This window comes from Oreochromis niloticus, linkage group LG16 (assembly GCF_001858045.2).
Source record: "Oreochromis niloticus isolate F11D_XX linkage group LG16, O_niloticus_UMD_NMBU, whole genome shotgun sequence".
Taxonomy (NCBI): domain Eukaryota; kingdom Metazoa; phylum Chordata; class Actinopteri; order Cichliformes; family Cichlidae; genus Oreochromis; species Oreochromis niloticus.
In genome coordinates, this window is record NC_031987.2 from 180300 (window position 1) to 236805 (window position 56506).

Here is a 56506-nt window from a genome sequence, read left to right on the forward strand (position 1 = left end):
TGTTGTAAATGTGAACGTATATAAATCTGACTGTATTTAAATATGAGTGCATATCGATGTAACTATATAGATATGGGCCTATGGAGATGTACAATGCTTCTGGGCAACAAATCGTACATATTTGGAAAGCCTGTTGGAAAGCCCTTACATGGTCCACATTTGTAGGGAAAATGCATTTGTGGGTTGAGCAGCAGAGTTGAGTATGTGGATGGCGTCCATGAAAAATGTATAAATAAAAACAATAATGCTGTGGCAAGGACCATCAGATTGGCATGCTTGGAGTAGACACCAAATGCCTGCTGTAGCAGGGTCCATTCTCACAGGTGCTGCTAATCCAGCACCAATCAGGCACCTGATTGTCAGTACCTGGGGATGTTTGTGTTTGTTTTTCTTTCTTTAAGAAGTACAGGAGAACGACTATCTTTTACAGGTTTAATCGGTTTCAGTAGTTGAAATTACAAGTTATAGCGCACTGGACCTTGATGTAAACCAAAAACCTCTGCTTAACAAAGAGGATCACCTGTAAGCAGGCAATTCAGTTTTATACCACAACAAAAATCTTCTTCCGGGAAACGACGTGGCATCCTGTCATCTCCCTCCGGATCTTCTGCACGTCTGACTCTGTCTCATGTCTGTGAGGAGCTCAAAACAAGAGTCAGGAGCAGAATAATCTGTTTGGTATTGGCAGAGAATCGTTGGGAAGTTTTGGATGGCCACAACCACATACTCAGTGTGATATATTTAGATGTGGATATTTGTAGGTTTGACATTATGTAAATATAGTGTATATAGACATAAATGTCTGATGAGTATATGTGAGTGTACATTAACTGTGGAGCTGTTCTGTTCTGTCTTAAACTGTGCCGTGTTTTTGGTTGTGATTGACGGATGTCGTGTTTCTGCTGAGCAGGAAATGTGGGGCAGTACCAGAGTAAAGTGAAGAAATTCAGTTTCATGTGAGAAATGTTCAAAAACGACATGTGTAATCAAATTTTAACTGGAATCTAATATGCACATACTGATGGTCCTGCTCTGTCTGACGCTAGTCTCTGACGCTTGCTGCGCTTCCTGTGGAGACGACTTCAAACAGGCACTTCACTCATTCCTTCACTTTGGAGCGCGTGCAGAGACGAGGCTGAGCGCTCTGAGTGGGGTGGAAACATGGTGGTGATCACAGACCATAACATGACACTACACAGCAGAATAAATATGATGCCGGCTCTCCGTGGAGCTCAAACAGTGGATGTACCGATTAACTCTTCACTCATAGGAAGCAGTTTGTAATGAAACAGCAGATCCAACATTGGGGATTCCACCAACACTGAGATTAAAGAAATAATTCTGCTAAATATCTCTGATTTCTCCTCGCACTGGCTGAATAAATGGTTTATGATCCTCTTGGGAGGGATGGGAGTGGGAAAGGGAGTGTTTTTACACATTTATGAGCCAACATCAAAGACTCAGGGAAAGAACATGTAGAACATGTCAGAACGTCATGTTGGTTCACCTGCTTGAAGGCCCCAGATTCAGACGGATGAAATCTGGTTCCCCTCTAACAGCCCATAATTGCAGTCACATGACCTGCAGACTGATTAATGTGTGAGGCAGCAGAAACAAGTGAGAAGGACCTGCAGAGGAAAAGTCTGAAGTCTTCAGTGTTTTCACAGCTGCACCAAGGAAACACTTGCACAATCTCACACAACCTTTAGCTGAGCCAGAGGTGTTTCCTATTTCTGACAGCAGTCTGTGACCTTTGACGTCTGAGCTCTCTGCTTCAGTTAACAAAGGGAAACGATTTAGAGTCATTGCGTTAGCATTCAGGCAACCTGCAGCTGAGACCATTAACCATTAAGAACAACTGTGGAGCAGAGCTGCGCCCCCGACAGGCTGCACCAGGAACAAAAAAGACTGAACGGACGAAACACAGTGTCCCAAAGAGACCATCACAGCAAAGAGACCATATGACAAAAGAGACCAAAGCTTTTTCTGAGGATTCTCAGAAAGTGGAGACGCTGTTGGGCCTTCTACCAGCTCTGTTGTCTTGGTGGTTTTGAGGTCAGGTTGTTGTCAGCACACCAGTCTGACAGCCTCTGAACTTCAGCTCTGTACGCCGTCTCATCTCCCCAGAGATGAGCCCCACCACAGTGGTATCATCTGCAAACTTAATGACTGCGTTGTCTGGGTGGGAACTAACACAGTCATGTGTGTAGAGAGTGTACAGTAGGGACTCAGTACCAGAGGCAGTAACGCGTACTTGTATCCGATTACTTTTTCAAGTAACGAGTAAAGTAAGGGATTATTACCGCAAAATTGTAATTAGATTACTGTTACTTTCCCGTAAGCACGCTGCGTTACTGCGTTACTAAAATCATGATTTTTTTGCGAGAGTGTCCATGACAATGACGTAGCGAGTGCGACGTTCGTGGCAGCAGCTGTGTGCAGATCACATGGATCATATATGAGTGCGGGAGAGAGTATAACCATGCAGCTTAAACTTGGAAGTACTCACATTACTTGAGTTTGATTCCGTAAAAGTGACAAAAACATTAGCGTCCGCTGTTCACTGTGTGGGAAGAAATTTCTTTTTACAGTGAAAACCCCCCTAAACTTCCAAGCAAGCACCGAGTGCGCTGCCATGGAATGTGAAACTCCCAGATTCTTCCACTGACCGCTGCGGCACACCTGCACCAGGGTAACCTCCGCCTACCCCACTCCTGCTACACAGGTGAAAATAGAGCAACAGGACCGCTAGTCTTGATTTATTTATTTTCTGCTGTGTTTTACTTGCATCTATTTGAAAGAGTGAGTGTAACACAAAAACATATTTATTTTATGTGCTGAATGTGCAGAAAATAGGTTTAAATGTTAAACAATTCTTCCAGTCAGAGAATGTTGCATATAATTAGATTTTGCTTGATGCATAAAGTTAAAGATTAAAACTAATAAAACAAGTTTAAAAAGAGACGTTTCTATTTGATTACATTGTATGATGGATTATGCAGAAAAAGTAGAATTGGGCTGAAAGGTCTGTCGCTTATTACCTATTCAGGTTTTAAATCATGTTTTAAAAGTAACTAAGTAACTAATTACCTTTGAAAATAAGTAATCAGTAAAGTAATGGGATTACTTTGGGGGACGTAATCAGCTGATTACTTTTTCAAGTAACTGACCAACACTGCTCAGTTCACAGCCTTGTGGAGAGCCGGTGTTAAGGCTGAGGGCTGAGGGAAGATGAGGCCCCACTCCAACTCTCTGTACACGGTCTGACAGGAAGTCTCTGATCCAGCAGCAGGTGGCAGGAGGAAGTCCGATATCCAGCAGTTTACTGTAGTTTCGCCGGGAGTATGGTATTAAACCAGAGCCAAAGTCACAAAGAGCAGCCTGGTGTAACACCGCTGTTGTTCCAGGTGAGAGATGGTGGTGTGGAGCATTGTAGCAATGGCATCTTCAGTAGATCTGTTAGCTCTGTGTGCAAACTGGAGCGGGCGAGTGTGGGTGGCAGCAGGACATGATGTGATGTCGGACCAGTTTCTCGAAGCACTTCATTATGACAGGCGTTAGAGCAACTGGTCGGTAGTCGCTGAGGCTGCTAATGTTGGTCTGCTTGGCAGTGAGACAGCTGTGGCTCTCAAACTGCAAGTAAGCCTGCAGTGTGAGAGCGAAGTGCCGACTTTAGGCACGGCGGGATGAAGGACTGGGACAGTGAAGTGTTGAAGATCTTAGTGAAGACCCCAGCCAGCTGGTCTGCACACTCTTTTAGGCCCTCCTGGTTAACCCATCTGGACTAGCTGCCTTGTGGTACCCACAGATGTTAGTGCCTGTCAATTTGTCTTGTAGGTCATGTGACCTGGCAGAAAGTGGACTACCATCTCAGTGTGTGTGTGTGTGTGTGTGTGTGTGTGTGTGTGGTGTGTGTGTGTGTGATGTGTGTGTGTGGGGTCTCCTCGCTGTGTCGTCACCCTGGATTACACCCTGATTACACATTGGCTGAATGGGAAATTATGTGGTTCTTTGTGCTACTGCTACTGTTTGTGTTGTTGTTGTTGGTCTCATCCTCCTTTTGTTGCCGTTACCTCCTGCTTCCTCCTCCTCCTCTGATCCTTCATCGGTCCTGGATCTCCACCTGAGGCATAAACACGCTGGAACAAAGAGCTGTGCTGGTTTTATTGTGGGTTCAGGCAGATTGAAGGTTTATCCAGCAGAGATAATGTGAATGCATTTTACACAGTAGAGTCCGGCTCGTGTTCAACACCACCCACACTGAAGCTAGAACACATCTATCAGCCACAACATTAAAACCTCAGCTCTAACCGGGATGCTGGCAGCAGATCCTCCTGTCCTGTTTGGGGGCGGGGCCTACAGGTGTTATTATCAAAGCAGAGATGTTCTCCTGTTATTCATTTCCATTCAAGTATGATTTTAATGAAACTTCTCCTCTTCCTCATCTTGCTTTTCTCGTTCTAAATTATTGAGAAGTTTTACTTCCTGCATCTGTTTTTCTGTCTCTGTTTTCTGTTATTCAGCAGCAGCTTCGGTCTGATCTCAGATCAGCGTCGTCTTCAGTTCTGTTGATGTTCTTTACGTCTGATTTCAGTAAATGAAGAACTCAGCTGTCTGCACTCCGAAGTCATTTAAACAAGTTTGGTCAGAACACACATGAACAGACCCACAGGGGATTATTTTTCACCAGACTCAGTGAGGTCAAAGGTCAGGTTAACAGAACTCATTAGTGTTGATGTTGACTCTGGTTTGAGTCCCAGTCGCTATGAGATGGAACCAGTGTTAACTGTGTGAGGTCCAAACTGCATTCAGAGGTGAGACAGCAGACACTATCCTCTCACCCTCCATTCTGAGAGGGGAGGGGGCAGAGGGGAGCAGGTGTTCATGAAGTGCAGTAAAAAACTGAAACAGATGCAATGCGCTCACTGCAGTCACGACATTATCAGAGTCTAAATCGTGCAGGTTTGTGGTCTGAGTGGCCTGCACACCTGAAACAACACCAACCCTTTGACTATGGTCCAGTGACTCAAGAACATTTATGAAGAACATCTGTGAGGTTAATGGATCTCTGCACAATTCATCTCCCCATTTTAAAGGCAGCTTGCAGATCCTCTGAGGACCTGAAGCAGCTGTGCAGAGAGTGAAGTACACACTCCAACATCATGCTCCTGCTGAGGTCGACTATCACCTAAAGGTCAGCTCGAGCCAAAAAGTGTTCTAATAAAGTTTATACAAATAAAAGACACGGCAGTAGTCGAGAGCTGCAGAAGGCTGTGGTACTTCTTACATATACAGCACCAAATTACAACAACAGTTGCCTTATGGTACTTTGAATTGGAAAGACCCTGCAGTAATACACAGAAAACAGAGAAGAACCCAACAATCATATGACCCCCTATGAGCAAGCACTGTGGCGACAGTGGGAAAGAAAACCTCCCTTTTCACAGGAAGAACCAGGCTCAGGGAGGAGTGGGGCCATGTGGGAGATTGGTTTCGGGTGAGTGGACGAAAGCAGGACAAATGTCAGGTATATAAACACCTGAGAAGAAACACCCAGTGTATCATGGGAATCCCCCGGCAGCTTACACCAATTGCAGCATAACTAAGGGAGGATTCAGGGTCACCTGGTCCAGCCCTAACTATATGCTTTAGCAAAAAGGAAAGTTTGAAGCCTAATCTTGAAAGTAGAGATAGTGTCTGTCTCCCGAATCCAAACTGGAAGCTGGTTCCACAGAAGAGGGGCCTGAAAACTGAAGGCTCTGCCTCCCATTCTACTTTTAAATACTCTAGGAACAACAAGTAAGCCTGCAGTGCGAGAGCGAAGTGCTCTAATAGGGTGATATGGTACTACAAGGTCATTAAGATAAGATGGGGCCTGATTATTTAAGACCTTGTATGTGAGGAGCAGGATTTTGAATTCTGGATTTAACAGGAAGCCAATGAAGGGAAGCCAAAACAGGAGAAATCTGCTCTCTCTTTCTAGTCCCTGTCAGGACTCTTGCTGCAGCATTTTGGATTAACTGAAGGCTTTTCAGGGAGTTTTTAGGACATCCTGATAATAATGAATTACAGTAGTCCAGCCTGGAAGTAATAAATGCATGAACTAGTTTTTCAACGTCACTCTGAGACAGGATATTTCTAATTTTAGAGATGCAGTGGTCTCTCGTTTATCGCGGGAGTTACGTTCTAAAAATAACCCGCAATAGGTGAAATCTGCGAAGTAGGCAGCTTTATTTCTTTACAGTTATCATAGATGTTTTAAGACTGTAAAACCCCTCACTACACACTTTATACACTTTTCTCAGACAGGCATGAACATTTTCACACTTTTCTCTCTTGTTTAAACACTCTCAAAGTTCAAACCTTAATAGAAAAATAAATCCAGTATTATAGAATGAAACCAAAATCACCTGGAGGTGATGATGTTTCGTCGACATTGTTGTGTTTGTTGGGGAGAAAACTCACAAACATGCAGTACAGCACTTCACAGTTACACTGCTAGCGATCCAAGATTTCTGTAAATTTGACAAGCTGAATGCATTCTGTACTGTACAGGAGAAACGGCACGAGATTGACTGACAGTGGTCTACAGCCAATCAGGACGCAGAGCACAATGCTCTGTAAAAAAAAAAAAAAGCAAAAAAAACCCCATGCAAACTTGCACCAAAAAAAATCCGTGAAACACCGAGGCCGCGAAAGGTGAACCGCGTTATAGCGAGGGACAGCTGTATTGCACAAATGGAAGAAAGCAGTCCCAAATATTTGTTTAGTATGTGCATTGAAGGACATGTCCTGGTCAAAAATGACTGCAAGGTTCCTCACAGTGTTAATCAGAATCAGAGTCAGAGACTCTTTATTAATCCCAGAGGGAAACTGAGCTGTCATAGCAGCAAATACAGGGAGTGCAGAATTATTAGGCAAGTTGTATTTTTGAGGAATAATTTATTATTGAACAACAACCATGTTCTCAATGAACCCAAAAACTCATTAATATCAAAGCTGAATGTTTTTGGAAGTAGTTTTTAGTTTGTTTGTAGTTTTAGCTATTTTAGGGGGATATCTGTGTGTGCAGGTGACCATTACTGTGCATAATTATTAGGCAACTTAACAAAAAACAAATATATACCCATTTCAATTATTTATTTTTACCAGTGAAACCAATATAACATCTCCACATTCACAAATATACATTTCTGACATTCAAAAACAAAACAAAAACAAATCAGCGACCAATATAGCCACCTTTCTTTGCAAGGACACTCAAAAGCCTGCCATCCATGGATTCTGTCAGTGTTTTGATCTGTTCACCATCAACATTGCGTGCAGCAGCAACCACAGCCTCCCAGACACTGTTCAGAGAGGTGTACTGTTTTCCCTCCTTGTAAATCTCACATTTGATGATGGACCACAGGTTCTCAATGGGTTCAGATCAGGTGAACAAGGAGGCCATGTCATTAGTTTTTCTTCTTTTATACCCTTTCTTGCCAGCCACGCTGTGGAGTACTTGGACGCGTGTGATGGAGCATTGTCCTGCATGAAAATCATGTTTTTCTTGAAGGATGCAGACTTCTTCCTGTACCACTGCTTGAAGAAGGTGTCTTCCAGAAACTGGCAGTAGGAATGGGAGTTGAGCTTGACTCCATCCTCAACCCGAAAAGGCCCACAAGCTCATCTTTGATGATACCAGCCCAAACCAGTACTCCACCTCCACCTTGCTGGCGTCTGAGTGGGCCTGGAGCTCTCTGCCCTTTACCAATCCAGCCACGGGCCCATCCATCTGGCCCATCAAGACTCACTCTCATTTCATCAGTCCATAAAACCTTAGAAAAATCAGTCTTGAGATATTTCTTGGCCCAGTCTTGACGTTTCAGCTTGTGTGTCTTGTTCAGTGGTGGTCGTCTTTCAGCCTTTCTTACCTTGGCCATGTCTCTGAGTATTGCACACCTTGTGCTTTGGGCACTCCAGTGATGTTGCAGCTCTGAAATATGGCCAAACTGGTGGCAAGTGGCATCTTGGCAGCTGCACGCTTGACTTTTCTCAGTTCATGGGCAGTTATTTTGCGCCTTGGTTTTTCCACACGCTTCTTGCGACCCTGTTGACTATTTTGAATGAAACGCTTGATTGTTCGATGATCACGCTTCAGAAGCTTTGCAATTTTAAGACTGCTGCATCCCTCTGCAAGATATCTCACTATTTTTGACTTTTCTGAGCCTGTCAAGTCCTTCTTTTGACCCATTTTGCCAAAGGAAAGGAAGTTGCCTAATAATTATGCACACCTGATATAGGGTGTTGATGTCATTAGACCACACCCCTTCTCATTACAGAGATGTACATCACCTAATATGCTTAATTGGTAGTAGGCTTTCGAGCCTATACAGCTTGGAGTAAGACAACATGCATGAAGAGGATGATGTGGACAAAATACTCATTTGCCTAATAATTCTGCACTCCCTGTATACAAACAAACATCAAGTACTCATATGAAATGAAGTGTAGAAACAGAGATATTGATAGATAAATATTAAGATAATATAGAGATATAGGTATATATATATATATATATATATATATATATATATATATATATATATACATATATAAATATAAAGGACAAGCATGTGTGCAAATATGTTGTGGTGTACAGAGTGACAGGATGCACTAAGGTGTGATTAATTCTGTTCCACATCTGTGGATCCTATCCACTTGGATGAATTGAAAAGGCTGACAGCAGCAGAAGGAGCGACTTCCTGTAACGTTGCCTCAGACAGCCTTGTTGAAGGAACCTGTTGCTGAAACTGCTCTTCAGATTGTCCCGGGTGTTATGGAGGGGGTGGGAGTCGTTGTCCATGATTGCCAGCAGTCTGTCACTGATGACCTTGTCCAGGGTGGAAAGCTTCATGCCAACAACAGACCTGGCCTTCCTGATGTGTTTATTTAGTCTGTTTGTGTCCTTTGCTCTGATGCCTGCACCCCAGCACACCACAGCAAAGAAGTGGTGCTCACAATAACAGACTGATAAAGCATAGAGAGCAGTCTGCTGCATACATTAAAGGGTCTGAGCCTTTGTAGAAAGTAAAGCCGGCTCAGACCCTTTTTGTTGGCAGACCACTCCAGCTTGTGATCCGGTTGGACTCCCAGATACCTTCCCTCCTGACTCTTGGTGGCGCTGTCACTTGGTGTTCGCTCGCTTTGTGATAGAGTATCACTTCCTGTTCCTGCTCAAACACAGTGGTGTTTCTGAGTAGCTTTTCTGCTTAGCAATTTAATTTAAATCTTTTGATACATCCCTTTTTCATAGTATAATCTTAACGTGCTTCAGCTGAATCACCCTTTCTGTGTACTCACTACCTAATTTATAGCCAAAGTATTCACTCACTGTCTCTTTACTGTTTCGCTAGCTTAGCTTAGCTCGTAGCCGACTCGTTAGCACCATGGCTACTTCACCTGTCCCTCCTGCACTTTCCTGCTCATTGTGTCAGATGTTTAGCTACTCCTCGGCCTCCTTTAGCAGTAATGATACCTGTAACAAATGTAGCATATTTGCAGCTCTGGAGGCCAGGATTACTGAATTGGAGACTCGGCTTCGCACCCTTCATTCACCCGTAGCCAGCCAGGCCCCTGTAGCTGGTGCAGCCGAAGATAGCGTAGGCCCCGCTAGCTGTTCCCCGGCAGACCCCAAGCAGCTGGGGAAAGAGGGCGGCTGGGTGACGGTGAGGAGGAAGCATAGTCTTAAACTGAAGCCCCAGGTACACCACCAACCTGTTCATGTGTCTAACCGTTTTTCCCCACTCGGCGACACACCCGCCGGGGGTCAAACTCTGGTAATTGGTGATTCTGTTCTCAGACATGTGAAGCTAGAGACACCGTCAACCATAGTCAATTGTCTTCCAGGGGCCAGAGCAGGCGACATTGAAGGAAATTTAAAACTGCTGGCTAAGGGTAAACGTAAATACAGTAAGATCATAATTCACGTTGGCAGTAATGACACCCGGTTACGCCAATCGGAGGTCACTAAAATCAATATTGAATCGGTGTGTAACTTTGCCAAAACAATGTCGGACTCTGTAGTTTTCTCTGGTCCCCTCCCCAATCAGACCAGGAGTGACATGTTTAGCCGCATGTTCTCCTTAAATTGCTGGCTGTCTGAGTGGTGTCCCAGAAACGATGTGGGCTTCATAGATAATTGGCAAACCTTCTGGAGGAAACCTGGTCTTGTTAGGAGAGACGGCATCCATCCCACTTTGGATGGAGCAGCTCTCATTTCTAGAAATATGGACAAATTTATTAAACCCCCAAAATATGACTATCCAGAGTTGGGACCAGGAAGCAGAGTTGCAGTCTTACACGCCTCTCTGCAGCTTCTCTCCTCCTGCTACCCCCCAAAAACCCATCTCCATTGAGACTGTGTCAGCTCCCAAAAGACAAAAACAAACCAAAAACCAGCAATAAACAACTTAAACATAAAAAATCACAAAGAAAGAACAATACAGTATCCACATCTGAACCAAAGAGTAAAACAGTGAAATGTGGATTATTAAATATTAGGTCTCTCTCCTCCAAGTCTCTGTTAGTACATGACTTAATAATTGATCAACAAATCGATTTGCTCTGCCTTACAGAAACCTGGTTGCAGCAGGATGATTATGTTAGTTTAAATGAATCAACACCCCCGAGTCATTCTAACTACCAGAAACCTCGAAGCACAGGCCGAGGGGCGGTGTGGCAGCAATTTTTCACACCAGCCTATTAATTAACGAAAGACCAAGACAGACTTTTAATTCATTTGAAAGCCTGATGCTTAGCCTCGTCCACCCCAGCTGTAAAACTCAGAAACCAGTCTTACTTGTTATCATCTATCGTCCACCTGGGCCTTACACAGAGTTTCTCTCTGATTTCTCAGACTTTTTATCTGATTTAGTGCTCAGCTCAGATAAAATAATTATTGTGGGTGATTCCTGCAGTTTAACATCCATGTAGATGCTAAAAATGACAGCCTCAACATCGCATTTAATCTGTTATTAGACTCAATTGGCTTCTCTCAAAATGTAAAAGAACCCACCCACCACTTTAATCACACTCTAGATCTTGTTTTAACATATGGCATAGAAACTGAACATTTAACAGTGTTTCCTGAAAACCCTCTGCTGTCTGATCATTTCCTGATAACATTTACATTTACAATAATTGATTACACAGCAGTGGAGAGTAGGCTTTATCACAGTAGATGTCTTTCTGAAAGTGCTGTAACTAAGTTTAAGAATATAATCCACCCACTGTTATCATCTTCAATGCCCTGTACCAACATAGAGCAGAGCAGCTATCTGAACGCTACTCCAACAGAGGTCGATTATCTTGTTAATAATTTTACCTCCTCACTACGTACGACTCTGGATACTGTAGCTCCTGTGAAAACTAAGGCCTCAAATCCAAAGTCCCTGACTCCGTGGTATAATTCTCAAACACGTAGCCTAAAGCAGATAACTCGTAAGCTGGAGAGGAAATGGCGTGTCACAAATTTAGAGGATCATCATTTAGCCTGGAGAAATAGTTTGCTGCTTTATAAGAAAGCCCTCCGCAAAGCCAGAACATCTTACTATTCGTCACTGATTGAAGAAAATAAGAACAACCCCAGGTTTCTCTTCAGCACTGTAGCCAGGCTGACAAACAGTCAGAGCTCTACTGAGCCAACCATCCCTTTAACGTTAACTAGTAATGACTTCATGAACTTCTTCACAAATAAAATTTTTATCATTAGAGAAAAAATTACCAATAATCATCCCACAGATGTAATATTATCTACAGCTACTCTTAGTACCATCAATGTTAAGTTAGACTCTTTTTCTCCAATTGATCTTTCTGAGTTAACTTCAATAATTAATTCCTCCAAACCATCAACGTGTCTTTTAGACCCCATTCCTACAAAACTGCTCAAAGAAGTCCTGCCATTAATTAATGCTTCAATCTTAAATATGATCAACCTATCTCTAATAATCAGCTATGTACCACAGGCCTTCAAGGTGGCTGTAGTTAAACCTTTACTTAAAAAGCCATCTCTAGACCCAGCTGTCTTAGCTAATTATAGGCCAATCTCCAACCTTCCTTTCATATCAAAAATCCTTGAAAGAGTAGTTGTCAAACAGCTAACTGATCATCTGCAGAGGAATGGCTTATTTGAAGCGTTTCAGTCAGGTTTCAGAGCTCAGCACAGCACAGAAACAGCTTTAGTGAAGGTTACAAATGATCTTCTTATGGCCTCTGACAGTGGACTCATCTCTGTGCTTGTCCTGCTAGACCTCAGTGCTGCATTCGATACTGTTGACCATAATATCCTATTAGAGCGATTAGAACATGCTGTAGGTATTACAGGTACTGCACTGCAGTGGTTTGTATCATATCTATCTAATAGACTCCAATTTGTACATGTAAATGGAGAGTCCTCTTCAGACACTAAGGTCAATTATGGTGTTCCACAGGGTTCAGTGCTAGGACCAATTCTATTTACATTATACATGCTTCCCCTAGGCAACATCATTAGAAGACATAGCATAAATTTTCACTGCTATGCAGATGACACGCAGCTCTATCTATCCATGAAGCCAGGTAACACACACCAATTAGTTAAACTGCAGGAATGTCTTAAAGACATAAAGACCTGGATGGCCGCTAACTTTCTGCTTCTTAATTCAGATCAAACTGAGGTTATTGTACTCGGCCCTGAAAATCTTAGAAATATGGTATCTAAGCAGATTCTTACTCTGGATGGCATTACCTTGGCCTCCAGTAACACTGTGAGAAACCTTGGAGTCATTTTTGACCAGGACATGTCCTTCAACGCACATATTAAACAAATATGTAAGACTGCTTTCTTCCATTTGCGCAACATCTCTAAAATTAGAAATATCCTGTCTCAGAGTGATGCTGAAAAACTAGTTCATGCATTTATTACTTCCAGGCTGGACTACTGTAATTCACTATTATCAGGAAGTCCTAAAAACTCGCTGAAAAGCCTTCAGCTAATCCAAAATGCTGCAGCAAGAGTCCTGACAGGGACTAGAAAGAGAGAGCATATTTCTCCTGTTTTGGCTTCCCTTCATTGGCTTCCTGTTAAATCCAGAATTGAATTCAAAATCCTGCTCCTCACATACAAGGTCTTAAATAATCAGGCCCCATCTTATCTTAATGACCTTGTAGTACCATATCACCCTATTAGAGCACTTCGCTCTTGCACTGCAGGCCTACTTGTTGTTCCTAGAGTATTTAAAAGTAGAATGGGAGGCAGAGCCTTCAGTTTTCAGGCCCCTCTTCTGTGGAACCAGCTTCCAGTTTGGATTCAGGAGACAGACACTATCTCTACTTTCAAGATTAGGCTTCAAACTTTCCTTTTTGCTAAAGCATATAGTTAGGGCTGGACCAGGTGACCCTGAATCCTCCCTTAGTTATGCTGCAATAGACGTAGGCTGCCGGGGATTCCCATGATGCATTGAGTTTTTCCCTTCCAGTCACCTTTCTCACTCACTATGTGTTAATAGACCTCTCTGCATCGAATCATATCTGTTATTAATCTCTGTCTCTCTTCCACAGCATGTCTTTCATCCTGTTTTCCTTCTTTCACCCCAACCGGTCGCAGCAGATGGCCGCCCCTCCCTGAGCCTGGTTCTGCCGGAGGTTTCTTCCTGTTAAAAGGGAGTTTTTCCTTCCCACTGTCGCCAAAGTGCTTGCTCATAGGGGGTCATATGATTGTTGGGTTTTTCTCTGTATTTATTATTGTGCTATCTACTGTACAATATAAAGCGCCTTGAGGCGACTTTTGTTGTGATTTGGCGCTATATAAATAAAATTGAATTGAATTGAATTGAATTATAGGATGTGACTATTTCAACATCAGTCCCACCAATGCAGACAGGGGAGGGTCAGAATATGTTTCTGCCACAGTCCACCACCAGCTCCTTTGTTTTGGCCACATTCAGCTGCAGGTGGTGCTCCTCACACCACCTCACAAACCGACCAATCACTCCTCTTTACTCCTCTTCCTATCCCATCTCCAAAGTATTCTTATTGTTGAGGCCAAGGTAATGCCATCCAGAGTAAGAATCTGCTTAGATACCATATTTCTAAGATTTTCAGGGCCGAGTACAATAACCTCAGTTTTATCTGAATTAAGAAGCAGAAAGTTAGCGGCCATCCAGGTCTTTATGTCTTTAAGACATTCCTGCAGTTTAACTAATTGGTGTGTGTTACCTGGCTTCATGGATAGATAGAGCTGGGTGTCATCAGCATAGCAGTGCAAATATATACTATGCCTTCTGATGATACTGCCTAAGGGATGTCACAGGTCGAACCAGACAACTGGACTGAAATGCAAATCACATACAGAGGCACTGGTGAGCGTGATTTACAGAACCTTATTTACAAGAACAAGACAACAACAAAGGTGACTTGACTGGGAACTATAAAAATACCATGAACTATGAGGAATAACGTGAGAAACAATATTTAAACTCAGGGAGGTTTACTCACCGAACTCATTTCACTGTGACTGAGATTCACATATAAGTGTAACTCCACCAGCTTAAAAACTTCTTAGCAGCACTCATCATGTGGAAGGTCCCGATGATGACATGGTGCCCGACAAGATGGCGCCTGTGATTGGCAATGCCGGTGTCAGGGTCTCTATTCTTGTTGTTCTGTTTTGTGTTGCATTACCTATTCTGCTGCTGTCTGTGGATGAGATTACAGCTACCTATGTTTATGATTGAAACACTTTATTTCGGCTCAAATCAGCAATGGAGTCGATGGATAAATATGGGAAACATTTCCCTCCACTACTTGGGCGATCAGCTGTTGCCCATAACCTCCCATGCTTGCTTGTGTCAGGCAGAAACTGGAGCTGCCGTTCCCCGACAAAATGTCACTGGAGGAAGTGAGGAAGGACAGCGGGCATCCAAGTGAGATTACAGAAATATAGGAATACCGTTGATTTAGCATCCTGCTCGTGACTACCAACATTTGATGCTTTACCTAAAACGGACATCCAGCTGAACGCACGGCTTCTCCACACGAGTTTCATAAGGAAACGTAAGACGGTCACAAGTGACCGTCTTACTGTCTCATGGCTAACGATAAAAGGTAAGAAGTCCCGGGGAGTGTGCAGGGCAAACCTGCGCCAAACCCCTCAGGATCTAACCAGAGACGCTTCAGCCTCGCCGATTAAGATGACCCTATTAAACTGTTGTTCAATCTCAAACAAGGTATTTGTCCTCAATCATCTTTTTATTAAGAATAACCTGGATTTTATGTTCCTAACAGAAACTTGGCAGCGAAATATGGAATTTGCTCATTTTAATGAACCGTGCCCTGCAGATTGTATTTGTCTGACCAAACCACGACTTTCAGGACGTGGAGTTGGGCTGGCTGTTATTGCTAGAAACTCCTTTCTCTGTTATCTGGTGAAGACCCCTTCTTTAACTCTTTTGAGATTCAGATGATGAAGGTAAACAGGAATAATCCCTTCTATGTGATCTTAATCTATAGACCACCGGGACTAGCGAGGAGTTTCTTAGTCGAGTTTGGGGACTTTTTATCCTCCACCATCAAGCTGAATAAACTCCTGCTGGGGGATTTTAATTTCCATGTTGATGACCGTTCATGCCACGCTGCTTCTGAATTTCTCAGTCTTTTAGACTCTCTTAACTTTACCCAACATGTGACTGGGCCAACACACAGCGGTGACCGCACCTTGGATTTGATTCTATCACTGGGTCTGGATATTTGTCCAGTTTGTCGTGAGGACACTTTTATTAAGTGATCATAAATATCTTTTATTTGATCTCTCCTTTATTTGTGACACACTGCCCTCTGTTCATATGAAGCATTCACGATTAATTACTGACTCTGCGGTGTAACAATTTGTGGAATTGTTTGATAATAATTTACCTGAAACCGATGATATAGAACGGCATGTGACCTCCTTTAATTTGCAATGTCAAAAAATTCTAGATAAAGTGACTCCTCTTAAAATCAGGAAAGGCAGCACTACTAAATCCCTGCTGTGGTTCACAGAAGCTATTCGCAGCTTTGGGCAAATTTAATGTAAAACTGAGCGACTGTGGAAAGCCACAAAACTTGAGTTTAATAAGCTCCACTTAAAAGAACAATTATCTACCTTCAACAACATGGTGAAAGATGCGAGAGCCACTTATTTCTCTAAACTACTCGCAGTAGGAAAAAGAAATCCTAAGGTTCTCTTCGACACAGTAAATAACATCGTCTCCCCCCAACTTCGTGTACACCTGTCTTTTCAGATAAGGATTGCAATGACTTTCTAAGATTTTTCCAAGATAAAATCAGTGACCTAAGAAGAAACTTAGCTCCCTCAGATAGTCCCTTCAACCATGATCTTCCACACCCTGTAATTATGGAATCCTTTCACCCAGTTTCTTTAGAAGATCTATCAGAAATAGTCACCCAAATGAAACCCCCAATGAGTCCAGCTGATTCTTACCTACTTCTTTATTTTGCAAAGTTTTTGACACCATTGGGCCCTCTGTGGTCACGCTGATAAACTGTTCCTGCTATCTGGCTCTGTCCCCAGGTGCTTTAAACGGGGTGTTATTCAACCTCTGCTGAAAAAGAAACATAACATTCTTGATAACCTTCAGTCGGGATTTAGAAAGTCACACTCCACAGAAACTGCTTTCCTCAAAGTCCTAAATGACCTTTTGATGGCCGCAGACAGAGGTGATGGTTCAGTACTTGTCCTATTGGACCTTAGCTCGGCCTTCGATACCGTTGATCATCAGATCTTAATCCTCTGCTTAAATCATATGGTGGGGATATCTGGATCTGTTCTGAAATGGCTCACCTCATTTCTGGCAGATAGAACATTCTTAGTTTCGGTGGGAAACTTTCGCTCAGCTGTAGATTGTCATGGGGAGTCCCGCAAGGTTTGGTTCTAAGCCCCCTATTGTTTTCATTATATATCCTTCCTTTAGGCCATATCATTAGCAGCTTCAAAATTATTTCCTACCATCTGTATGCAGATGATATCCAATTATACATCTCCTTTAAACCCTGGGAATTATACAAATTATCCACTCTAATGGATTGTCTTAAAGAGATTAATGGTCGGATGACAAACAATTTCTTGCAGATGAATGCAGACAAGACTGAGTGTTTGATTCTTGCCCCAGAGAGCATCAAGCCAGAAATTAGTCAACGTCTGGGTCCTTTCTCATCCTCAATGAAAGCTACCGCTCGGAATCTTGGGTTAATTTATGATCAATCTCTTTCTTTTGACGCTCATATCTGTCACCCGCTCCTGCTTTTTTCATCCAAGAAACATTGCCAAACTCAGGACTATTGTATCCAAAGGCGAATTGGAGATGCTTGTCCATGCCTTCATCTCCTCTAGTTTAGATTACTGTAACGCACTCTTTTCTTGTCTGTCTAAGGCTTCCCTAAATCGCCTCCAAGTGGTCTAAAATGCCGCAGCAAGGCTTTTATCCCACAGTCATAAATTCTCCCATATTACCCCTGTGTTAAAATCCTTGCACTGGCTTCTGGTTGAGTATAGATATCAGTTTAAAATCCTCACTTTTACATTCATGTCCCTACAAGGTGAGGCCCCAACTTATATCACTGAGCTTCTCCAACCCTACTCTAAGAACCGGATCCTTAGATCCACTGATAGTGGTCTTCTAACCATTCCACGCACCCGTTTGAAAACGAAGGGGGATCGCACTTTTCAAACCTTGGCTCCAATACTGTGGAACAGTTTACCTCCCCCGCTACGCACCATCAACTCTGTAGCTACTTTTAAAAAACAGCTCAAAACACATCTGTTTAGACAGGCATTTAGGTAATATTCATGTGTAGCAAACTGTTTTATTGGATATGCTATTATACCCTCTTTATAGTGTTTTATTGTTTTGATTGATATGCTTTTATTCCTGTGTGAAACACTTTGAAATAACTTCCTGTTTTGAAAAGCGCTATATAAATAAATGCACGGTATTGTGGTCGGGCGCATCTTAGCGAATCCATATATCTCTACCTATCTCGACCCATCTATCTCTACCCCCCTCCCCCGCTCACTGTCACAAGCATGGCATTGTGGGTCAGCAGAGAGGCAACAGTGTTGGTCACAGCTGCATGGACACTGGTGCCGCTGTAGGAGGAGATGCGGTAAATCAGGGAGGAGTTGCCATCACAGGACACAAACATATCAGATGACAAACCAAGACAGACACTGATAAGTTGAGTCACCTTTCACACTTAAGTTCACCTTAAGCACTGCAGTTCAAACGCCACACTGAGCAATATCTGTGTTACACTACAAGCTCCAATTCAGAAACCAGAACCAGAACCAACCACTGACCACTCACTCAGAAAAACGAGCCCTGGGCTGAAACACAACAGCTGCTGTTGCCATGGCGATACATCTCCTCTGAAGACCGTACACTCTGAAACTCGACCGCAACCCAAACCACGAAAAGGGATCAATAAAACTTTACCAAGTCACACACACACACGCACTCACACACACACACATACATCTTCTCATTTTATGCTTCTTTTGTAACATTGTGCGATATCTTCCTGTTTTTACCTCTTTTGGTTGTTGTAAATGTGCCACATAAATACACGTGACTTTCACTTTCTCTCAAACATCTGTCTGTTCATGAAAAGCTGTCTTTACCAGAAATCCTTTCATAGACATCTGAGTGTGCTGGTGAGAAAAATGTCTTCCTGTTTTTATCTATGGCTGATCAATCACAGTGAGTTGTTGATCAGCCTCTGAGTGATTGATTGGTGTGATCACCCCCTCGGTGAGTGATTGATCAGCCTCTGAGTGATTGATCGGTGTGATCAGCCCCTCAGTGAGTGATTGATCAGCCTGTGTGTGATTGATCAGTGTGATCACCCCCTCGATGAGTGATTGATCAGCCTCTGTGTGATTGATCTGTGTGATCAGCCCCTCGGTGAGTGAGTGATCAGCCCCTCGGTGAGTGATTGATCAGCCTCTGAGTGATTGATTGGTGTGATCAGCCCCTCGGTGAGTGATCGGTCAGCCTCTGAGTGATTGATTGGTCTGATCAGCCCCTCGGTGAGTGATTGATCAGCCTATGAGTGATTGATCTGTGTGATCACCCCCTCGGTGAGTGATTGATCAGCCTATAAGTGATTGATCTGTGTGATCAGCCCCTTGGTGAGTGATTGATCAGCCTCTGAGTGATTGATCAGTGTGATCACCCCCTCAGTGAGTGATTGATCAGCCTCTGAGTGATTGATCAGTGTGATCAGCCCCTCGGTGAGTGATTGATCAGCCTCTGAGTGATTGATCGGTGTGATCAGCCCCTCGGTGAGTGATCGATCAGCCTCTGAGTGATTGATCTGTGTGATCAGCCCCTCGGTGAGTGATCGATCAGCCTCTGAGTGATTGATCGGTGTGATCAGCCCCTCGGTGAGTGATCGATCAGCCTCTGAGTGATTGATCTGTGTGATCAGCCCCTCGGTGAATGAGTGATCAGCCCCTCGGTGAGTGATTGATCAGCCCTGGCTGAGCTGCTGCAGGGATGCGGAGGTGCCCAATGAATCCTGCAGTGTTTCAGCTGAGCTTACTCGTGCCGTGAATCCTTCCTCAGTGAACTGTACCGTGCCTGCAGCTCTGCGGCTCACACAGCGTCCTCGTTGTCATCCTCTTGCTGCCCAGGGGTGCACAGACGCATCCAGAGGACAGACAAATGTGTTTTTCAGCAGCAAACAGATAAAGATTTGATCCTCGTGGGAGTGAAAGGAGTGCCGGGTTATGAATGTGCGTTTGATTTCATAAAGCGGCACAGGATCCTGTCACACTGAGCTGCTTGTTGAGGGTCGTCCAGATGTGCTGTCGTTTGGGCTGAGACCATCAATGCCGCCCTGTTCGTCTTGTTCCCGACACACTGAGGGGCCCTCATCCTCACCGCAGCTCCCAAGGGGGGGGCAGCGAGGCCTGCACGACAGCGGCGTGGATAACCCTGCAAAGCCAGACCATCCATCAGGGTCACTGAAGCACACATGAAGCAATAAATGCACACATGTCAGTACAAAATGCAGTACTAGATACTTCAACAGAAAGTATTACACATAAAGCAGCTGTAGGACGAGTTCCTCATTATTCACTCGTTTGAATTTGAATCGTGACCATGGCAGGACGCTGGACGTTTGCTAATGCTGCTCTTCTATGCTAACATGCTAACGCCTGGGTGGATTGTATTTTTGCATAATGACAGTGTTTTGACTCATTTCATTTGATCTTATCTTCTGGTTCGGTTTGTAGTTTGATGCCCACACTCTGGGATATTTGGACTGATACTTAAACATCAGTCTCCAGGTTTAAACAAAGCTTTCCTTACTCTCTGTGACGTTAGCTTTTACTGCAGCTTTCATGTAAGGTTGAATAAATTTGGAGACTAACCTTGTTCCAAATGTTTGACTCCATGTTTATGTTCTGAACATTTTCCTTCAGATCATCTCTGATTTCACAGTTTCACCTGTTTTTGTGTATTTATATTTATCCTGTGGCGATCTGCACACGCATATAAAATGATGCAGGTGTGGTGTGCAGTATTTTTATAGTATTTTTAACTGCTGTATTGATGTATGTGTATTTTTACAGTGACTGAGTGATTTTGTGTGTCAGGATAAATCGGGTGGTTTAAACTAATGTTGAAATTTGCATCTGAATGTTTTTATTTCATATTTTACTGCAAACGTATTCTTAGGTTGTAAAGTGTGTGTGTGTTTGCGGTGTCGTATTGTTTATCATATGTTTGTGGATCTCAGATGTGGATTGAGATCTCAGCTCAGCTCAGCTCAGCTCATGCATCTCTCTGAAGATGAGTGCGGTCTGATAATCTTCATCCTAATGCAGAGACACCTGTCACAGCAGCAGAGTGCATCCCATAATGTCTCTGTAAGCAGATTAGGTCTCTAATGCCAGGTATTTGAGGAATATTCATGCAGCTAAGTGCTTATGTAATGTCTCAGAGCCTCCTGCCTTTTTGTTTTAGTATACCCCTCTTCCTCCTCCTCCTCCTTCTCCTCTGTGTTACTGAGGAGCCCCGAGGCCTCCTCCCCCACATCAAAGCCAGCGAATCAGAGAGGAAGCACACACACATATTTACATGTAGGAATCTGTTCATTAGCACAGGCCTTGGTCTGCTGTTGGTATTTGTCTCTGTCTGCTGGGAGATTATCCACACACACACACATACACACGAGTGTGGTCTATGGTTTCCATCAGATAAAGGCGAGTGTCAGATCTGTTATCCTGCAGCAAAGCTACTTAAAGAAAAGCACACAATGGCTCCTGATGTAAGAAAAGAGGAAGGAGGCAGCGTCGTCTCTGAGCACCTGGATATGTTTTTTATATTAAATCTGCTTTAAAGAGAATTTTAAAAGGAACATGGACAGTTTAGTTTAGAGGTTTTACTGTGGTGCCCGAGGTCACTTCAGCAGGCTGACAGCATGTCCTGAAAATGAAAGCTGGTCAAACTGAGGAAGTGTGCATGTTTTCCTGACAAGTTTATTGTATCTCTTTATGTCATTAGTGGTTCATGTTAGTCTGTATTCATGGTTCTTCTTCCTGCACAAACATCAGGCCTCAGAAACAAAGATTCAGATTCATCCATCAGTCGATTTATCCAGACCTCCATCAAGCCTCCTCCAGCTCTTCTTTGGGACACCACACTGTTCCAAACAAACTGAAGACATAACCTGCTCACAGATCTCATCCCAGCTGGGCCCCACCCAGGAGGTATCCTGGTCAGATAGTGTGAAGGAGTACTGGCTCTACTCCTCCTGATTGGCTCCGGATTTTCCTCTTAACACAGAAAACCCAGGATGTCCAATCTGACGCTGTCATCAATCAGAGTTCATCACAAGCTCCCCCTGTCCCGGCTTTATCTTCACCTTTAGCCGTTAAAGTATTTCTGCGCTATGAAGCATGTTTGTTATCTGTCCTGCAAACACAAAGTTTTGAGTTGAAGTAAAAACTGCCTGTGTTCATGACCCGGACAAATCTTTACACTGACAACATCGTACAGTACATCAGAATAATGTGTTACATTTTTACAGTGTGTGTGTGCGTGTGTGTGTGTTTCTATGTGTGTTTGTGTGTGTGTGTAATTTTGTGTGTGTGTGTGTGTTTCTGTGTGTGTAGGTGTGTGTGTGTGTGTGTGTGTGTGTGTACGGGTTTCCACTATCCTGGTGGAGACCGCAACCTGACATTTACTATACTGGTGGGGACTTTCTGCACCTTGGGGACCCAAGTCCAGGTCCCCACGGGGTTGAAAGCAATTTTCACACTCAAAATGTGGTTTTAGTGTCAGGGTTACAATTAGGTTATGGTTAGGTTTAGGGTAAGGGTCAGGGTCAGGGTTAGGCATTCATTTTTGATGGTTAGGGTTAGGGTAAGTGGCTAGGGAAAGCATTATGTCAATGGGATGTCCCCAAGAGGATAGCAAACCCGCACATGTGTGTTTCTATGTGTGTGTGTGTGTTTCTGTGTGTGTGTGTGTGTGTGTGTTTCTGTGTGTGTGTGTTTCTGTGTGTGTGTTTTGTAACAGCTCTGTGTAGATAAACCTTGCCATCCTTACAGACTCTGCTGCGGTTTGATGGTTGGTACAGGAAAAAGGAAGTGGTGCAGCTGATGGACAGACGCTCTGAAACAGAAGGAGGCAGTGAAACACCACGATGACAGGAAGGAACGTATCTTCATACTGATGAAGAGTGTGACATGGATGAATGCTGCTCTGACAGCTGTTGCTTGATGCTCTTCATCATCATAGTCAGTGTTGGTGAAGGAGCGCTGACAGGTACATGAACAGGAAACAACTGGAACAGATTTGATGAAATGAGGCTCATTAGGGTGCCGGAGAGGAGAAGGAGGAGGAGGAGCAGCTCGTTTCCATCCAGCCGCAGTCTGTGCACTTGGTTGCTTCACTTAATTAGAGGAAGAGATTAACATCGTTCAGGAGCTCCACCTTCCAAATGTGAGGCAGGATAATACACACACACACACACACACACACACACACACACAAACACACACACACAGACACTACACACACACACACACAAACACACACACACACACACACACACACACACACACACACAGACACTACACACACACACACAAACACACAAACACACACACACACACACACACACACGGACAAAAAAACACCAACCTGCTGTGAAGCAGAAGTTTGACCTGTGATGATCACGAAACTCCTGATTGTTTTCTCCAATAATCAGACCAGTAACCTCAGTACTAAGACCAGAAACCCAAAGACCAGAAACTTTGAGGCCAGCAATTCACAGACCAGAAACTCAGAGACCAGAAACCCAGACACCAGAAACTCAGAGACCAGCAATTCAGAGACCAGAAACTCAGAGACAGCAATTCACAGACCAGAAACTCAGAGACCAGCAATTCAGAGACCAGAAACTCAGAGACCAAAAACCCAGACACCAGAAACTGAAAGACCCGAAACTCAGAGACCAGAAACCCAGAGACCAGAAACTCCAAGACCCGAAACTCAGAGACCAGAAACCCAGAGACCAGCAATTCAGAGACCAGAAACTAAGAGACCAGAAACTCAGAGACCAGTAATATAGAGACCAGCAATTCAGACACCAGCAATTCAGAGACCAGCAACTCAGAGACCAGCAATTCAGAGACCAGAAACCCAGAGACCAGAAACTGAAAGACCCGAAACTCAGAGACCAGAAACCCAGAGACCAGAAACTAAGAGACCAGAAACTCAGAGACCAGTAATATAGAGACCAGCAATTCAGACACCAGAAACCTTAGAGTCCAGAAAATCAGAGACCAACAACTCAGACACCAGCAATTCAGAGACCAGCGACTCAGAGACCAGAAACCCAGAGACCAGAAACTCAGAGACCAGCAACTCAGAGACCAGAAACAGAGACCAGCAATTCAGAGACCAGAAACTCAGAGACCAGAAACCCAGAGACCGGAAACTTCGAGACCAGCAATTCAGAGTCCAGAAACTCAGAGACCAGAAACCCAGAGACCAGAAACTCAGAGACCAGCAATTCAGAGACCAGAAACTCAGAGACCAGAAACCCAGAGACCAGAAACTCAGAGACCAGAAACTCAGAGACCAGAAACTCAGAGACCAGCAATTCAGACACCAGAAACTCAGAGACCAGAAACTCAAAGACCCGAAGCTCAGAGACCAGAAACCCAGAGACCAGAAATTTAGAGACCAGCAATTCAGTCACCAGAAACTCAGAGACCAGAAACTGAAAGACCCGAAACTTAGAGAGCAGAAACCCAGAGACCAGCAATTCAGAGACCAGAAACTCAAAGACCCGAAGCTCAGAGACCAGAAACCCAGAGACCAGAAATTTAGAGACCAGCAATTCAGAGACCAGAAACTCAGAGACCAGCAATTCACAAACCAGAAACTCAGAGACCTGAAATTTAGAGACCAGAAATTTAGAGACCAGCAATTCAGAGACCAGAAACTCAGAGACCAGCAATTCACAAACCAGCAACTCAGACACCTGAAATTTAGAGACCAGAAACCCTGAGACCAGCAATTTAGAGACCAGAAATTTAGAGACCAGCAATTCAGAGACCAGAAATTCAGACACCAGAAACTCAGAGACCAGAAACTCAGAGACCAGCAATTCACAAACCAGCAACTCAGACACCTGAAATTTAGAGACCAGAAACCCTGAGACCAGCAATTTAGAGACCAGAAATTTAGAGACCAGCAATTCAGAGACCAGAAATTCAGACACCAGAAACTCAGAGACCAGAAACTTAAAGACCAGCAATTCAGAGACCAGAAACTCAGAGACCCGAAACTCAGAGACCAGCAATTCACAAACCAGAAACTCAGAGACCTGAAATTTAGAGACCAGAAATTTAGAGACAAGCAATTCAGAGACCAGAAACCTCAGAGACCAGAAAATCAGAGACCAGAAACTCAGAGACCCGAAACTCAGAGACCAGCAATTCAGAGACCAGAAACTCAGAGACCAGCAATTCACAAACCAGCAACTCAGACACCTGAAATTTAGAGACCAGAAACCCTGAGACCAGCAATTTAGAGACCAGAAATTTAGAGACCAGCAATTCAGAGACCAGAAATTCAGACACCAGAAACTCAGAGACCAGAAACTTAAAGACCCAAAACTCAGAGACCAGAAACCCAGAGACCAGAAATTTAGAGACCAGCAATTCAGAGACCAGAAACCCAGAGACCAGCAATTCAGAGACCAGAAATTTAGAGACCAGAAACTGAAAGACCCGAAGCTCAGAGACCAGAAACCCAGAGACCAGAAATTTAGAGACCAGCAATTCAGAGACCAGAAACCCAGAGACCAGCAATTCAGACACCAGAAATTTAGAGACCAGAAGCTGAAAGACCCAAAGCTCAGAGACCAGAAACCCAGAGACCAGAAATTTAGAGACCAGCAATTCAGAGACCAGAAACCCAGAGACCAGAAACTCTCAGACCAGAAACTCAGAGACCAGAAACTCAGAGACCAGAAACCCAGAGACCAGAAACTCAGAGACCAGCAACTCAGAGACCAACAACTCAAAGACCAGAAACAGAGACCAGCAATTCTTAGACCAGAAACTCAGAGAGCAGTAATCTGTTTTACAGGGCCATGCACTATGAACCCAGTTCATCATTTAACAAAGGTTGTTATCAATAAATCCACTCAGGGTTCAAGAGCATGGCTCTGAAACAGTCGGAGTCTACAACATGTGACCAATCAGAAGGCGACTGAAGAACAAAAAGCGTAATATCAGAATAATGAGTTAACACACAGCCGAGAGTCTGACAGACCAACATGAGCAGATGCGTTCAGTCACAGTCAGTCAACATCGGGCAACATTTACTTTTTAACTGCAGTAATGCTGTGAGAAGTTACTTCTGTCCTGTTTATCTGACAGGAGAAAGTGAAGCTGTGTGACACGCTGCTGAGCGGCCTGAACTTTGACCTCTGTCTGTAGAGGTGAAGGCTGGTGTCAGGAGGCCGGGGCGGCTCTGTGGGGCTTTCCTCTGCAGCTCAGCTATAAACATTGTGTGTGTGTGAAATGAATCAGCAGCTTTGTGAACGGAGTCGAAGATGCAGCCATGAACAGCAGAAAACACATCGAATGATGTTTAATCTTCAAGTCCATCTCAAGCTGGCGCCGCTTCTGGTTAAATACTGCACCAATTTCAAGATACTTGAATACTTGTACACATTCAAGGCTATCCATCATCTCTCACCTTCATACCTCTCAGACCTGGTTCAGATCACCATTCCTTCTCGGTGTCTCAGATCCTCCTCGTCTCTTTCTCTTTCTGTCCCTTCCCCCCGGCCAGCCCCGTCTTTGGAACTCCTTCCTCCTGAGATAAGAAACATCACTTCCCTCCCTCTTTTTAAGTCCAGACTTAGAACTCACCTGTTCACATTAGCCTATTCCACATAAGTCTTTCCATCCTGCTACTTTAATTTATTTTATTTATTTGCTCAACATTTTATCCTTATTATTTTGTAAATTGTTATGTTTGTTGTTGTTATTGCTTGTGTACAGTGTCCTTGAGTGTTTCAAAGGTGCTTTCTTAAATAAAATGCATTATTATTATTATTTATTAAGGTCAGTAAGCACAACCAGAATTCATACATTAGGTGCACCGGATTATAAGGCGCACTGTCGATTTTTTGAGAAAATTAAAGGATTTTAAGTGCACCTTATAGTGCGGTAAATATGGTAGTTCTGTTTTCTTATTCTCCTCTTTTAGTCTCCGTGTCTTGTGTGCTTTGTTCTGTGTCTGTCGTGCATTTCCTGTTTTTTTTTTTTTGATAGACCCTGTCCTGTGTGCGGGGTGTCTGATTTTGCTTCCCCTCATCTCATTAGGTCTAATTTGTCCCACCTGTTCCCCATCATCTTGTTGTCCTGCTTGTGTATTTAAGTCCTTTGTTTCTGTCTCTGTTCCTGGTTTTGTTTTCTAGTTTGAGCTTTGTGCTTTGAGTTTCTAACTTGACTTTTCTTGTACAGGGAGTGGAGAATTATTAGGCAAGTTGTATTTTTGAGGAATAATTTTATTATTGAACAACAACCATGTTCTCAATGAAACCAAAAAAACTCATTAATATCAAAGCTGAATGTTTTTGGAAGTAGTTTTTAGTTTGTTTTTAGTTTTAGCTATTTTAGGGGGATATCTGTGTGTGCAGGTGACTATTACTGTGCATAATTATTAGGCAACTTAACAAAAAACAAATATATACCCATCCATTCATTTGCTTCCGCTTATCCTTTTCAGGGTCGCGGGGGGCGCTGGAGCCTACCCCAGCTATCATAGGGCGAGAGGCGGGGTACACCCTGGACAGGTCGCCAGTCTGTCGCAGGGCCAACACACAAGGACAGACAACCATTCACACTCACATTCACTCGCACATTCACACCTAGTGACAATTTGGATTATCCAATTAACCTATCCCCACAAGCTGCATGTCTTTGGACGGTGGGAGGAAGCCGGAGTACCCGGCGGGAACCCACGCAAACACGGGGAGAACATGCAAACTCCACACAGAAAGACCCTGGCCTGATGGTGGAATTGAACTCAGGACCTTCTTGCTGTGCGGCAACAGTGCTAACCACCGTGGCACCCATTTCAATTATTTATTTTTACCAGTGAAACCAATATAACATCTCCACATTCACAAATATACATTTCTGACATTCAAAAACAAAACAAAAACAAGTCAGCGACCAATATAGCCACCTTTCTTTGCAAGGACACTCAAAAGCCTGCCATCCATGGATTCTGTCAGTGTTTTGATCTGTTCACCATCAACATTGCGTGCAGCAGCAACCACAGCCTCCCAGACACTGTTCAGAGAGGTGTACTGTTTTCCCTCCTTGTAAATCTCACATTTGATGATGGACCACAGGTTCTCAATGGGGTTCAGATCAGGTGAACAAGGAGGCCATGTCATTAGTTTTTCCTTCTTTTATACCCTTTCTTGCCAGCCACGCTGTGGAGTACTTGGACGCGTGTGATGGAGCATTGTCCTGCATGAAAATCATGTTTTTCTTGAAGGATGCAGACTTCTTCCTGTACCACTGCTTGAAGAAGGTGTCTTCCAGAAACTGGCAGTAGGACTGGGAGTTGAGCTTGACTCCATCCTCAACCCGAAAAGGCCCCACAAGCTCATCTTTGATGATACCAGCCCAAACCAGTACTCCACCTCCACCTTGCTGGCGTCTGAGTGGGACTGGAGCTCTCTGCCCTTTACCAATCCAGCCACGGGCCCATCCATCTGGCCCATCAAGACTCACTCTCATTTCATCAGTCCATAAAACCTTAGAAAAATCAGTCTTGAGATATTTCTTGGCCCAGTCTTGACGTTTCAGCTTGTGTGTCTTGTTCAGTGGTGGTCGTCTTTCAGCCTTTCTTATCTTGGTCATGTCTCTGAGTATTATTTACAAATATAAATCAGAAAAGAATGTTTATTTGTGGGGACTTTAATATTGACTTATTGAATCCAAATCATAATAAGAGCACAGAAGAATTTATTGATTCCATGTACAGCATGGGTTTATTTCCACTGATAACAAGACCGACCAGAATAACATCTCATTGTGCAACTCTATTAGATAATATATTTACAAATATAATAGAAGGAAATATAAAAAGTGGGTTGTTAATCAATGATATAAGTGACCACTTACCAGTCTTTGCATCTTATAATTGCCATTATAAAGTCAACAGCGATGGACACAAGATTATTTACAAAAGAATAAGAACAGAGAAAACATTAAACTGTCTTAGAAATGAACTTTTAAAGCAAGATTGGAATATTGTATATGAACAAACAGAAGTTAATAAAGCTTACGAAGGATTTTTAAGAACATTTAACACATTACTTGATAAAAACTGCCCAGTAATTGAAATCAATAGGAAACACAACTATGCAGGAAGACCATGGATGACCAAAGGACTACAAAATGCCAGCAAAAAAAAGAATACCCTATATCGAGAATTCATAAAAAAGAGAACAATAGAAACTGAAAGGAAGTATAAAACTTACAAAAATAAATTAACTAATATAATGAGATCCTGTAAAAGAGAGTATTTCATTAAAAGGTTAGAACACAATAAAGATAACACAAGAGATATATGGAATGTATTAAACAGTATAATCAAAAATGAATCAAGGAATAATGATTACCCTGGGTACTTTATAGAAGGGACAAGAAGTATTAATAACATGGAAGAGATAGTAAATGGCTTTAATGAATTCTTCGTAAACATAGGGCCAAAACTGGCAGAAGAAATAAAGGTTGATGGAATAGAAAGGGACACTGGGGAAAATATTGAAAGGAATAGTAGCTCAATGTTTTTAAGAGCAGTGGAAGAGAAAGAGATTTATGACATAGTTAGAGGACTTAAGAACAAAACCAGTACAGACTGGAATGATATTGATATGGTAACAGTAAAGACAGTTATTGATGGGATTGTAAAACCATTAAAATACATATTCAACTTGTCGTTTCAAAAAGGGGTTTTTCCACAAAAAATGAAAGTTGCTAAAGTTATTCCCATTTACAAAACCGGTGAAAGGCATCATTTTACAAACTATAGACCAGTGTCAATACTCTCCCAGTTCTCTAAGATACTGGAAAAACTTTTCATAAAAAGATTTGACAGTTTTGTGGAAAAATATGAATTACTGACAGATAGTCAGTATGGGTTCAGAAGTAACAGATCAACAGCTTTAGCACTGATAGATTTAATGGAAAAGATAACGGAATGTATGGATAATAAGAGGTATGCACTCGGCATTTTCTTAGATTTAAAGAAGGCGTTTGATACTGTTAATCATGAAATTTTATTAAAAAAACTGGAAAAGTATGGGTTTAGGGGAGTGGTTTTGGAATGGTTTAAAAGCTATGTAGGGAATAGGCAACAATATGTACAAATAAATGAATATAAATCTAATCTGATGGATATAGCTTGTGGAGTACCTCAAGGTTCAGTATTGGGTCCAAAAATGTTTATTATGTACTTAAATGATATTTGCAGAGTATCGGAGATTTTAAAGTTTGTAATATTTGCTGATGACACAAATATACTGTGTTCAGGGGTGGAATTGCCACAGGTTTTGGAGATGATCACACAGGAATTAACAATATTAAAGAAGTGGTTTGATATAAATAAATTATCATTGAATCTAGATAAAACCAAATTTATGTTGTTTGGAAAACAAAAGAAAAACATCAAAATAGAAATATGTGTTGACAATGTATATTTAGAAAGAGTAAATGAAATAAAATTTCTTGGTGTGATCATTGACCACAAGCTCTGCTGGAAGCCACACATTACTTATGTTCGGGGGAAAATGGCACGGGGCATTGCCGTCCTGGGGAAAGCAAAGCATATGTTGGATCAGAAAGCACTGCACATATTATACTGTGCTTTACTACTGCCATATATGAGCTACTGTGTAGAGGTTTGGGGAAACACATACAAAGGTAATACACAAACAATAACTATAATACAGAAAAGGGCCATTAGATTAATAAATAATGTGGGGTACAGGGACCATACAAATGCACTCTTTGTCAAAATGCAAGCTATTAAATTCAAAGACTTGGTGGAGTTTAAAACAGCGCAAATAATGTATAAAGTAAGAAATAAATTGCTTCCAAAAGAAATCTGTAAATTGTTCATAGAAAGAGAAGGTGGGTATAACTTAAGAGGGAAATGGAATTTAAAAATACAAAGTGCTAGAACAACTTTAAGAACTATGTCTCTCTCAATTGCAGGAGTTAAATTATGGAACAGTCTAACAGAAGAAATAAAAGAAAGTAAAAACGTAAGCCAGTTTAAAGTAAAATATAAAAAACAAATTTTAAATAAGTATAAGAATGAAGAAAACGGGGTTAACCCAGGACGGTAATGTTGCTGGTAATGGTATTGTGGTTCTTGGTTGTTGGTTTTTTTTTTGGGTTTGTTTGTTTTTCCATAACTTATGAATATGCAAATATACACATTCTGTATTTTTCATATAAAAGAAACTATACTGTGGTGGGGCTTGCTAATTTCTTTTTTTTGATTTATGTATGTTTTGTTTTGTTTTGCTGTACTTTTGTTTCATATGTTGTTTGTTTAATTTAAGACTAAAAGAAAATTAAAAGAATGAGAGGTAAAACTTGAGGGGGTAGGGACAAATAAGTAATTACTTCTGCCTACTCCTTTTCAAACAAATAATGAAATGATATTTGGAAATGATTGTGAAGGCACATGTTTGAAATAAAAATGAACTGAACTGAACTGAACTGAGTATTGCACACCTTGTGCTTTTGGGCACTCCAGTGATGTTGCAGCTCTGAAATATGGCCAAACTGGTGGCAAGTGGCATCTTGGCAGCTGCACGCTTGACTTTTCTCAGTTCATGGGCAGTTATTTTGCGCCTTGGTTTTTCCACACGCTTCTTGCGACCCTGTTGACTATTTTGAATGAAACGCTTGATTGTTCGATGATCACGCTTCAGAAGCTTTGCAATTTTAAGACTGCTGCATCCCTCTGCAAGATATCTCACTATTTTTGACTTTTCTGAGCCTGTCAAGTCCTTCTTTTGACCCATTTTGCCAAAGGAAAGGAAGTTGCCTAATAATTATGCACACCTGATATAGGGTGTTGATGTCATTAGACCACACCCCTTCTCATTACAGAGATGCACATCACCTAATATGCTTAATTGGTAGTAGGCTTTCGAGCCTATACAGCTTGGAGTAAGACAACATGCATGAAGAGGATGATGTGGACAAAATACTCATTTGCCTAATAATTCTGCACTCCCTGTATTTCATGTTTTAGTTTTTCCAGCAAATAAAGCTGCGATATGAGTTTAATTTTTCTGTCTGAGAGTCATGCATTTGGGTCCTACCTACCACACAGCACGCACCATGACAGCTGAAGTCTCAGTAGAAGCTTTTGGAGAAAGATCATTTATGTGATGAAAGCTGACGAGCAAGTCAGCTGATGCTGAAACATTTGAATTCAATTCAATTCAATTCAATTTTATTTATATAGCGCCAAATCACAACAAAAGTCGCCTCAAGGCGCTTTATATTGTACAGTATACTCTATAATAACAGATACAGAGTGTCTGTGAAGGTTCTCAGTCATCCAGGTCATCGTAGTCAAAGGAGTTTGCAAAGAAAAGCGTCTGGACTTCTTTAAGTTGCTTGAAGACGTTTCACCTCTCATCCGAGAAGCTTCTTCAGTTCTAAGGTCAAATGGCCGAGAGTCCCAGATTTAAACCCAGTGGGAGTATCCCCCCAAAGAGGGACAAAGGACCCCCTGGTGATCCTCTAATCACATGAGCCAAGGTGTGAAAACTCTCGGCCATTTGACCTTAGAACTGAAGAAGCTTCTCGGATGAGAGGTGAAACGTCTTCAAGCAACTTAAAGAAGTCCAGACGCTTTTCTTTGCAAACTCCTTTGACAACAGATACAGAGAAAAACCCAACAATCATATGACCCCCTATGAGCAAGCACTTTGGTGACAGTGGGAAGGAAAAACTCCCTTTTAACAGGAAGAAACCTCCGGCAGAACCAGGCTCAGGGAGGGGCGGGGCCATCTGCTGTGAGTGGTTGTAGTGAGAGAAGGAAGACAGGATAAAGACCAGCGTTGGGCAAGTTACTTTGAAAAAGTAATTAATTATAGTTACTAGTTACTTCTTCAAAAAAGTAACTGAGTTAGTAACTGAGTTACAAGATTCTAAAAGTAATTAATTACTTGAAAAGTAACTATTGCGTTACTTTAAAAAAACATTTAAACCTCTGGGGTCCAGGGTATAATTGGCCATTTTTAACTACTTTTGATTTTCCGTCTACATTTCACCTTTAAAAACTGTTTATTTGCCTTGTTTGGTATCATTCTTTTCAGCACAACCTCACGTGTCTGAATTTACAGTTATGTTTTCATGTTGACATACTGTATTAACACAATTGATCTAAAGTCCGACAAAAAACATAAAATCTGAGTAGAAATAGTTATATTTTTTACTGTAACAACCACAAACATTATTGAATCATGTTTCATAACTTTAAATGCAAATATAAATTGTCAATTTTAAAATCATATGCACAAGTTTTGCAAACAACAAAGTTTATTTGCAGCCATTTACCTTTTACCCTTTTTTTTTATAACCATTTCAAACTATTTACATAACAATCAGCTGTTCTGCATTCAATAAGATGCCACACAAATTATTTGTGACACTGCAAATATTTCTGTCCACTATAAAGGAGAACATCACAGCCTGATACCTGCAGGTCTGACAGCAGCAGGTGTATCACTGCTCCTGTTTTCATTCAGCAGTCGCCTCATTGTTCTGACACACAACACAAAACTATCCACAACACTACACACTAACTACACAAGACAACACATTAACTACACACTCCAAACAAGCTAAACGTCACAAATCTCTTACATCTCAAAACTCGCTCTCTCTCTCTCTCGCTCTCTCTCGCTCTCTCTCTCTCTCTCTCTCTCTCTCTCACCTTCACTCCTAAAACTTCCCCCTCTTCCTAAACAACCATGTTGCCATATCATTTTTTGATTGGTTGACATGGTACATTTTTCCACCAACACAAATGGGCTGTTTTTTGGTCATAAGCAGAGAGTGCTTGCCAGCGCTGTCCTTAGACACTAAACGTGCCGAAAGTATTCAGGAAAAAAACGCCGTGTATATATTGTTTATCATGACTCTGGTTTTACGTGGCCTATCAAAACAATTTATAAACTGGTATATGTCACCTTGTTGCTTTGGCATCTTTAAGTGGTCATGTGATTGGCTTACCACGACTGCTTTATTCTTCCTCAGTCAAACAGCAGCACTCATGCGACTGTTTTGCCCCCTTAGCTCCAGGTGTTGTGCCAAAAACTGATCATCTGCTAGAAACTGTTTGCCGTCCGCGGGAGCGCGCAGCTGCTTAAAGCTGTAGCGCCCAGATTACTTACAGCTACTTCCGTGCAGCTGATATAAGATGCGGTAAGCTGAACATAGCTTCAACCATCTGTTTGTTGAAAAATAGTAACGGACCGCATTTTCTTGTTAGTAACGGTAACGGCATTGTAACGATAGGAATAGTAATTAGTTAGATTACTCGTTACTGAAAAAAGTAATGCCATTAGTTACGCAGTTACCGCAAAGCTCTCCAGAGAGTAGTGCGGTGCTCTGAACGGATAATTGGAGGTGAGCTTCCCTCCCTCCAAGACATCTACAGGAAGCGGTGCCTGAGGAAAGCGGGGAGGATCATCAAGGACTCCAGTCACCCCAGCCATAAACTGTTCAGACTACTTCCATCAGGAAGGAGGTTCTGCAGTATCCGGTACCGAACCAGCAGACTGAGAGACAGCTTTTTCCACCAGGCCATCAGACTGCTGAACACGTCATAGACACCTCACCTTCACTACTTGAACTTCAACATTATGCACTCCATACTGTACATTAATGCCACTGTTTTGCACATGTCCAACTACCAACCTCTGTATATTTTATATATTTTATTTTATTGTTTACTCTATTTAATTTGTAAAATACTGTATGTATACATACACACACACAGGTAGAAAAACATATTTAGTATACACATCCAGTAATGCATATACTCTTATATATTGTACATATATTTATTACTTTCAGATTTAGCCATTCTTATATTTTGCTTGTTTTACGTTATTGTATTTTTGCACAACTCTGTTGCTTGTGAAGCTCGCACACAAGAATTTCACTCGCATGTACTGTACCAGTGTACCTGCACATGTGACATGACAATAAAAGTGATTTGATTTGATTTGATTTGATTTGAGTTATTGTAACGCCGTTATTCCCATCACTGATAAAGACATGCTGTGGAAGAGAGAGAAAGATTAATAACAGATATGATTCAATGCAGAGAGGTCTATTAACACATAGTGAATGAGAAAGGTGACTGGAAAGGAAAAACTCAATGCATCATGGGAATCCCCGGCAGCCTACGTCTATTGCAGCATAACTAAGGGAGGATTCAGGGTCACCTGGTCCAGCCCTAACTATATGCTTTAGCAAAAAGGAAAGTTTGAAGCCTAATCTTGAAAGTAGAGATAGTGTCTATCTCCCGAATCCAAACTGGAAGCTGGTTCCACAGAAGAGGGGCCTGAAAACTGAAGGCTCTGCCTCCCATTCTACTTTTAAATACTCTAGGAACAACAAGTAGGCCTGCAGTGTGAGAGCGAAGTGCTCTAATAGGGTGATATGGTACTACAAGGTCATTAAGATAAGATGGGGCCTGATTATTTAAGACCTTGTATGTGAGGAGCAGGATTTTGAATTCAATTCTGGATTTAACAGGAAGCCAATGAAGGGAAGCCAAAACAGGAGAAATATGCTCTCTCTTTCTAGTCCCTGTCAGTACTCTTGCTGCAGCATTTTGGATCAGCTGAAGGCTTTTCAGGGAGTTTTTAGGACTTCCTGATAATAAAGAATTACAGTAGTCCAGCCTGGAAGTAATAAATGCATGAACTAGTTTTTCAGCATCACTCTAAGACAGGATATTTCTAATTTTAGAGATGTTGCGCAAATGGAAGAAAGCAGTCTTACATATTTGTTTAATATGTGCATTGAAGGACATGTCCTGGTCAAAAATGACTCCAAGGTTCCTCACAGCATTACTGGAGGCCAAGGTAATGCCATCCAGAGTAAGAATCTGGTTAGATACCATATTTCTAAGATTTTCAGGGCCGAGTACAATAACCTCAGTTTGATCTGAATTAAGAAGCAGAAAGCTAGCGGCCATCCAGGTCTTTATGTCTTTAAGACATTCCTGCAGTTTAACTAATTGGTGTGTGTTACCTGGCTTCATGGATAGATAGAGCTGCGTGTCATCTGCATAGCAGTGAAAATTTATGCTATGTCTTCTAATGATGTTGCCTAGGGGAAGCATGTATAATGTAAATAGAATTGGTCCTAGCACTGAACCCTGTGGAACACCATAATTGACCTTAGTGTCTGAAGAGGACTCTCCATTTACATGTACAAATTGGAGTCTATTAGATAGATATGATACAAACCACTGCAGTGCAGTACCTGTAATACCTACAGCATGTTCTAATCGCTCTAATAGGATATTATGGTCAACAGTATCGAATGCAGCACTGAGGTCTAGCAGGACAAGCACAGAGACGAGTCCACTGTCAGAGGCCATAAGAAGATCATTTGTAACCTTCACTAAAGCTGTTTCTGTGCTGTGATGAGCTCTGAAACCTGACTGAAACTCTTCAAATAAGCCATTCCTCTGCAGATGATCTGTTAGCTGTTTGACAACTACTCTTTCAAGGATGTTTGATATGAAAGGAAGGTTGGAGATTGGCCTATAATTAGCTAAGACTGCTGGGTCTAGAGATGCTTTTTAAGCAAAGGTTTAACTACAGCCACCTTGAAGGCCTGTGGTACCGGGTGTCATTACTGCCGACGTGAATTATGATCTTACTGTATTTACGTTTACCCTTAGCCAGCAGTTTTAAATTTCCTTCAATGTCGCCTGCTCTGGCCCCTGGAAGACAATTGACTATGGTTGCTGGTGTCTCTAGCTTCACATGTCTGAGAACAGAATCACCAATTACCAGAGTTTGACCCCCGGCGGGTGTGTCGCCGAGTGGGGAGAAATGGTTAGACACATGAACAGGTTGGTGGTGTACCTGGAGCTTCTGTTTAAGACTATGCTTCCTCCTCACCGTCACCCAGCCGCCCTCTTTCCCCAGTTGCTTGGGGTCTGCCGGGGAACAGCTAGCGGGGCCTGCGCTATCTTTGGCTGCACCAGCTACAGGGGCCTGGCTAGCTACGGGTGAATGAAGGGCGCGAAGCCGAGTCTCCAATTCAGTAATCCTGGCCTCCAGAGCTGCAAATATGCTACATTTGTTACAGGTATCATTACTGCTAAAGGAGGCCGAGGAGTAGCTAAACATCTGACACAATGAGCAGGAAAGTGCAGGAGGGACAGGTGAAGAGGCCCTGGTGATAACGAGTCGGCTATGAGCTAAGCTAAGCTAGCGAAACAGTACAGAGACAGTGAGTGAATACTTTGGCTATAAGTTAGGTAGTGACTACACAGAAAGTGTGCTTCGGATGAAGCACATGAAGATTATACTATAAAAAAGGAATGTATTTAAAAGTTTTTAATTAAATTGCTAAGCAGATAAGCTACTCAAAAAAAAAAAAAAACCCACCACTGTGTTTGAGCAGGAACAGGAAGTGATACTCTACCGCAGAGAGAGCGAACACCAAGTGACAGCGCCACCATGTCATTCTTCTTCATTTTTACATGAAGAAGAATGAACATGTCAGCTGAGGAGGTGTTGATGCTGAAGTTTTGCACAGCAAAATGAGAGCTGAGACGTCAGCTGTGTGACAAATTTATCACCATAAGTGGGCGTGTTAGACACAAACGCAGCTGCTGATTGGTGCATTAAATGATGGAGTAATGGACTGCTGAGTGCTGTAGCTGGTCTGGAGGCCTGTGCTCTCCGTGCTCTCCGTCCTCTCCTCTCCTTGTTTGGCCCAGTAACGCTGCCTCATGTGATCCCTGTCAGAGGGCTGCTGGGAGTTGTAGTTTGTATGGAGAAGAAGCTCCCGTGTGGACAGATGGTTTCTGTGGTTTGGGTCTGTTAGCGCTCTGAGGGAGATAACGGTGGCGTGCTGGGTGTCATTCCTGTGAGATAAGCGGCACATGAGTGAGGCCGGATGTGCTGCTGTCGTGTTCGGTGAGGAGGACGAGGAGGAGGTGCTCCACGTTCATTTATCTTTTCCTGCAGGAGGAGGCCGACGGTTGTGAGGAGCAGTTTTCAGCAGTTTCATGTTTCCTCTGGACTCCTAATTTGGACATGAAGTTTGAAGTCTGACTGTGGAGAAAGCTAAAAACAACCTTTTATCGTGAATTCCAAGCTAACGTGTTTGCCCGCTCCTTTAACAGCAGCTTTACATCGGGGGGGTGGCTCGTAAATCCAAAATGTACAAAATAAAAGCCTATTAGTGGAGTGAAACATTTTGATCTATCAGATTGCAATACAAACAATGTCAACACCCAAACACATCTGTTGGAGCTTATCTGCTTCCACTGCACTTAATACGCTTCTAATGCCACCGCCGCGCCGCCCCGCGGTCCACTTCCACTGCGAGCACTATTTATACCTCCACATGCCGCAGAGTGCTCCCACTCAGAGCGGATTTCATGCTTTAAGCTGCTCTACGTGAGCTCACCTCTGCATCCACAGACCTGCTCTCTGATACATTTCATCTATTTGTCCGAGTGGATAAAGAATCGGGTTTATCTGCGTCCACACATCCGCACGCCTGCAGCGCCCGCTCCGCCCCCACACCACACAAATATTCATCTCTTTAATTAATTAGTGAGTCTGCCAAGAAGCTGTGTGTCCAAACAGGAGGAGGAGGAGGAGGGGATGTTTCATCATCATCATCATCACCATCATCATGTTGGCCCGTGGGGCTGAAACTGAACTGATACCTGAACACAGTCTGTTGGCCGCAGCTTAAACACTCAGAGGATTTTCATTTCAGGCTGTAAGAGGCTTTCATTTTTATACTAATGCCCGACTTAAAAGGTAAAAAAACAATCTGCTGCCTCCGTTCACCTGATGATGTCATCAAGAGACAAAACAAACGGGGCATGATGGGAAAATCTGATTATGTGAGGGAGAAAGATGCTGCTGACCTCGGTCAGCATTTAACACTGAAATTAATATGAGGAGATAAGATGCTAGTGTCTACATACGTTTGTTCATATGATCAGAAATATCTGAGGACGTAGACTTCTTCTTCATTTCTTTCATGTATTATAATGTGTTGTTGTCATGGTGAGGGCAAGTCTGTTGCTTAGCCTGTCTATTTCTTATCATTGAGTGTTTTCCCAGGCTTTGAAACCCTCCCTAGGACGCAGCTCCTTCTACGTTTCAGTACAGATGGCCTCTCTCTTAAAGCACTGATTGACTCCGCGGTGAAGCGGAACTTACTCGATGAGAAATAAGTAAGGCAGCTGAGAATAATCACTCCCATGTCTGTAACAGCTCCCAATGGGAGCCATTCCCCAACTCTCTGTGAACTGTGGTACTCATGACCATTGATCAATGATCATAACAATTTGCATATTAATGGTCATAAACTGAGCTCCCAGCCCATTGTTCATTCAGTGGTGCTAGTTTCAGTCATTGTGCAGGTGTGCTGTTTATAAGGTTGGAAACCTGCAGTCAGCTGAGACTGAAGAAACGTTTCTCAGTCCAGATGAACAGGATCAACTTTTGGGGGAATAACTGTTAATGTCTAAACGGAGAAAATATGCAGACACTGTGTGAGCAAATCCTATATTATTAACATGCAAGTAATAGCCAGCTGTCCACAAACTTTTGACAAAGAAGCATATTTCTATTCACATGCCTCAGAGCCCCTCCCCCACATCGCCTGTACTTATATGTGACATCATAATACTTCCCTCGTCTTCTACTCTTTCTTATCTTCACTGCTGCTCTTCACAAAGAGTCCCCTCTGTTTGTGTTCATTTTCAATATTTGTTTCACGCAGCTAAAAACAACAACAACATGTATTTCATGCTTCATGACTCCGCGGAGGTTTTCCAACCTTACTGCCATCCAGGAAAAAGAGGCAGTTCTTGTTGTTTTCTCACTGAGCAGATACGAGGTTTCCACTCACAGACAAACAAACACATCCTGAAAATGAAATGTGTAAATAAACATGAAACGTGTCTGTGGGGGTCTCCACTCTGTTCCCCCGATGAAACACCTTCTTTTCTTCTGCTGTTTCTCCTTCTTTCTGCGTCAGTTCAGTCACAAACGGTGAAATTAAAGCGAGGGCTTTCACACAGACGAGCTGCATCAAAATCAGATTAGGAAATTGGGGCAACGTTCCCCCCGGAGAGTCTGACGTTCAGCTAGAAAAGACATCTGACACCACGAGAAACAAACACAGTGAGCACGGAGCCTCATTTACTGTCTGTTGTTAGGATTCAGAAAAACACCTGGAAACACCTGGAAAAGATACCTGACACCACAGGAGCCAAAGACAGCAGCCTGCACAGAGACGACTCCTCTGTTCCTTTGTGTTGTTAGGGTTCAATAAAAATACAATGCAGATGTTTCAGAGGGCCAACATCTGACTGACGCTATGCCAGATGTGCTGAGTGCTCTCGTTGAGCGTGTGAACTCACCTGCAAACACCTCGAAGCAGCTGAATCAAACATAGGAACTGCACAGAGACTACTTTTCTTTCATAAAACCTGGAAACAGCTGCTGAGCAGAAAAAGTCCTGCTCAAACACAGATCTGAGATCAGCCTCTCTGCCTCTTTTATCTCAGCTCCGTTAATTCCCTCTTCCCTCGCTCTCAGAGATGAATATGCATCCAGCTGAACATACCGAGACACATCAAATTTTAATCACCTCGCAGTATTTGCATTTGATTCCAGGAGAGCAGAAGAAGAAGAAGAGGAGGAGGAGGAGTGTGGATTTATTCCCAGCGAGCGGCGACTCGCTCTTTGATGATTGGGACAATTAGGATGGATCAAAGTGGAGGTTCGACGAGGCCTGCAGCTCATTTACATAATGAAATTAACTCCAGATGAGAAGAATCACTAATAGGAACAACTGATGGTGCATTATTCATCGGCAGGAGGAAGAAGAGCTGTTTATGCTGCTAATGTCGCCATTACAAACCTTGTTTTCAATTAACAGCGTGTTAATTAACGCCTGCCTTACATTCATCTGTTAGTTCAGGCTTCCCGTTTGTTATCTTAGTGCTGTTTGTTTCTGATGACATCACTTCCAGGCCTTGCGGAGGATGTCATGACCGCGTGTGATGAAGAAAGTCCACAGTGACGATTTAATGAGAGAACTTGTCTTTACATGTGAAACAGTCAAACACCGCTCTCCAAATGTTTGAGAGCGCTGCTGGAACAAACTTTTCAATTTAACTTTATTTATATGGAAGCAGCTCGCGGCTGGAGACGGACCCAAACATGTGATGGAAATCTGCTTCAAACACAGATTTCAGGACTCAGACAACTGAAGGCGTGTCCAGAGTTGCAGTGACGCTGAGTCCAGGCAGAAGGCTCACCTCTGCAGACCGTGTGACCTTATTTAAAGGACAGCATCTTTAAACTGTGTCTGAAAGCCTGGAAGCTCAGCAGAGTCATCAGCTCATACTCAAAGCTACATCTGACCCAAGCCTTCCTCTGAAGCACGAGCTGAACACCCGGCCAAAACCCTCCTCCTGCTGAGCCGCAATAATCGGACCTGAACAAACGACACAGCGTGGATGAAGATTTTCATCAGTGTCATTCAGTGATTCTGTTTCCATGATCAGTCTCACTCATCAATTCTCACTGGCTCTGCTATTATTCAAATGAGTTGCTGTGGGTCACATGTGTGCATGTCGGAGGTCTTTCCCACTTATTGCACCCACACTCTGTAGTGTGAGTGCGCGTGTGGGGGAAGTGTTGTTTCCATGCCCTTGATGCATTCCTGCCTTAGATCCCAGACCTTTTCCTCCCCAACACACACACACACACACACACACACACACACACACACACACACACACACACAGACTCTGCAGTCTGACACATTAAATGATGAAATGCAAACATTAAAGTCAGACTCTGACTCCAGGAACACGGATCACTGATGATGGTATCTGAGGAATTTTATTATATAAAAGTTTTCTTTGGCTAATGTTAGCTTACCTGCTAATATACATAAATTGCTTGTGACCCAGCTTAATGCATTATGAGACAGAGACGTGGCAGTCAGAGTCATGAGAGGAAGTTGATGGAAGTAACAGCAAAGATCTCAGTGGTCCATTCAGAGTCAGTCTGGTAGGGGAGCACCTGAGCCAGTGTCAAGTTGGTAGAGCTGTTGTAGCAGGCGTGATTCACCGATGATACTGGGAACATATATATCACATCTTTGGGACTTTAGTGGAAAATGTGAGTTCATCACAGGCTGTCAGAGGAGCCAAGGAGGCCCTTTAAAATGACACTGTCAATATAAAGTGGTAACATGTGAAAACTGCTCAATAAGAAAGGTTTAATAGATACACTGATCACTCCAATAATGGATCTTCATGCAGTTTTTCATTGATGGATTCCTCTAAAGCTTTATGGGACAGAATCACCTAAAACCTGGACTGATGTTGACCTGAAACTTTGCTCTTAGACTGCAGGTTTTCATGTTTTAACAGACAGGTGAGGTTCGGGTTTGACCCTGTTTGGTGAGAAACAACCTGTCGGCTCCTCTGATGTGGAACAGGTGCTCAAAGGTAGATTTGGCTTTGATGTTTGGATGCTCTTCCTGGATCTTTTCCTTGTTCGAGTGCTGAAGGAGGCAGGCTGACGATTTCAGCGTTGGTCAGCCGAGCAATGTGACGTGAACCTGGACAGATTCCTTCATTTCCTTCTCTGTGCGTAGAACACATTCTCAGGTCACATCAGACCGCTGCTTGATGGCGACGCCACCGAGGGCCTGCTCGTATCTGCTCATGCGCACACGCTCAGAGGAGGAATTAAAGCAGCCGCTTCCAGTCAGAACACATTTCCAGATTTGGTCCAAAGTCCTGGGAAAGGTGGAGGATTGCAGCAGAGGCTTTCTCTCCGTTAATCAGTCTTAGAAAAAAGCAATCAGAGGACAGATGTTTTCTCCTGCAGCTGGATATCTGCATGAGGGCGGATTGAGAGCAGGATGCCACCTGTGTGCGGGATGACCACGGCAGATAATCTGCAGACCAGAGTCGGTAGGGGTCCTTAATCTGAGGCCGTGTGACCCTGATACCGTCTGCAAAGAGCCCACGCACAAGTCAGTGTTCAGGTCGGGAAATCCTGGATTATGTCCTGTGATGAAACGTGTAACCGCCAGCTAATGGAGGGAAAACACGGCAGGAACAGTAAATCAGCAATCGCCAACAGCACACCTGAGGCCAGGGTCCAGGCCACCTTTGACCTTTGGAGAGTTTTTTTTAACTGTTTGATTCAGGTTAGAGCAGTGTTCAGAACTGACATGCCCCAAAGGGGCATGAGCCAAGAATGAGGCGGTGCGGTCAGATAACGGCGTCTGGATGTGAGGCTGCATCACATCCGATGATTTCAGAGCGATTTATGCTCCAGTTTTCATGAATTGATGTGCAGCGCGTGCTGCCGTGGACTCGCCCACACAGGTCTGATATCTGATGCAGGGTCCTCAGCAGCTCTGCTCTGATTGGACTGTTTCAGCGAAACAAACGGAGTCTGAACACGTTGGATGCGAAGGGTTCGAGTCTGAGCCCAGATAGATCAGGTGTCCTTACAGTCAGCTTCAGGGTGGTCACACACCTGCCGACCCTCAGCTGTTTTCACTGCTCACTTCCTGTCTGTGGCTCACCTGCAGTGATGATGACCTTTAACCCTAAGCGCTGCAGTGTTGGACACAGCAGGTCTCCACTTTCCCTTCAGTGCTGTTACTCCACACCCACGTGTCCACAAAACTCACCTGTCCTCCACACCCACCTGTCCCCCACACCCACCTGTCCACCACACCCACCTGTCCCCACACCCACCTGTCCTCCACACCCACCTGTCCCCCACACGCAACTGTACACCACACCCACCTGTCCACCACACCCACCTGTCCTCCACACTCACCCGTCCCCCTTACCCACCTGTCCACCACACTCACCCGTCCTCCTTACCCAACTGTCCTCCACACACACCTGTCCGCCACACCCACCTGTCCACTGGACCCACCTGTCCTCCACACTCACCCGTCCTTCGTACCCACCTGTCCCCCACACCCACCTGTCCTCCACACCCACCTGTCCTCCACACTCACCTGTCCTACAGGTATGAAGATGCTATTTCCTGGAGATCTGATTGGTCAGTGGAGTTAATCTGGAAATAACTGGAGCAGGGTAGATTGAAGCATCTGTTGCCATGGTGATTTAGTTATCCCTGAAGTTACCTGCTGCAGTGCACAGCTCTGAGTTTATGAGGGGGTTCAGGTGTTTGAAAGCTGACTCCATGTTCTGACCTGAGCAGGCTACAGGTGAGCTGCAGCAGCTTGCCACAGGTCCAGTGTGACTGCTGCGGATCAGCTAAGGAAGCGGAGGAAACGTTGGGCACGCTGCTCTCGGCTCTGATCGGGCTTCACGTCAGCGCTCAGCTTCACAAACCAAGTGACCGCTGAGCATAGCAGTGTCGGCGTGCTGGTTCAGTGATGCGGGAACACTGTGGGTCTGTGAGCGGCACCTCTCCGTCTCACTGACATTTCCTTGAAGCTGGATAATTGCTGGCTGCCGTGACCAAAGCATTCAGACGAGCCCACACAGTTTGGCTGCTTCTCTACTGCAGATGAAATTATGGGCTGTCAGTCGGCTGTAATTTTGTCCCTCTCTCTGCAGACGAGAATAATCTTGGAGCGCAGTGACCGTGAGCCACAGCGTGGTTGGTTTGATGGTTGAAATGTGAAGAGCTGCTTGCCTGAGGCATGCTGGGTACTCAGGGTCAGATTCCTCTGTCAGAGAAAACTGATCAGATCCTCAGACAAAACCCCCGAACCCGAGCAGAGTGTGAAGTCTTTGTGAGACCAGCTGCTGAACGATGAAGATCGCTGTGAAGACATGCCAGTGTTTGAAATGTAGGTGACCACTGTGCCGCTCAGAGGCTCGTCTCTCTGACCTGCCGTTAACCGCTCGGCTGTCATCGGTTTGATGGTGAACACATGCTGAGGTTTGCAGTGATTCAGACTGAACACAGGCACAGCTTTGACCTGAATTCATCTGTGATATAAAGGATTTTTTACCTCTTTACTCTCCTGTTTCAGAGATACCTTAAATACCAAAGCCACTGTGAACTGAATGGCTTAAAAGTCATTTGTGGGCGGGGTCAAACATTGACTTGAGATTGGGTGCTAGCTGTTAATTAGTGGCTGCCATGTGTGAGTCAAACGTGTGTCATTACTTTCTCGTGGTGATCTGCTGTGAAAGCTACACGACTGTGTCCCTGAGGCCATCTGACAGAGAATGATATCTGCCGATATTTCAGGTTATGATGGAATATCGTGTCGGCGAACACCGCTGAACATCAGCGTGTGCTGCTGACCCTGCATGGACCCTCGCTGCGCTCAAAGAGCAGCCACTAACTGCACTGTGACATCACAAGCAGCGTCCTGTGTGTAGCAGGGTGGCTGTGGCTCAGGTGGTAGATTAAGCTACCACCTGAGATCAGATACTGACTGGAAGTCAGTAACTGATCTGCGGTGGTTCGATCCTTGGCTTCCCCAGTCTTCATGCCAAGTATCCTTGGGCAAGGTGCTAACCCCAAGTTGCTCTCATCGGAGTGTGAACGTGTGTGAAGCTGAGATTGCACTTAGGTATAGAAGGGAGTGGGTGTGAATGGGTGAATGATGTATACAGCGCTTTGAGTACTCCGGGAGAGTAGAAAAGCGCTATATAAGAATGCAGTCCAATAGTTTACTGACTCTTCTTCTGTGCCTCTCTGCAGGGTGGGCCTCACAGCCAATCAGTATGCAGACAATGCAGCACCTCTGATGTCACAGAGACCAATTAGAGGCCCACGCACACACTGATTCTGTCAGCAGTCTTCAGTCTCTGAGATGCTCGGCTCAGTGTCAGAGCGTCTCGGTCCTCAATGTTTGTATGAAAAAAAGGACACATCCTCTGCTTGTCCATCCTTGTCAGACCTGTGACTCCACCTGTGGGTGGAGTAAAAACAGTCAGGTGATGTGTTTCAGATAAATGAGCACTCACAGCGAGGAGACAGAGCCATTGAGCCGTCTGCACCAGGGTCCAGTCAGAAAACGTCCAATTTAAAACTCTTCCTTCGAGTCCTCTGCAGCAGAGACACTGACTCAAACCAAAATAAACTGAAACAGTAGAAACTAAAGTGAAAGCAGCTGGAACAAAGAAAACAATAAACCTTATTGTAAGCTATAATAACCACACACTGACTCCTTCCTCTGTGTCCACGGTAACCGTCGTCTGAGTGATTAAAGGCCTGGTTTCTCACAGAGACGACCTTCTGTTTCCTGTGATGTGATTATTGGTTATAGATCAGTGATCGGCGCTTTGTCCTCAGTTTATGCAGGGACAAACACACTGTTGTGTCTCTCAGCGGGACACTTCCTGTCTGCTGTCCTCAGCGCCGCCACTGCCATGTCCGTGTGAAAAGAGGAACCATAAGCTGAAACATAATGATGGCAAACAACGACGCTACAGTGAGACGCCATGGCAACATCTCTGACAGGAAGTTTATTTTAATAACCACGAGCTGCCGCTGCCAACTTCCTCTGGCCGGGATTCAAACCCACGCAGCCAACAGGACACTCGGCAGGACGCCGTGTCAGCCGCAGATAAACCGAGCTGTCAGTCAGCCCGAGGACAAACAGCAGCTGATCGCTCCGCCGGCCTCCTTCCACCGGTCAGGCCTCTCTGGACACCAGCAGAAGGAGAAGAGGAAGGCACAGTGAAGGTTTTCTATGTCCACACATGAAATCAGCACAGTCCTCAGAGCACGTCCTCACACCTGCCCTCCATTAACGTCCCTGTATTTCCTAAAGTCCTCGGTTACTTACTCCGTTTTCATGTCACCTCACATTAGCTCGTTAGTCGCTCTCTGAAAGGCAGATGATGTCAAACCGCCAGCTGCTGCCAAAGAAACCATAAGACAAACCACAGACAAAGGTCTTCGAAGGTCTCTGAGTCTGAACATGTGCAAAGGTAACAGACGTGACATAGCTTTACTCAGAGTTAGTTTAATCCGATTGGAGCAGCATTTCTAACTCATCATCATCTGGAGACACGATGACCTGAAACATTTTGTAAAACTTTATATAAACCTTAATTATACACAACAACAAAAACAACGGGCCCAATGCTGAGCCTTGGAGAACCCCACAGCTCGCCCTCAGGACCTTACTGGGCTGGATGTCCCAGTGAGGTCCCCTCTGTCCTATATGTCCTCTGCTCCTGAAACTCATCAGTACATTTTTAACCAAGTGTATCATATGTGATTCATGAGCTTTGAGACTTCTGCGTCATCAATTTCGCTTTTTTCCCAGACAAAGTGAAATAAAACACATTTTTATGCAATAAAAATATACAGCATATATCAAATATTTATACAAATTCATGTCTGCAAATTAAAACTACATTTCTTTTTTAAAATGTTCAAAATGTTCAATAAAAACTCAATTTTCTAAAAAAAATGTGAATTTTCTGGTCATTATTTTATGGTTCAGGCTTAAATGGTTAAAAACCTGTGTGTGTGTGTGTGTGTGTGTGTGTGTGTGTGTGTGTGTGTGTGTGTGTGTCAGTCCAGCTCTGTGCTCGCTCTGAGACGTGTCCTCTGCCTCGGTGCAGCCCTGTAACCGGTCCCCACAGAAACAGCAGGACGAGCGCCTTTAAGTTCAGACGTGTGTGCTCGGGCACCGACGTGGGCGCCGGATTTCTTGGCTCGTCTGAGGCGTCGCAAACACAAGCAGGAAAGTCTGACTGTGATGTGAGGATAACGAGGAGGAGGCGCTGCCCGGCACGCTCGGCCCAGGGAGGTGCTTTATTTCAGAAGCCACTAATCAAGTTCACTTTACGAGCTTTCCATTCATTAAAAACAGCTCGCTCAGGTGCTCTGCAGACCTCCAAACTCCTGAAGCCACAAACGGAAAAAACACACAGAGTTCAGCAATAACCTGACATTTATCCCGGAAAACATCTGCGCTTCACTTTCTCATGGTCACATGTCTCATGTTGGAAGTGTTGAACATGCTGTGCAGCTTCTGCTCGAGTCTTTGGTAGGACTTCACTCGCTGGGACCACATCCTCATTTTAGGTTTGACAGCGTTTCTCGGAGGTAATGAAGTATTAATTCAGGGTGCGGTTTGGGGAAGGCCTCAGAGAGGACTGGCTCCCAGGCCAGATCCCCACGTACTAATAATAATAATAAGTGAACGAGGGGAGGTCCCGATAAAGATAGAGAACTGTAAGGGCACGTATGGAGGTGTGGTCCCACCCATGAAACTCAGATAAATTAAAAATCAAATGAATAAAAGAGTTTTATACCTGAAATAAATGAAAAGGCAATGATAGCTTGGATACTGTTACACGTACACAGTGGTTTATTTATTAGTGCATCAATTTGAAATCTTAAAAATTCAGTTAAGAGTTTTTTCACCACGTCAGTTCAAATACTCGAATACTAATAACGCTAATAAAATACATGCTTGAGATAGAACCTTGAAACCAGCCTTTATGAATCTGCCAATAAAAGCAGGAGTCGGCCCGTCAGAGTGTCGACAGTCGCCACATGTTGTCGGTTTGTCTGTTAATCCTCTGTTTTCATCTGTACACATAATCCTCAGGAAAACCAGATTACAGTGTGCAGGCTGCGGCTCGCCCAGCGGGAGACAGGTGAGGACACGACCACCACACAACACATGGTGTTTGATGAAGACTCAGTCACAAACATGCTCAGTGTTAACCTTTAAATCCAGACAGCAGCAAACACTCAGTTTGTCTTAAAGCAGTCCTGCTGTCACACACAGTTTCTGTCCTGTCGGAGGTTTATACCTGCTGGTTGAACATTAATTAACGCAATTTTATTTAAGTCGCAGCAGATCACTGCAAGAGTTGCCTCAGAGTGCTTTATATTGTAAGCTTAAAGAGCCCACAATAATACACACAGTCAGACGACCCTCTGTAACAGGCACTGGCGACAGTGGGAAAACTCCTTTGAGCAGGAAGAAACCTCCAGCAGAACCAGGCTCAGGGAGCGAAAAGACTGAGATATTAGGTATGAGTGTTGTACTTCACGGAGTGACCTGATGGTGGCAGTCTTCTATGAAGCTACTTTCAGCTGCTCTCTTACCTCTGAGGGTTTTCTGCAGCAGGTCGCTCTGCAGGTGTGATGACTACGTCAGTCCCTCCTGATGAAAGTCCCCCAGAGATCTGTGCTTCAGATCGGGATCTTCTGATTGTCAGGTGAACGCATGAACCAACAAATGATGGTGGCAGTCCTGTGAGAGTTCACATACCCAGATTTTATCAAACATGCTGTTTCACTTTGATTTCATGTGCAAGGAGTGTGAGGGTGGTGAATAGTAACAAAATTGTAACCCGATAACACTAAAAGTTTGATTCTGTTCATCTGGATTTGATTGGTGACCACTGATCTGACAGGTGTTGCTCTGGGTCTTGGATGGACTGCGTTGGGTTTTGTGAGACTCTGCAGTACTCTGATGGTCTGGAATGGATTCAGGTGGACTCTGCTGGTGTGTAACAGAGGTTGATGTTCTAGGGTGGACTCGGATGGTCTGAGGACATCGAGGTAATGAAGATGTGCAGCAGACTCTGACGTAAAGCAGGATGAAGATAGATGGAATCAGAAAGAGGTGGAAACAGAGAAAAGGAGGAAATGGAATAATGAAAGGTTGTGGACAGACAGCAAGACGCCGGCCACCTGCTCCCATCATGCATCAGGCCAAGGTTCATAGATTAGAACAGAATAGAATAGAATAGCCCCTTATTGTCATTGTACGTGTACAACGAAATTCTGAGTGCTCCACAAAAACTGTGCCAGAATAAAATAGAAATAGTAGATTTATAGAAAATAAGAGAAAGGCACACATCAGAAGAGGCAGCGCGAGCAGGAACTGAGGGGAATTCAGACCACATGAAGCCTCTCGGTGATTTACATTTATTTGTGTTTACACTTCAACACTAAATCTTCATTAGAGATTAAATTTTATTTTGCTGCTTGTAACGTTGGGATGATTTGAATGAGTGCAGTCTTTATTGCTTCCACTGAGTCTCTAATTATTAAATTATATGCAGTACAAACGCTTTTTTGATGTGATTGTACAGTTTGGCTCCTCTGAAGAGATTTACAGCCCGACATGAAGCGCTCTCTGTGCTGCTGCCGTGTGTGCTATCACACTCGTCTCAGACTCTGGCTTTGTTTCTGTCTCGGGGTCACGCTGAGACAGAAAAACTGAACCTCCACCAGAATCCAGGACCAACTCGTAGTGCTAGCTCTGGGAGGTCTTCTGTTCGTCTTCATGGTGGGAGTAAACCAGTTGTTTTATGATTCATGCAGCAGCTTCTCAATCTGATTACCTCAGAAAACATGGAGCACAGCAGCAGCTTGTGTTCATGATTAAATCAGCACTAACAAGAGCTTATTAAATTGATGCGATAGGCTCCACGGCGGCGTTCCTCTTCCTCTGTGCTAATGGGGGTTTCCACTCTGACTGTCCATCAGTACTGCTTCCTGTTTCGGTCACACCTTAAGCACCTGGTCCCAGGCTCAGGAGTGAAGCGCTTTAAATGGAGTCTAGTTTGTGTCTCTGTTCAGGTGTGACTCTGCAGAGGTCTGAGGATGATGAGTCAGCATGTGCTAAAGCAGCTTTGTGAGTCGCCGTGAAGCACCTGCAGATTTCCGGGACATGCACAGTTATTCATCAGGCCGGTCTCGTGGTGACTGATCGTGTCCACAGTACGAAACAAAATGATTCCACAGTTTCCTTGGGATTACTTTTACGCTTCACATTCAGTCTTTGCTCTCTCGGAGTTAGGCACGGCTAAAACTTTTCACTGTGACGAGTCACAGGGATCCAACTGTGTTGCTAACATTCACAGCCAAACCCACTCACGCACAGTAAACATAAGCATAGACAAACAGCATAAATGTAACATTAAAGTTCAAACATCCAGCATTAACATTGGTTTGTAGCGCAGAGGTCACCCTCTAACACAGGATGACGTAACACTAGATCTGAATGTAAAATAGCAGCATGCTGGGTTGCCTAGCAACATGTATTCTTTACACACATTTCACAACAGTGTGCCTGATGGATAAACTGATAAAATGATAAACACATGGAGTTATTAAAGATGAATACTGATGGGATGTTGAGCCGGGTCAGAGGGCGCACAGAGCAGAGAGTGCGGAGTGTGGAGAACCAATCAGAGCAAATAAAGACAGAAATGAGAGAAGGGCAGCCAATCAGACACTCAGAGCAGAGCTGAGGAGGAGCAGAGTGGACAGTAACTTTGTAATAATTATTTTGTTTCAGCTTTGAGGTCAGTGTTAAAACGTAGACAGTGAGCTATTCACTCAGTTTTTATATCTTCTTTATTTTACTTTCACTAAAACCAAAACTCATCTTTAGCCTTTCTGTAATGTTTTTTCTGCTGCTTACATTATTCAGGTGTGTTACTGTGTCATTTGTTTTAACTTTAAACTATTTTAACTTTACGATCTGTGATGTAATGATCTCAATTATTTATGAAACTAATAAAACTTCATCTTAAATCTTAAATAAATACAGCTTAAATATATCGGTCATTTGTCTCTATTGTATTTGAGGCTCATTACAGCTAGCCCGAGAAGGTTTTGCCTCATCTGTCCACAGAGACTCAGAGTTTTACAGGAAGTTGCCTTTGAGCAGTGGTGCTGTTCTGACCCGCTCTGCTACACTGCAGACATCAGCTTCTGCTCAAATTGACCTGAATCTGCTGGTGATTGAGCAGTTTACAGTCCTCAGTGCTGGAGCTCCAGGAGCTCGCTCTTTCTTTTCTCCACTGTTGCTGAGGCTGTGCAGGTCTGCTGTAACATCGTCAACATCACCAGATTCACTTTCCTGCCTCTTATCTTCCGCCTGACAATGACAAGCTGCATGTGGTCATAAAGGAGCTGCAGGGCCGTGGAGGTCCAGAGGTGCACTCGGAGATGACCCAGAAGAGGAGACCAGCTCGGGTTTCGGATTTTTCTGCACTCATTCCAAAGTTTGGGATTTTGTTTTGTGTTCTGGTTCCTGTTTTATTTTGGAATTCCTATTCGTCTGCACCTCAGTTTCCTGCAGGTGTGACCCTGTCACAGGGCGTTTATCAATATGCGTACTTGTGCGTACTTGCGTTCTCGTGTACTCGTGATACGTCATCAGTCGGAGACCAAGTACTGTTCCAATTCGAAGTACGCATCAAGCCGAGAACGCGAAAAAGTCCCGGATGTGTTCTCGATCCGCCCGTTTTATCGAGCATGCATCGGTGTGGACTTGGGACAGCTATATATCCCAGAATGCATTTCGTCCAAAACTCAACAGCGGACTCCCAGCACATCGTTTTCACCCCCCCGCTCGCGGTCTTCTCACTACTCAGGTTAAAGAAACCCCAGCAGCTGTCTATAGTATTGAGTGTCCACTAAAATAGAAATAAAAGCGTTCTAACATCTCACCTGCTTGTTTTTATTAAGGTATGTACACGTATGTACATGTACACTATTTTTATTAATAGAGGTTTCACTACTGAGGTTAAAAATGATATATAAGTCACTTAGATCACTTCTAAATGTTAATGTTTGGTTTACTTCAGTGTTTTATTTGTTCCTGAGTAAACCGGTTTGGCTGTGATTACAGTTAAGCTTCATAACATGTTACTCACAGTTAAATTAGGAGGGGACGGCAGTAAAAACTCCGGACCTGTGACATCATCACGTACGCAGGTGTTCCAATTGTACAAATCGCGAGTCCGTGCTCGCGTTCTCGGTGGGTACGTACTCCCGTGCGTTCTCAGCGAGTACGTACTCACCGAGAACGCGAGTACGTACTCGCGTACTTGGGCATTGATAAACGGCCACTGTCAGGTGTTCAGCTGCTGTTCCTTGTGTCTCCTCTCAGATCTCAATGCCTTCTCTGTGACCTCAGCCTGGATCACAGATTTGGCCTTCCTGACTCCTGAGTTTCCTCTCAGAGTCCTTACAGTCGGTTGTCAACTCACCCAGAAGAAACCTCATGTTTGCCACTTACCTGTGAAGGCTTCCATCAGGCGAATGAGAGCAGATCACAGACACACTGTTCATAGTGCAGAAATCCCCTTTTTTATTTTTCACATAATTCAATCAAAGGGGGCTCGTTGGCTCATGTTAATCGTGGTTAATTGAAGCGTCTTTCCATATCAGCTTCCCGTTTGATCGGGAACGATGCAGAAATACAAACCACATGATCGAGCTGTTTTCTGTTGCTGGAAGGAAACAGTTTGTTCTTTCTGTTCCAGTTTGGCTCCACGCTGGGGTTTTCCTACCTGGCATCCCCACAGATCCCACACAGAGTCACAGCAGGTGAAACCAGGCCGGCGGGGAGGCCGGCAGCCCTTTGTGTCCATGCTCTGTTTGAAGGTTGGTGTCGCAGTGAAACTAATTGTTCTGGCACTTCCTTCACATTTTCTCGTGCTTTTTTCACTGCTTTTTAGGCGCTCTTGTTGTTGTTTGTCCCGTGAGGAGTTCATGTTCAGGATTTTAACCCTCAGAGGGAGATTAACCGTCTCTGGTTCAGGGTTCAGGCATTAAACAGCAGAGGTCAGATACTGCTGGAATCTCAGAGGTCAGATGAGCCCATCGGAGGTCGTCCTCCTCATCACGAAGAGCCTGTCCTTTGTTCCACTCGCTATTTATCGTTTCATTCATCGTGTATGACCAGAGGCACTCCAGAATTAGCAGAACTGTGTGTATCTGTCATGTTCAGTCACTAAAGACCAGATGCCTTCTGAATCAGAGATCCCTGAGGCCAGGCGCAGTCCTGGTCCCGGGCCGAACAAAAGAGCGTCTGTTGGCGGTGTCCCCACGTCCAGGAATGGCCGCGGGTCGCAGTAGTACTCTCCATTAGCATATCGACTCGGCTTTGGGGCTTTTTGCAAATCCGTAAACAAAGTTTGCAGCGGGAGCAGAAATAAAGTGTCCACTGTATGGCAAGGACAGACCAACAGGGAGCCGCTCACAGGAATGTATGAGCTCACAAAGGCCTCTTCTTCTGCATCTGCAGGTCCCTCGTGTTTTTACACCGGTTATCAGGAGTCATGTGACTGCAGGTGTGTCTCACAGTCACACAAGGTGTGACGTGTTCACAGCAGTGTTGTTAACCACAGACCGGACCTGTTGGAGGTGATTTCTCCTCCTCCTGCCTGTGAACCCTGAGCTGATCTGAGAGCTGCAGGGTGACGTTTCCTGATGGAGGAGACACTGGAGCTCTTTCCTCCTTCAGGAGCACTCAGGGAGCCCTGCATGCTTTTTTTCTGGATGCTCCAGATGTTTGGATTTGATTCAGTCCGTTATGCTCTCAGGTCCGTGCAGCAGGGCCTCATGCCAGCCTGCTCTCTGTGGGGGGTCAACGTGACAGCTGTTCTTTCAGCTAATGTGGCTGTGATGTGCGTCCTGTGTGTGCCTGATGTGTGATTCCGGTTCACAGGAGTGTGACGTGGAATCCTGATGCTTGGGCCTGATTTTGTCTCTGACGGATGTCGACGAGTGAAAACAGAGTCACAGCATCTCAACTGCTGCTCGGCTTGAAGGAGCGACGGCTTTTCATGTCGTAATGTGTAACGCCGTCACATGAGCGATCCTGTGACTGCTCCATCATGGCTGCACTGTTCCTCACCGCCACGATGACAGTCATGCTAATTAGTGGTTTTGGTGCAGAGCACGAAGCCCCAGGAGGAGGGTTACAGACAGAGGAGTGTTGTTCATGCTCTGCAATGGACACACACACACACACACACACACACACACACACACACACACACACACAGTTAGTTACTCGCACTAAAAGAGTCTAAAGAGCTGCAGCCTGAAAAGATTTAACCCTGATGTGTGTTTGTGTGTCTGTTTGTTTGTGAGTTTGTTTGAGTGTTTACTTGTGCACGTTTGTGGTTCAGACTAAGCATCAGTTTGTGTGTCTGTGATCATGCAATCGTGTCCATTGTGAAGTCTTCTGTCTGTTATTTCCTGTTTTATTGTGGCGGTCAGCCTTCTTTCCTGTTCTGTTCCCCTTTTCCTTGCAGTGAAGTAGCTCCTCATGTTTTCTGTGTCTGGATTTTGCTTTTTGTTGCCAGGATCACTCAAGGTGTTACCATGACAACCATAAAACCAGAGTGTATTTTATGCATGTCTGTGATGAAAAACTGCAACACGTTTGAGTCGAGCTGTGAAACATGTTCTCTGATGTTCTCTTGTCCTCTAACACATCTGCAGCTGAGAGGGTCAGTGAGCACATGGGTCACTGCACGACCCCACAAACCGCTCCTCAGACGATGCTGACCGAGGAGAAGAATAGCTCCTCCTGCTTCCATCACTGACCAGACTCAGACTGATACCCACTGTGTGACCCACTGTGGCTGACCCACTGTGTGTGACGGGACCTGCTGCAGGCTCAGGGTCAGCCTCAGATCAGACTGAAGCAGAGACCACGTGAGCAGCTGTTTGCGTGCTGCGGCTGCTTCCTTTCTGTTTGATTTGTGTTGGTTAAAATAAAGAAAACCCTGATTATTGATTATTAGTGATCAGCTGCCCATCTGATCACTGATAATCTGCTGAGTCAAATATTCGATGAATTACTTTGTGGGTTTCATTTGCAGACTTCATGTGAAAACAAACTGCAGGTTTTCACAGTAGACTGATCGATCGTTGAGTAATCATTAATCAAAGTGATCATCAGCTGCAGCTGCCCCCTCCCCCCCCCCCCTCCCCAGTCTGGTCCTGTGGTGCTCTCTGCCCCCCACCCGCCGGTCAGGTTGTCTGCCCCGGTTTGGTTAATGATGGTCCATGATGGGGCCTGGGGCAGATCTCTGACTGCAGCACAATAAAGAGTCAGTGGAGGTTGTAGGGGTGGGGCCTGTGAGTGGGGGGGTCTGGATGGCTGTGGACGCATGAAGTCCACATTGTGCAGCTCCCACAATGGCCACACTGTTGACACCATGCGTCTAATTCAATTAGCCGGGAGACGGTGCATAAATTCCCCAGAATTCCTCTGATGAACCACTGTTAGCCTCCGGGGAGGGGGAGGGCAGTCTGAGCGTGCTCAGTAACAGCCAGTCAGTCCGAGGACCTGAGCCTCATCCTGCCGGGAGGAGTTCAGAGGTCAGAGAGGGGGATCTCCTCACACGGTCCAAACATCACCGAGCTCTGAGCGGCTGATCGTCTCTGAGCAGGAGGAAGATTATAATGAGATATCAGTGCAGACGTGATTTAGGCCAGCGCTCTCACGCATCACAGACACGTCACGCTCTCTAACCTTTTTCTGCTGGGAACAGCTTCAAACATGTTTCATGAGAAAGATTCCACTTGTTATCTTTATCCTGAATGAACAACTGACATCAACATCAGCACTTTAAAGCTGTCCAGATGTTGATGAATGAACGATTCTAACTATACGTTCAGACAGGTGGGCTGAGATTAAGGACTCCCTTTAAAGGACAGTGACGAACACAGTCTGAGGGCGATGGTGCAGTTTGTTCTTCTCCAATACATTATATTAAGAGAACAGTTTTATCCAACTCATACCAACATGGTGTTGTACACTTGACTTTTCTAC

General features: G+C 44.0%; 1 protein-coding gene, 1 long non-coding RNA gene and 1 pseudogene across 2 annotated transcripts; all 3 read left to right on the forward strand.

Moving 5' to 3' along the window:
• Positions 1 to 9431: 9431 nt before the first annotated feature.
• Positions 9432 to 10286, forward strand: LOC112844147 (uncharacterized; the record flags this gene model as incomplete). Its single annotated transcript, XM_025903882.1, has 1 exon — positions 9432 to 10286. A coding segment is annotated over exon 1 (855 nt), but the record flags the coding sequence as incomplete, so codon positions are not given.
• Positions 10287 to 23262: 12976 nt separating this feature from the next.
• On the forward strand, positions 23263 to 44320 carry LOC112844093 (trichohyalin-like; annotated as a pseudogene).
• Positions 44321 to 50952: 6632 nt separating this feature from the next.
• LOC112844071 (uncharacterized) lies at positions 50953 to 55447 on the forward strand. Its single transcript, XR_003216641.1, has 3 exons — positions 50953 to 51227; positions 53199 to 53319; positions 55168 to 55447. It is a non-coding gene; the product is annotated as an uncharacterized LOC112844071 (long non-coding RNA).
• Positions 55448 to 56506: the final 1059 nt, after the last annotated feature.